At 37.0% G+C, this 72,089-nt stretch overlaps 2 protein-coding genes across 2 annotated transcripts in view; one reads left to right on the top strand and one right to left on the bottom strand.

The window, feature by feature from the left end:
• The window catches only part of ext1a (exostosin glycosyltransferase 1a), a 119,143-nt gene extending 100,146 nt beyond the window's left edge, over positions 1-18,997 (bottom strand). Inside the window, exon 1 of the mRNA XM_056243905.1 lies at positions 17,450-18,997. Coding sequence (XP_056099880.1) covers positions 17,450-18,363 — 914 coding nt within the window. The 5' untranslated portion in view covers positions 18,364-18,997. The remainder of the gene's footprint in view (positions 1-17,449) is intronic.
• An 11,981-nt stretch (positions 18,998-30,978) lies between these two features.
• Positions 30,979-63,608, top strand: rad21a (RAD21 cohesin complex component a). The gene is made up of 14 exons (XM_056243907.1): positions 30,979-31,121; positions 31,808-31,994; positions 32,070-32,199; positions 32,288-32,387; positions 33,206-33,312; positions 35,814-36,011; positions 36,682-36,804; positions 38,861-38,992; positions 40,155-40,378; positions 44,393-44,546; positions 46,524-46,669; positions 56,762-56,944; positions 58,592-58,672; positions 62,927-63,608. Exons 2-14 carry the CDS (start codon positions 31,851-31,853, stop codon positions 63,116-63,118), a joined length of 1,914 nt encoding a protein of 637 aa, XP_056099882.1. The 5' UTR covers positions 30,979-31,121; positions 31,808-31,850; the 3' UTR covers positions 63,119-63,608.
• Positions 63,609-72,089: the final 8,481 nt, after the last annotated feature.

The following is a 72,089-nucleotide window of genomic DNA, read 5'->3' as shown; positions in this document are numbered from 1 at the left end:
CAGGCTCTCGGAGAGGAGGGGCTTAGAGAGACTGAATCTGACCAATCAGAGCAGAGCAGGCTCTCGGAGAGGAGGGGCATAGAGAGACTGAATCTGACCAATCAGAGCAGAGCAGGCTCTCGGAGAGGAGGGGCTTAGAGAGACTGAATCTGACCAATCAGAGCAGAGCAGGCTCTCGGAGAGGAGGGGCTTAGAGAGACTGAATCTGACCAATCAGAGCAGAGCAAGCTCTCGGAGAGGAGGGGCATAGAGAGACTGAATCTGACCAAGCAGAGCAGAGCAGACTCTCGGAGAGGAGGGGCATAGAGAGACTGAATCTGACCAATCAGAGCAGAGCAGGCTCTCGGAGAGGAGGGGCATAGAGAGACTGAATCTGACCAATCAGAGCAGAGCAGGCTCTCGGAGAGGAGGGGCTTAGAGAGACTGAATCTGACCAATCAGAGCAGAGCAGGCTCTCGGAGAGGAGGGGCATAGAGAGACTGAATCTGACCAATCAGAGCAGAGCAGGCTCTCGGAGAGGAGGGGCTTAGAGAGACTGAATCTGACCAATCAGAGCAGAGCAGGCTCTCGGAGAGGAGGGGCATAGAGAGACTGAATCTGACCAATCAGAGCAGAGCAGGCTCTCGGAGAGGAGGGGCATAGAGAGACTGAATCTGACCAATCAGAGCAGAGCAGGCTCTCGGAGAGGAGGGGCTTAGAGAGACTGAATCTGACCAATCAGAGCAGAGCAGGCTCTCGGAGAGGAGGGGCATAGAGAGACTGAATCTGACCAATCAGAGCAGAGCAGGCTCTCGGAGAGGAGGGGCTTAGAGAGACTGAATCTGACCAATCAGAGCAGAGCAGGCTCTCGGAGAGGAGGGGCTTAGAGAGACTGAATCTGACCAATCAGAGCAGAGCAGGCTCTCGGAGAGGAGGGGCTTAGAGAGACTGAATCTGGCCAATCAGAGCAGAGCAGGCTCTCGGAGAGGAGGGGCTTAGAGAGACTGAATCTGGCCAATCAGAGCAGAGCAGGCTCTCGGAGAGGAGGGGCTTAGAGAGACTGAATCTGACCAATCAGAGCAGAGCAGGCTCTCGGAGAGGAGGGGCTTAGAGAGACTGAATCTTTTACCGAACCGTTTGCTCTTTGAGAAATTAGGTGATGTGCAATGTACAAAATGCGGGGTTGTTTCAACCCTTTTTTGGGTCAAATATGGACAAACCCAACCTTTGGTCTACATTTTTATTATAAAATTTTAAACCCAACAGTTGGGTTTGTCCATATTTGACCCAAACATAGGTTGAAACAACCCAGCATTTTTTACAGTGTATGAGAAAATGAAAGTGTTTTTGACCTTTGATGCATGTAAACCTGTTTTACAGGAGACTCCAAAACAAAACTAAGAACCTTTAAAATAGCATACAGGGGCACTTTAACAATAACAACCCTGCAGCAACCCAACATGAATGTAGAGATGCTCATTTATGCTCCCTATTTAGTGTCTTACGCTATAGTACAAACCATATCAGTGTAAATCTGGCATGCAATCCCTGAACTGAACCAGTCAGGGAGAGACTATCAGCCGCGGCCAGAAGGGATCAAATGCTCACCGTAAAACCGAGAGCTCACGTCACGCTTCTAATAAAGACGCGCTGCCAAACGAGAGACAGGAGAAACACATGCTAGTCGTATGATGTGAGGACAGCCTGACGTGTATTTATAGAGAGGTTTAATCCACGTCTCTGGCTGAGCTGCAAGCCAACACGTTCACTCCAACACAGAACAAGACAAGAAACTGACATGCAAATAAATCACATTAGATTAAATATAACTTAGACAGTCTCCTCTGATAACAGATCACTGTAATGTGGACTTTCTGTAAAGCTGCTTTGAAATGATGTGCATTGTGAAAAGCGCTATACAAATAAACATGAATTGAATTGATTACTGTCGTTTGTGATTCATTATATGTTGCCATGTTTAAAGAGAACTAAGAATTAAGCCTATTGTTGGGTTAATTAATATAACCGAGCAATACAAGTTTGGCTAAAAAAAAGATTAATAATCAATGATTCACTGAATCAAGTGTTTCAAATCGATTCACTGCAATGGACAGTTTGAACTAACTCACATAAATGAATCAAACTTAAACTGAAAGTTTCATATTCATGATACATACGGATTGCAAAATTTGAGAAACAAAGTCTTTTTTGCAGTCAATTTCAACAGCAAAAGTCATATTTTAACTTTAACTTACTCAGGTTTTCTTCAGATCTGTCTGGTGGTTTGAAACTGATTGAAGTTTCAAGTTTATTATCAGAGCAAAGGGCAAAAAAACATCTGTAAGCCTCATACACAACACAATAAACATTCATTCTGCATCGACATCAGATGACTTTGGGTTTGACTGACTCTATACGTCATTCGAGTCATTATCATTCTGCATACTGGCCGAATGCTGTCTGAACAAACAGAAAACATTTACTTTATACGAACGAACACTGATAAAACCAGCCATTTATAGAGTTTGTCTGTTATTTAACACATAACTCTGTGGATGGGGAATGAAGAACGTTCCCAAAAAAACACGTCTGATTTTAAAACCAGCGGATTACAAGCGAGAGAGAATCATTATTGTTGTTTGTGAAGGCAAGAATAACTATTGCTCATACTTGGAGGAGTTTTGAACAAAACGTTTGGAGCAAGAACCACTGAGGTTTGCTCTCACGGATCAAGTATACTCTAAAAAATTGCTGGGTTAAAACAACCCAATTTGGGTTATTTTGGCAACAAAAAACTACCCAACATTGAGAAAATAACCCAATAAAATGACCCAACAGTCTCAACCCAGCGGTTGGGTTGAAAAAGTAACCCAGCACTTTTTAGAGTATACGGTTGACCTTCAGTTTATGTTCGCTGATCAATGTTTTTATGTGGATAAAATCCTAAAGTCAATCAGTTCATCATATAAAGCTATAATTAGGCCTGTGAAACGATTAATCACGATTAATTGCATCTAAAATAAAAGTTTGTTTACATAATATGTGTGTGTACTGTGTATAATTATTTTGTATATACACACATATGCATGTATATATTTAAGAAATATTTGCATGTATACACTGTATATATATTTATATTATATATAAATATAAATATTTTATATAAAAATTAAACAAAATCTTAAATATATACATGCATATGTGTGTATTTATACATACAAAATAAGTACACACACATATTAAACACAAACTTTTATTTTGGATGCGATTAATCACAGTCCTATTCAGACAAGTCTGACATTTTTCTTGCATAACAGTGTCTATACAACAACTAAACATACATTAAACATACATTTTATGTGTATAAAAGCCTAAATTCAATCAGTTCATCATATAAAGCTACTCAGAATACTTTAGTACTGCATAGTAGTGGTGAGTTTAGTATTGAAAAGCACCACTGACATTTTCCTCAGCAAATATAAAAATCTCAAAGGAAATGCAAAAACATTGTACAACATCCCAAATAATGTTTTTTTTTTTTTTTTCAGGATTCAAATCAAAATGCCCGTCAGAAGATCACTTGGGCAGTTCATGTCCGTTCTGAGAAGGAGATCCAGTGTCCCGGCGTGTTTTCCCACACATCTGAATGGCTTTCCCCCATCTGGTTTCCTCATATACATGGTGTGAGACAGGCTAAACTATCACTACATCCGACTGACACATTAGCTGAACCCTCGACTCGACCCGGGACACATCCGCCTGTGAACACTGCGGTCATGTTACCGTGTAATGCCAGCACGGTTAACAGAGACCGGAGCCCAACACATTCATCCAAGAAAAACTTGGAGTTTACATTTACAATTTATATTTTTGGGAGATTTTTTTGTACATTTTTTGGACTTAATCTGCCAGGCAATTGTTTGGAAAACTAGCAGCACGTCTTTCCTTAGAGGCTCCCTGAAATCAATTTTTTTTTTTTAGCTTTTAGTATTAATATGTTAGCCTTTGGGTCATGAATAAGCTGGTTTGTTCCAAAACAACGACAACATTCACATTTAGGAGATATAAGCATTCAAAACTTAGTCTCTCACTTCCGCTAAAAAGGATCAGGGAAGTTTATGACATTACCGCGGACTTCAGCTTCTCATCACATCTTCTGTCCAATCAAATGCTCTCTAGAATCAGAAGCTCCGCCCCCTATGCTATAAACACCACCTGACCAAAGCGACCGTTGACACGGAGTAATATGGGTTGGAGATGTGTGTTCAGTTGCTCAAACGCTCGAGTTTTATTCCGTTTTCAAACTGTACGTTGTTTAAGAATTAAATGGCTGGAATATATTCACATCTCTACTATTGAATCCAACGCTCGGATTTGCTTCCATGGTGCTGTCAGTCTGTGAGGTAAACTAAACGCTATTGGCTATTTGAAAAGGGGGAGGAGCCATTCAATATGTCCCGCCTTCGCTTCCTGTTTCAGTGGAAATTATGTCAACGCATCAAACAAAGCTGTGCGGATCCAAGGCACTTCAGTGGGCCTTTATGCTCTTTTAAAAAGTCTTGATTTTGTGTCTGGGGTTTAACAGAATAGTTAAATGTTCAAAAAACAACTATTTCCCTCATATTCTCCATTGTTGCGGCTCCTCTCTTCCCAGTCTGTCAGTAACGCTCTGTTTACTTCCTGTCTCTATGAAGCCCCTCCTTCTGAAAAGCACACTGTGCTCTGATTGGTCGGCTGGATCAGTGTGTTGTGATTGGTCGAGCGCTTTGAGTGTGTTTGGGAAATGTCCCGCCCCTTTCCATAACCGCCAGTTTAACACACTACTAACTAACTCAACCAGGCCCCGCCCCTTTATTCTGCGCATTAATTATTATAATGAGGAATATTGTGACGTGTTCGTTCCCGGAAGAAACTTAAGCCTACAATGGAGGCGTTTCAGCATATTAAAAACACCACATAGACATATAAACAACATTAAAAGCTTAGGGGGACTTTAAATACTTCATTCCCACTATTAAATACCCGTTAGATGCCTTATTTCCACTTTTCGAACATTGTGTACGTTTTTATTTAAAACGAATGCCTCTTTAAGCTGATATGCAAGAGACAAGAATAAGTTCAGAAAAAGGCGAATTGTCTCAGAGAATGAGAAACTGCCAATTTTCCAAACACAAGAACATCCACTTATGCTTCATACAGAAATTCAGATCAACTTCAGCCATGACTGCCAGCAAAAACTAAAAGACGAGAGGCTGGGAAACTACAATGAGCCAAACAATGCTCTCGACTTATCAAGCCTAATTAGAGAAGTTTATAGTCGTGACACGCAGATATGAGCCCTTAAAGATGCTTGGCAACGTTCTTATCAACAGGGCTTTGATTAATAATGGGGAATGTTTTGTCATTATTATCACAAACTGAATGCTCTCTCCAAAATGTTTTCATATCCCAGTATATTAGGGTCTCAAAAGCTGGTGAGAAACCGGCCGTAATTGAGCAGAGGAGTGGAGAAGCCATTGATTTGTGAATAGTCCACTGTCCGCTGAAGTGTGTATCTTATTAAAGCTTCTGCAGAGCGCGAGTGCATAATTACAGCTGCTCGCGCGGGAGAAAGCCGTCAAATCTGCATTACAGAAGGGAGACAAGAGCCTTCAAATTAGTGCTTGCTTTAGAGCTGACAAAATAATACGGGCAAAGCTGTGGAATAGGCAAAGATCTCCTGGGAGAAGACACACAGAAGAGCCCGAGTGAAATCAAAAATGATATATTCAAACAAATTACATAAAAGTCAAATGATATGTCAGAAATATCAGACAAAATGTAATGTTTATATATATATAGACACATTTAAAGGTCATAAACTCCACTGCATCAATGCTATGAATCATAAAATTTTTAATTAAATTAAAATCGCAGGAAAATAGTGCTAGTAGAAAAATTGAGGTGCACATCTGGCGCTCAATATTGCAATGATTTCATTATTTTTTTCCTGGAAATCTCCATGTGGCATTTCTTGTCAAATCAATCAATCAATCAATCAATCAATCAATCAATCAATCAATCAAGCAATCAAGCAATCAAGCAAACACAATTAATCAATCAATCAATCAATCAAACACTCAATCAATCAATCAATCAAACAAACACAATCAATCAATCAAACACTCAATCAATCAAACACTCAATCAATCAAACACTCAATCAATCAAACACTCAATCAATCAATCAATCAATCAATCAAACAAACACAATCAATCAAACACAATCAATCAAACACTCAATCAATCAAACACTCAATCAATCAATCAATCAATCAAACACAATTAATCAATCAATCAATCAAACACTCAATCAATCAATCAATCAAACACTCAATCAATCAATCAAACACTCAATCAATCAATCAATCAAACAAACACAATCAATCAATCAATCAAACACTCAATCAATCAATCAATCAATCAAACACTCAATCAATCAATCAATCAAACACAATCAATCAAACACTCAATCAAACACAATCAATCAATCACTCAATCAAAAACACAATCAATCAAACACTCAATCAAAAACCCAATCAATCAATCAAACACTCAATCAATCACTCAATCAATCAAACACTCAATCAATCAATCAATCAATCAATCAATCAATCAATCAATCAATCAATCAATCAATCACTCAATCACTCAATCAATCAAACACTCAATCAATCAATCAACTCAATCAATCAATCAATCAATCAAACACTCAATCAATCAATCAATCAAACACAATCAATCAATCAAACACTCAATCACTCAATCAATCAAACACTCAATCAATCAATCAACTCAATCAATCAATCAATCAATCAAACACAATCAATCAATCAATCAAACACAATCAATCAATCAATCAATCAAACACTCAATCAATCAAACAACTCAATCAATCAATCAATCAATCAATCAATCAAACACAATCAATCAGTCAATCAAACACTCAATCAATCAAACAACTCAATCAACTCAATCAATCAATCAATCAATCAAACACAATCAATCAGTCAATCAAACACTCAATCAATCAATCAATCAATCAATCAAACACTCAATCAATCAATCAATCAAACACAATCAATCAATCACTTAATCAAACAATCAATTAAACACTCAATCAATCAATCAAACACTCAATCAATCAATCAAACGCTCAATCAATCAATCAATCAAACACTCAATTTAACAAACACTCACTCAATCAATCAAACACTCAATCAATCAAACACTCAAATTTAATAAAATATGTATTTAGGAATTGATACAAATTGTATTAAATATATTTTTAATTAGATTGAATAAATTTAATAAAATATTTCATTTGAACTTAATACGCATTTTCACTGTACTTTATTTTTTGCATGAACTGTTTTGCATTAATATGTGAATCAATTGATCACGACAGAAGCATCACATGATAAAGATTGTGAGCAAAAAACTTAAATAAAAAATAATAATAACAAAGCTCACAACTGTCATTTACACAAAGTGTAAACACAGATAATCAAACGGAAGCTCAGGCAAACGAGTCGAATCTCCACGCCTGGTGTTTCAGCCGCTGATTCGAGACAATCACGACTTCCTTGTTATTAGTGACGGATAAAGGCGGGATTTTCCACATAATAGGCCGTGGAAAATGTGGAGAGGATTACTTCCGGCTTATTTAACCACAGACGGCACTGTCCGGTGGGATTCTGTACGCACTCGCTTGATTTGCAAGAGCTAAATGCTGGACACGGCCAACCATTACAAATCACTGTCTGATTTGGTTTTTGCATTTGATAAGCTTTCATATTCCAGCCATGTTCATTAGGCGTTTGGTCTGGATATGGACAAATAACAAATATCTTACCTATGCTGATTTAACAAAAACAAATTCACACAAAATAGCTTTTTAAATAACAAAAAAGCACAAAAAAAAAAATAATCGCACCAGCAGACAGATTTTTTAAGGGGTCATAATATGTTTTTTTGCACACACACACACACACACACACAACAAATATATATGTGGAAAAATGATTATTTTCAATCTTCATTCTGAGCCTCTGTCAGAAATTATCCATTTTTAAGGCGTGGCTCCTTTAAGGCTGGCCAGTGACTGAACGCCAGTGGGCGGGGCCTATGATGTGATGATGGATCACCATTGGTCGATGTCTTGCTCTGGAGGCGGGCATATGCAAATGTGTTTGCCCGTGTGACATCACAGATCCCGCAATATCAAAAAAAGCTGTTTTTGTAGCTTTATTAAATAAAAGCTTTGTTTATATTGAGGAGGGCGTTGTAAGAAATTTGCAGGATGTTCAACAAAGACCTCTTATAAGACCAAAAGATCCAGAGAAATGTGATTTCTCATGTCAGGACCACTTTAATCAAAACATCAGCTATCTGGCTCGCTGTGATTTTCTTTAGTCAATGACATCATTTAAGCCAGTTCCTCAGGGCCCCAATTAAGAAGCACCCTAATAAAGGATTGGGATTCGTTTAAGATGATTAGCTGTGTTAACAGGGCAGAGTAAATCCAAGGTTATGTAACCTAACCGGCATTGTCATCAACCAGTGTCCAAGTTCCTTTGCAAAGAGCACTTGCCAATCAGATTACAGCGAACGGTCTCCACTGACAGACAGCCTGAGCGAGACAACGAACAGACACAACACAGACACTTCATCAAGTATTTATTTGGTGTGCTTTGCTCTTTACATCTGTGGAAACACTTAGTCAACTCTTTCTAGTCATATATCCCGGTTTCTGTAGAGCAGCGCTATTGATCTCATAACTTTAAGAAAGTGCATTTTAAATGCATTGATTCAGATTTTTGAGTAAAAACATTCACGTGATTCTGCAAGGTTTAATCATAATCTTAAGAGTTGCAAGCAATCTAACATCTTAAAGATTCCTAATGAGATTTTGGATTTTCCTACAACAGGTTTACATGCATCCAAGGTCAAAAACACTTACATTTTCTCAAAATATACATTGCACATCTCCTCATTTCTCGAAGAGTCTGAAACGGTTCGTTTGGAGATTCAGTCTCTCTAAACTCCGCCTCTCTGAGAGCTGCTCTGCTCTGATTGGTCAGACGGCCCAGTTTGTCGTGATTGGTCGACCACTTACAGCACGTGTCAAAAATGAAAAGCACATTACCATATCTGAATCTCTGCTCTTCCTCGTCGCTTGATACACACTGATACGAACAATGACGTCGGTTTTAATGTATATTCCAGCGAGTCTAATTCCTTATAAAGTGCATGAAAATGCACAGAAAACCAGCGTCTTTTCAACATGTCGACAACACGAACAAACTCTTCCAGTCTCTGCTACAACTATTGATTGAGGGCGGGGCTAAGTAGAACTTGTTCACAGGGAGCCAATGAAGATCTTAGGCTAGCAATATGCAAATTTGTAATATTTTTACCTAGTTTTTTTATTGTTTTATTTATTTGTTTAAAAGGGACAATGCAGTCACACATAGTTTCAATACAAACCCTGCAACTGATGCACAGCATATAGAGTTTATAGCTAAGTGTATTATAAAACAGATACATACACTTCAGAATCGATCCTTTCTTTTAGAAGACAAAAAGTATTTGTCATGCACTTTGATCTTTTACATTAACAGACAGCTATATTACAGGTGAAATTCGAAAAATTATTTATTTCAGTAATGCGACTTAAAATGTGAAACTAATATATTATATAGACTCATTACATGCAAAGTGAGATATTTCAAGCCTTTATTTGTTATAATTTTGATGATTATGGCTATAAAACCGTTTCACAAATATTCTAATTTTGAATTTGGGGTTTTCATATGCTGTAAGCCATAATCATCAAAATTTTAACAAATGAAGGCTTGAAATATCTCACTTTGCATGTAATGAGTCTATATAATATATTAGTTTCACCTTTTAAGTTGAATTACTGAAGTAAATGAACGTTTTTGCACGATATTCTAATTTTTTGAGTTTCACCTATACACATAGGTGAAACTCGTTAATATTACATGAAAGTAGTTAATATTCAAAAAAATCACAATAGAGGGACTTTAAAGACTCACATCCACCATAATTGCATGAAAATACCTTCAAAATCAGTTATTTCCATGCAGTTGAGTTTGGTCAGTTTCAAGCTAATCATTTTGTTCCATAATCCTTCATGAGCAAATCTGAATGCCGGACTGAAATGATGCAGATGACTTTGTGCGCTCATAAATAATTCATGAAGATTCAGAAATTTTCAAGTGGAGAAAAAAAAACAAAAAAAAACATAACATGAATAAAACACATCTGATCAATTATTCAGCGCCACAGCCGTCAGCATTTCACATTCACAAGAACGGTCATGTTGAACAACTCCAGCATCCGTCCTCGCAGAGAGAAGGCCTATGGCTACAGCGGGAAATGAGAACGCAATGAACATCCGCCTCCAATGGAAATACGCCATGCATTTTTCAAACTTGTCATACGGCACTTCAAGAGAAATGGTCCATGAAATTTCGTTTTAAATGTTTGAGACAGTGCGCCTCGGGATGTCAAAAGAAGCACTACATTTCAACTCAAAGTGATCAAAGTGAATTTGGTTCATATGAATATTAGCTTCTTAATACCACAATTTATTATAAGGTGCGTCCCAATTCATGTACTTATGCACTGTTCTGGGGCCGCTTTCACAAAGACAGACTTCGACTACGGCTTAGATATAGTAGATAGTCAGACTTCAGATAGACGTCTAAATCAGACCGTTGCACAAAGCACTGAAGACTCTGACTATCTTAAGTAGGACTACACTGCAATGCATTCTGGGTAAAATAAGACACTTTTCAAAACAAAAAACATGGCGGATGGAGTAAGCGCATTCAACCGCTCGGTGCAGTTTACCCCAGCGGGAGATATGTGTGTGTTGGAGGAGTTTAACAGTTACATTTTACTTGGGAAATTTAGCGGAGAATGTAGCAACAAGAAGAAATGTGTAATTTGGACAAAGATTGCTACGACAGTTAACAGCGTTAATCCGAGCGTTGGGCGGAGCGTTAAAGACGTACAGAAAAGATACAAAAACATGGTACAAGATGCCAAAAAATAAACATTTAAGAGGAAATATCCAAAAACGGGAGAGAAACTTAATGGTGATGAATATATATGGTGGACAGTCACTTATGTTTTCTTTCGGCTGTTTGTAGTGTAACTGATTGTTGCTGCTGGTTGCCAAGGTAACTGATTGTTGCTGCTGGTTGCCAAGGTAACTGATTGTTACTGCTGGTTGCCAAGGTAACAAAGTCTTAGACCTAAGTTAGCCTAAGGTGTCTAATTTTTTGGTTTAAATTAAGTCAGTCTTTATTTTTGTGAAACAGTCTAACTTGCATTAGACTAGTCTATGAGCACATTTTAGACTTGTCTAACACTATAGACCGGTCTAGAATAGCTTTGTGAAACCGGCCGGTGAGAAGTGTGTTCACACTGAAAATTCCAAATGGAATAATAAGAACACTTTAAATACCGATGATGCAATGAATTAACTGAAAACACCAAAGTGTGGTGATGTTGAATGACAAAATAACCATATAAAATTAATTCACTACACTGTGAAAGATTATATGATCAATACACTCTAAAAAATGCTGGGTTGTTTCAACCCAAATTTGGGTCAAATATGGACAAACCCAAATGTTGGGTTAAAAATGCAATTAAAAAATTTACAGTTGATAGTGAAAGTTGAAGTTGGGTTAAAATTTGAAATTACATTTTTAACCCAACATTTGGGTTTGTCCATATTTGACCCAAATTTGGGTTAAAACAACCCAGCATTGTTTAGAGTGTACGTTATGACAACTTTTTTTTATAAGTTAAGATTCAACTTATTTTTTAAGTCAGTTTAATGTAATTTAAGTTGAAATGACTTGTCCTTAAAAATATAAGTCAGCAACTGTTTTTTACATTGAACATGGTTGAGTACATAGTGTGTATAGTGCGTCATTTGGGACACGACTATAGTTTTAAACTAGTGCATCTGGATTTCAAACATGGCTCAAATTCTGAAAGCAAAGCTATCGGAGTAACTTGAGTATCGCTGACATGATCAACATTTGCAAATGGTTCCCTATGCGTAAAAAACTCTGAATTACAGTTCCAGGTTACCACAAAAAAACATGGAGAAACTAGAAAGGCTTCCACTGCTGCTCTTGCACCCAAAATCAAAACACATGGCATGTGGGTAATTCTGAACGGACTCGACGCCACTTGAAGTCGTTGCAAACTGCTGAATAAAGCAAACCTGTTGCACAGATTGTATATTGACGGATGTGCCAAGCTGCTACTGTAATACAGTACGGACTGTGAAGGCAACTACTACTACTACTAAACCACATGAGCGGTTTCCATCCAAACTTACTTATGCACCACATTTGAATATGGCATTAAACATTTGTGAATAAAACAGAGTTTCATTCCCTTGACTTCAAGAGTCAAAATTGTCACGCAAAATTGGTGCAAAATATCAGTAATAAAGATGTAAGTTGCTGCAATCTGACTCTTTTTCCCTCCATCATAAATGAGTCTCAGAGCGTCAGACGAAACACAATAAACGCTGTCATGTTCTCTTTCAAAATTACTAAATAATTTTGCAACGATTTTCTGATTCATAAGCTGCTAGAAGAATAACAAAGTGCAGACTCTTTGCGCAACAAGTTCAATTTCGAAAATACATTAGTTTAATATGGTTATTATGGTAAGAAATACCAGTTTTGCAATATCAATCAGCATAACGAGCTGTTTTTGAACAGCTAAAAATAACTGGAAGCGAATGACACCGGAAGCCTCGACATGCTCAAGATTATCCAAAATAAGGTGAAACTTTAAAGAAGAACTTCAAAACAGAAATTTGACAATGTTACAAATATTTGGTTTTCAAAAATTCATAGATTGATTAATCAGCCAATTTGAGATGCCGATAATCATGGCAGCTTCGTTGATTAACAAAAGTTTAGGCACATCAATTCCAAAAATCAAACAATTTTGATTAAATATTGCAAAACATAAATGTTCATTTGACATAAAAAATTATACAGTCAAACCAAAAATTATTCAGACAGCACCAGATATTATATATTTTTACTAGTGTGTGCAGGACACTATAGATCATTTATGTAAGTGAGGAGAGCAAAATAAAGTAAAATGTGACATATTACACCCAAATATTCTTCATACAGTGTAAAATTTATACAAATTTGGGACCAAAAAGTCTTCCTCCACTTTGAGCCGATCATGTTTTCTTCAGTGTGTTTTCTGTAATTGCTAATGCTCTTTTTACACACACACTGAACAACATGAAGCATTGCTTGGTCACTGGTTGAGCTAAACTGGTATTATCTAATTGTGTAGTTAAATTTAACAGCTGACAGATATTCAACATAATTCATGTGTGAGAGTCTAACCGAAGGACGGACAAAACCAGTCAAATATCCACTGATCTGAGAACTGAGTTCTGCCCATATTTATCACCATTTTCTAAACTATAGCGAATAAACTGTGATAATGTGAGAAATGTTGAAGGCGTCTGAATAAATATTGGTTAGACTGTATATGCATTATATTACATATCCGCTACTATTTTGTTGGAACAGTGTGTGCCAATAGTATATAATTATAAATGCACATCTCAGGGTGTCTACAGATATAAACAAGTTAAATTTAAGACTTTTTAACGCCACTTTGAATGAAATCTAAGACCAAACCTGTGATGCAAATACACATTATATGTAATATTTAATGTTTAGTCATTGAAGTAATTTAATATTAACTACTTGTTTATTGAACTAAAATCAATGTTACATTTGCAATCGTGAGAATATTCAGCAAAATAGCTCCCGTCATCTTATGTTACTCAACTATAAATAAAAAAAAACTCAACATTTGTGAATTTTTACCTCAGTATGTTTCTCTGTGAGTTATGATGTGTGCGCTTATGCTCGTTTGTTTTGATTTCTCACTATAAAGTCTCTCACAGAGACGGGCGAGTCTCAACAGCGCTTACAGAAACACATTATCATTATCAATCGCCGTTTATGTAATAAAATCAGAATCATTCTCGTGATTCGATGCTTCGCCGGTTATTTGACGGACATTGGGTCCATCAGACTGGAGACATTTCAGCGGTAAATGTGACCAGAAATATTTAAGACCCATCGAATCTGAATTTAAGACATTTTAATACTTTTTAAGGCCTTTATTTAAGACTTTTTAAGGACCCGCGGCCACCCTGACAGCTGAAACAGCTGTGTTTCTGTAGGGTTATTAACTGTGTGAGTGGCATGTGAGCATCTCCTGAAGTCACCCAGAACAGCCTGTCGATGGGCGGGATGACAGTGAGGTCGCGAGGGGTCGCGAGAGGTCACGAGGGGTCGTTCGGGACACAGGCATTCGTGGGGTCTGGGAACGGCTGTTTAAACAGAGTGAGAGCTGCTATCCCCGACTGGCACCAGTGAACATTGTTCCCACTAATCCTTCAGAGCCGCCCGTCCCCGTCTCACCGGGACAAAACACACAGCAGGGAACCGGGGCACCAACACACACACGCACACACACACACACACGGAGATCACGGTGTGATCAACAACGCTAAAGGCAAAGCGGTCGCAAAAGAGTTTGACTTCTTACACTCTAAACAATGCTGGGTTGTTTTAACCCAAATTTGGGTCAAATGTGGACAAACCCAAATGTTGGGTTAAAAATGTAATTTAAAATTTTAACCCAACTTCAACTTTCACTTTCAACTGTACATTTTTTCAATAACATTTTTAACCCAACATTTAGGTTTGTCCATATTTGACCCAAATTTGGGTTGAAACAACCCAGCATTTTTTAGAGTGTATAACACCTGCCATCATAACAATTGAGGAAGAGATGGCATAACAATGTTTATTGCAATCCTAATTCTGAACAAGAATACACTACTAGTACTGTTAAAAACTAGGAAAGATTGTTTTTCCAAGAATGCATTTGATCAGAATCAGTGAAATACTTTTAGCATTTAAAATAGCAGCAAATCAGCATTTTAGAAAGGTTTCTGAAGGAGCGTGTGACACTGAAGACTGTGCAAGCTTGTTTACGCCACAGAATAAAACATTTTAAAAGATAATTGTGACTTTTTAATCTCACAACTGCGAGTTTAAATCTCGCATTTCTGACTTTATTTCTCAGAATTGCGATATAAATTCACAATTCTGACTTTATGAAATGCAATTCCGGGTTTAATTCTCGCAATTCGGACATCTTTTCTCAGAAATGTGAGATATAAACACGCAATTGCAAGTTATAAAGTCCAATAAGGAATAAATGACTTTTTTCCTCAGAATTGCGACTTATATCATGCAATTCTGACTTTATATCTCCCAATTGCGTGTTATAAAGTTATAAATTGTGAGATGAAAAGTTTTTTTATTTTTTATTCTGTGGCGGAAACAAGCTTCCATAGAAGACTGGAGTAATGATGCTGAAAATTCATCTTTGATCAGAGGAATAAATTACACGTATATTCACATAGAAAACAGCTGATTTACATTGTAAAAATATTTAATAATTTTACTGTATTTTTATCAAAAAACCCAGCCATCTTGAGCAGAAGAGGCTTCTTTCAAAAACATCATAAAACCAAACTTTTGAAGGATATATCTGCACTGTATATCCTGATAGCATGTGTGGTTATTATATTATTTCATGCACATTGAAAGCTTTTGCTTCCTACGGGATGCACATCTTAATGCATTAAAGCCATTTCATGTGCACTTCAATTTGAAATGATATGTTATAATGATAAGCATCAGCTTAGGGTTTAAAAAAAATCACTGCATTAGAAAAATAGTTTTTGATCATCATTTGAAACAAGCTCAACATGAATGATGCAAAACTGTAGATATAACAACGTGCAAATATGTTTTTGGTAACACTTTATAATAACAAATGCTCATTAACATAACACATTTAGTTCAGATTATTACTTAAAATATACTTTTCGACAACAGTTGCTTTAAAGTCAATGCAAACACATCCGAAAAGTGAAGTTAGCTCTTAATATTTTGCTATCTAAATCAAAGATTATAACACATTTTTAAATGTTTAAAATCTTTATGTCTTCACTTTGAACAATATATATCAGTAAGACTTTACAAAAAGGTTCCATCTTTTAACATTAGTTACTAATAATGAAAAACACTTTGAAAGCATTTGTTAATTTCAACATTTACTAATACATTATAAAATTAAAAGTTAGTATCTGTTAATATTAGACACGAGTTAACCTGAACTGACACCGAACTGTTGTATTTTATTAACTAATATTAACAAAGAATACTGTAACTAATGTATTGCTCATTGTTAATGTTAGTTACTGCATTAACTAAAGGGAGCTTATTGTAAACTGTTACCAGTGCATCTATTGTTTTATCACTACAAATCTAAAAAAAAAATGCAAAAATCTTTAATTTAACATAAATGACACTTGCTTTGATATTGTAATCTATTGCAATGACATTAACATATTTTGCATGTGCAAATGCTTTTTGGGGTCACTGTACATGATCTACTGTTATAATTAGCATAATATAATAAGGATTAACTAACGTTAACTAATGGGAGTCTTACTAGTGCATCTATTGTTTTATCACTACAAATCTAAAAAAAAAAAAAGCTTTGAAAATGCAAAAAACTTCAAATTTAACATAAATGACACTTGCTTTAATATTTGATATCTACTGCAATGACATTAACACATTCATTTTGCATTAGCAAATGCTTTTTGGGGCCACTGTACATGATCTAATAGTATAATATAATAAGGATGCATTAGTTAGAGTTGTTATAAAGCGTCACTTCATTAACTAACGTTAACTAATGGAAGCTTATTGTGAAGTGTTACCAGTGCATCTATTGTTTTATCACTACAAATCTAAAATAAATGCTTAAAAAATGCAAAAATCTTTAATTTAGCATGAAAGACACTTGCTTTAATATTTGATATCTATTGCAATGACCCTAAAGCATTCATTTTGCATTAGCAAATGCTTTTTGGGGCCACTGTACATGATCTAATAGTATAATATAATAAGGATGCATTAGTTAGAGTTGTTATAAAGCGTCACTTCATTAACTAACGTTAACTAATGGGAGATTATTGTAAAGTGTTACCAGTGCATCTATTGTTTTATCACTACAAATAAAATATTAATGCTTTAAAAATGCAAAAATCTTTAATTTAACATAAAAGACACTTGCTTTAATATTTGATATCTATTGCAATGACATTAACACATTCATTTTGCATTAGCAAATGCTTTTTGGGGCCACTGTACATGATCTACTATATAGCTTAATATAATAAGGATGCATTAGTTAGAGTTGTTATAAAGCGTCACCGTTTTAGACAGTAGAAATCTTACCTGTCATATTCAGCATTGTCCTTGTCGCAGCGAGCGTCTTTATGTTTCTGCCAGTCTTTGCCATGTTTGCATGTGGTGAGGAGAACCACATCTTCAGCATTATGGACGTGGTAAAGCGCATTCCTGGTGTCAGATCCAATCCCAGTCAGATAGCGCTTGCCTTTAAAAACCAGCATGTATTTCCTAAATGGAGGGATGGTGTTGTACTTTAAATACCCTCGTTCTCCTCCAGTCCGAGGATGATCTTTGGAGAATAACGGGATTGAGATGTCAAATCTGGGTCTGAAGTTCTCGGTGCTGATGCTGGCTTTGGCCAACATGGCTTGTCCGATATCAAACCCCAAATCCTCCGTGTAATCCGGCCATGTGCCCGAATACAGGTTAAAGATCAGGTGGTTACGCCCGTTATTCCACAGGTTCAGGTTCTGGATCTTGGTTTTGAGGTTGTGAACGTACTGAGGAGAAAGCTGGTCTCGGTCCAGGGTGTCGAGGTTCAGAACGAAGAGACAAGCCTGTCCCGGGTCCGAAGTGAAGAACCTGGACCCTTCGATGGAGGACAAGATGTTCTGGTAGCTTTCCGACATCTTCTCACCTTTCTGTTGAGGGTAGACGTAGACTTTGAAGCCGTTCTTCTTGCACAAGGAGAAGTCGAAGCACGAGTCCATTCTGCACTTGGAAGATCCAGAGCTGTCATCTCTTCTGTGTCTCGGAGAAGTTCGGACATTGTAGTCTTCGGTTTGGGTCTGGTCCCAGGGAATAAAAGCTCGGAGCGGATCTGAGAAGGAAGGCCAGTGTGGATGAGGATCATCCGCTTGATTTGGACTCCTTCTGGAAGATGGTCCCTGCAGGTAAAAGAGGAGAATGAGACACACACCTGCAGAGGACAGAATTAAATAGCGTTTTTTGGCCTGCATGTGTCCTTAGGTCCAGGTGGAGCGGTTTGCTGATGAATCTGAAGGTTTTAACTCTTGCTGGACCGCATCTTCTTCCACAGACCTGCAGGGATTTGATGCTCTCGACTTCCACCTTATGATTCCGATCCCAAATCCAGCGCATGTGGGCGATTTAACCTGAACCCCTTGTTATGGATCTACCTCTCTCCTTTCTAGTGCCTGGTTCGCATTAGACAGCATCTAAACTACTGTCTGATGACACCTGACCTGCTCTGGGTCAACGAGAATCATCGGAAAGTACTTTCAGAGACGTGTTCTTGACATCCAGGCTCGGGGAATCCGAGAACTTCCCCAGCGATGGGTCTCACGTGATGTGTGTGGGTCAGAAAGATCCTGTCAAAAACTTCCCTGCCGGATAAATCCCCACAAATCCGTGTGTTCTCACATATTTTACGGCTGAAATAAATCCTCCTTTGGAAACGAGCAGTTGTTGTTTTGAAAACATCACAAACGCGTTTTTCTATTCCGCGTTACATTCATTCAAAGCGCTTCCTCCGATGCCGACGATACAATGTAACATTCCAGCGCTTTAATCCGAAGCGTCCAGTTGCGATTGTTACATTGTAGCATTCCAATCCCCTCTAGACTCCCGCTGACGTCACGCGCCTCCATCACGCACCGCGCGCTGTGATTGGCTCGCGTCATATCCGCTCGAGCCGACACTCCTGTAACCCGTTCATGACCACAGCCGAAGTGTCTTAAAGCAGCCACCGCAAAAAAGTGGCATGTGTTTTAAACAAAGATATGTTCTAAAAGTAAGTTTGATAGATCTAAGATGATAAAAATACATGTACTGTTCAAAATGAATACACGCTTTTTTTTTCTGCTTGTCAAACTGAAAATATCTATCTTTTTAGATATTTATCTAAAAGAAAAGAAAGGAATTCTGAAATTCCAAATGTGCCAATATGTGAAATTGAACCTTTGTGAATGTTTTCAGTGGCATAACTCACACTGGGGTCAGAAAAGTCACTGAAAGCATGAAAAGTTTTATAGTAGAAGACAGAATTGACACTAGAAACTTGACAAATGTTGCCCAAAACATTTATATTTGGCACAGTTTGATAGGAAAAGAGCTGTTTATTAATGACAACATTAAAAAATGTATTAAAATAATTATGACAACATACATTTTTGGGTGCACTAAAGATAATCTTTTTTTTTTTTTTTGCATGGGTGAATTACACAGTATTTTGATTTATTATACTTCTAAAATATATTTTCAAACCATTTCACAAAAGTAAGCTTGTTAGATTTGAGATTATAAAAATAGATGTACTGTTCAAAATGAATACAATTTAGACACTTTTTTATTTGCTTGTCAAACGTTAGAATATGTTTAGGCTCAATTTTGATTAATTCGTGACATCTATCTAAAACAAAAGTAAATCATTCTGAAATTTCAATGATGTATTTATCTTTACAAATAAAAATCCACTGAAAGCATAAAACGTTCTATAGTAGACAATCGTTTTAGAAACTTGATTAAAACATCACTCTAGTCTAAACATGGTTGTTTCAACCCAAATTTGAGCCAAATATGGACAAACCCAAATGTTGGGTTAAAAATGTAATTAAAAAATTACAGTTGAAAGTGAAAGTTGAAGTTGGGTTAAAATTTTAAATGACATTTTTAACATTTGGGTTTGTCCATATTTGACCCAAATTTGGGTTAAAACAACCCAGCATTGTTTAGAGTGATGAAACATTGCCAAAAACATTTATATGTGCCACAGTTTGATAGGAAAAGAGCTGTTTTTTATTGAAAACATTATAACAATTTATTACAATAATTATGGCAACATAAATTTTTGGGTGCACGATTCCTTTAAAGATAATCTTCTTTTTTTTTTTCTTTTTTTTTTCAAGGGTGAATTAAACAGCATTTTGATTTATTATATTTCTTTTAAAAGCAGTATTGCATATTTGGAGAAAAAGGATCAATTTCAACAGATTTAATTTCAATAGCCATGTTGAATAGTTGACACTGATTTTTAGGTGTGAAGTAAATACTACAGAACAAAACAATGTAATTTCCACATAAAAAAGTTAGTTCAGGCAAGAATTAAAAAAAATAAGTAAATTCTATATTAGTACTCAATTCAAGCGTGTAGAAATTAAAGTAAACATATAAACATATAAAATTAAGTAAAATTACTCAACTGATACTGGTGTTCCCATCATGCACTGGGCCTTGATTCATTAATTAGGCTGATTTTTCACTGTTTTCCAGCTGTATTTACACCGTTTCATCATTACTTGTGTTGTTAGGATTAGAAACTTGTGACATTTGGATTCATTTTCTACTTACAATGACACATTCATACACAAAAACGATCCATCAAATGTTACCGTCATTGTGTTTTATCTACCCAGTATTGAGGGTAGTGCTTGCAGTTGCTAAATTTGCTGTTCGGTTGCCAGGGAGTTGTACATGATTGCAACCATGTCTGTACGATGTTGTGGTGCTGAGATATAGCTTATTCATGTGTTTGTATGGTTACTGGGGCGTTGCTAGGATGTTCTGGGTGGTTGCTAAGGTGTTTTGAGTGGTTGCTAGGGTATTTTGGGGGGTTGCTAGGTCGTTACTAGGTGGTTGCTAGGGTGTTTTGGGCGGTTGCTATGGTGTTACTAGGTGGTTGGTAGTTGTCACAGATGGTTACTATGGAGTTTTTACATAGTTCCTAAAATGTTTAGTAACGAGTGCCTTTAGTACGCCTGAAAGGACTTTGGTATTACGGTACTCAACCTTTCCAAGTTAAAATTAGTTATTTTCTTTGTTAATTTCACTCAATTTAGCTTATGTGAAATTTGCTTTAAAAATATGCGTGCAAAAACTTGCCAAAGAAAAGGTCAATTTGACTTATTGTTTTTTTCAGTGTAGGTTCACAGTGGATTATTTGGAGGAAACAAGGCTTTATAAATGAACGTTATTAAAGATGTCCGCCAAGTGTGTCTTGAGTTGTTGGTCCAGCTGCAGGGTCTGAGACGGACTGAGACGGGGAGGTATTTAAAGCACATTCCTCAGAAGTTGTGGAGCCGTGTCAGTATTCGGGTTCTGCTCCGGGCCGCTGATCAAAGCCCAGCTCCTTCTCCTCTGCTTTCTGCACAGCATTCCTTCCATACGCTCACTCTTTCCTCGGGAGATAATATTGCAAGTCACATTTTTATTCAAACACGGTCCGTTCAGATGCGTGTGAATGTGTGTGACTTCCACAGATTTGTTTTCTTTGCTGATTATTTTTGTATTTATGTTGAAACATCTGCTGATATGACATGTTTAATGTAGTGCTGGGCAACGATAAATCGCATCCAAAATAAAAGTTTGTGTTTACATAATATATATGTGTGTATAATTATTTTGTATATATGAATAAACACACATGCATGTATATATTTCAGAAAAATGTGTTATTTATACATAAAATATTTATATTTTATATATATAATATAAATTATGTATAATTGCACTTTCTGTAAAGCTGCTTTGAAACAATATGTATTGTGAAAAGCCCTATACAAATAAATTTGAATTGAATTGAATTATGTATATACATGCAATTATTTATTAAATATATACATGCATATTTGTGTATTTATATACACAAAATAATTATACACAGTATATATGTAAACACAAACTTTATTAATCATTGCCCACTAGTTTAATGTAATCATAATGACATCAGACTCAGACAGCAGTAGTGTCGGCCCAGATCCGGCCCACATCCGGTACATGTGGGCCGGATCTGGGCCGACTGTGTTGCTGTCTGGTGTGAACTCAATCCATATAGAGGCATAAATGCATTATATATATTATATATATATATATGCATTTATGCATCGGCTAACATGCACACATTTACCATTTAGCTGGTAGAGAAGATTCTGTTTTTGTTTGTCCAGAGAAAGTAAATGTAATGGTGGTGTTGATAATTAAAGACAACTCAGGACAGCATGGCCAATGCAGGGTCTTCTAAATCCCTCAAAAGCCTCAGCAGAACCTAAAGGCTATTATGCAGTGGAGCCGTCATCATTAGGCATCATTAGCATGCCTTCGCCACCGTGGGCTGTTGATTTGACATGTAGATCTTAGACGAGTCTCAGCCTCGGACCCAAGATCCACTCTCAGGCCCTGCTCTTTTTACTTTTGGATTTTTATGACTCAGTTAGGTTTCTACAAATTTCTTTGATTCTCTGAAGGCGAAGCACTGCTACTTGGGCGGAGTGATAACCGCAGCACCTGAGACGCGCTCTCTTCTGCTCACCACGGCTCGTCTGATGTGCTGCGGTTATCACTCCGCCCAAGTAGCAGTGCTTCGCCTTCAGAGAATATAGTTCCCAGTATTTATACGGTTAAAATATGTCTGTGTCTCATGTGACTTAGTTTTTTGTACACTCTGTGACTATACAAATCACAACATGTAAATAGGAAAATGTTTGCGTTATTTTGTCACTTATTTGGATTAGTATGCTAGCTGCAACCATTTACATCCAGTCTTTGTGCTAAGCTAGGCTAGCGGTGGGTGCGTCAAACAGACTTATAGCACGCACGGAGATGAAAAAGGTAAGTATGGACTTATCTAACTCTGGGGGATAAGGTGAATAGGCTAAAGTCCCAAAAAGTCGGAGTGTTCCTTTAAAAACATTACAAGCTTACCGTTGTGAATCGAGCAAGCAGAGAGTTGAACACTGGCTGTTATGTACTTGCTCAAAAATGTATTTTGGATCATTTTTAACCCAAAAAAGCTACGGACTGCAGCTTTAAAGTGCAAGTTTTAGAAAATCGTCTCAGTGTGAACTACAAATCATCATTGCTGCGTCCCAATTCGCATACTATCCGTCCTAAATAGTATTCGAAAATAGAATTAGTACGTCCCAAATCGTAGTATGTTGAAATGAGTGTCCCAAAGAGACCCGGATGGTCTACTATATCCGGTCAGAATCCGAAGTGCAGATCGATGCGCACTCTAACGGCTGATAATGCCCACAACCCATCGCGCGTTGGACGAGGATTCGGTTAGAACTACAAACACGAATGAAAAGTGTTCAAAAACTACAGACATGGAGGACGCACGAGTCCGGCGGTTGTGTAGAGAGGTTTAGATAAAGGGGTTTGAGTGATTAATTATCAGTATCTAACCTGACGAAAATGTATTTATTCAATGTTGTCCACATTATATTGCATCTACAGCAGCATTGTGAACTTTTGCAAAGATACGTTTAGCCATTAACTTTTAAATGCATTATTATATTCAAATTCCAAACACATGAGGGGAGTCTCCGCATGAAAGACCCATGACTGGCAGATGAACGTGCGACAACAATTCTCTCCGAAATGGTAAGAAGTTATATTAGATTGAATGGAGGATTTTAACTGTGACGAGATGATTGACAGGGTAGCGACAGATCTGTCCGTTAAAGATGACGAAGTAGTATGTCCCAAAGATTGCCTACTCTTTTGCTACACACTCAAAAGTATGTACTTTTTCTTCACAAAAAGAGTACATACTTTTAGGGCGTAGTATAAGTAGGCGAATTGGGACGCAGCTCATGTGTATTACGCGTTCAGTCTGTGTCGGTGCATTGTGACATCGCCACCTACTGGCCTGGCAGCAGAATATAGCGTTTAGTCATTTTCGTGAATCCGTGTGAACGGGATCGTTTTGACAACGTGGTTGCCTGTATGCAAAAATTGCAAAGGAAAAACGTTTCATTTTTAGTACATCGTTGCTGTGTAAACGTTCCCTAGGGTGGGTTCACACACAACGCTGTTAGAACGAGAGGTCAGTGCACGAGAAAAAGTGGCTGCGTTTTCAATAAGTTAAACTTGTTTTAACTATAACGCAAAGTTTCTCAGGGGAACGCAAAACGTTTTGCAAGCGCAACGTTTCTCGGGGGAAAGATAATTTTTCCTCCTTCTCATATTTTTTTCCTTCACCGTGTCCCTTTAGGGGTGTAGCGTTGTTTTTAAAAAGTTTAAAATATTTAAAGCACAGCATTTTTAGAACGCTATTTCATGAGCTAGACGCTGCAAAAAGACGCGAGACGCAATGGTCAAGCAATGGAAAAATGATGAGTGTAATGGAAAACAAATTCTGTGTGAACGGCCCAAATTAAGGCATAATTGGCTAGAAAAGTTGAGAAATAAGACTTTATGCAGAAGGAAGACAACGAAACTGCCTACTAATTTTTAGATAGCCCCACGTTTTAGATAGTTTATCTGAGAATGTGATGACAAACCTATAGAAGCAGCTAAATTATATCTCTCTGTACATACATAAACAATACAAGAAAGAAAGTCTCGCACAATAACACTTGGGATGCTTTTGCATGGTTTATTAAGCAGTTCGTTGAGGTAATTTCCTACTAGTAAGTGTCTGTGAACCATAAAAAATTAGTTCATGTCATTCATTCCCACATCCAGTGCTCTGATCTCCAGCAGATATATGTGATTGGGAAACATACGGATCATTGTTGACATGTTGCTTAAGGTCTGATGATATCTGGAGGAACACAGCTGACAACTACTCCATCAAATACTCTTTGACTCACAGTGAAAGACTCTGTTATTAATAATGCAACAAATGAGCCAGAACAAAAACAAGTGTCAGAGTTAACGATGGTTGCCATGATTCAATATGAGTAAACATTGCCTCATATTCTTCACCTGAGCGAAACAGGCTACTGGAATATGAAAGAAAAGTTTTTTATGCTTAAGTTTGTGCATTAATGTGCATTTGGCATTTACATTGCTAATGATGAATTAATGATGTGCATAATATGTGCAAAATATGATAAGCATGCATATTTGTTGTGTAAAATGCACTTTCTGTAAAGCTGCTTTGAAACAATATGTATTGTGAAAAGCCCTAAAAATAAATTTTAATTGAATTAAATTAAAATAGCCTATTCCATGTTATTTTACCTTGAACGTTCACTAGGCTCACTGCAATTCATTCTGGGATTGCATATATGCTTTAAAATGCCGTTTACATAGTCAACTCGCTAAGCTTTGGCAAAGGAAATATCCATCAACAATGAAGAAAATTGGTTCGTGAAAGTAAACTGATATTTATGGAGTGATGAAGAGTTTGCATTGACGTTCCAACTGCTTGACAAAGAGACAAATCTGATGTGAAAATTTGGCAAAACACAACACACGCTTGAGCTGAAGTCCATATCCAGCGGTTGTTTAACTAGGGATGTTTATATTGCCGCTTGTCATTCGTTCTCAACCGAACCTTCAGTCTATTGCGAAAGTGCATTACATGGTGCCATGAGCACATCAAAACACTGAAACCAGATACATTTAACACAAACAGTCCGGCCTAGATACTGTATGAATGACTACATAAGCAATATGAACAGGTGTAAAGACAACGTGTCTTTGTGTTATAATCCTCTGAGATCTAGATCTTTCCGTAGATAAAATCTGTGGCAGATTCATTCCGTCAATACGGAGGTTTAATTGATGTAGAAATAATCTGACTGTGAAAGGCATGTTAATACCAGCTTCCCTCGTTGTGTTCTTCTGCCAGTGTACGTGGAGAATAGCATCATATCAACAGCGTTGAGCTGCGAAAGGCTTCGTCTAATCTCTGTGTGCTGTTTGCCGTCGCATGGAGGATGAACAGGCTGATACACGTACGACTGACTCCATCGGATAGCATCGACTTTAGAGTCGGGCGAGAAACTGTCAAGAAACTATTTTTGAGTTCAATGAACTTCGATGAAGGTGACTTCAGATGCGAGTAGCATATAAACATTAACTCTTTTATAATAGTTCATAGATATATTTATAAGGCCTTTACATGATCAACATGATCTGAAAAAATCCGTTGCACTTGCACATGTTGAAGATTTTATTATTTAGAAAATAAGTAGTTTAGCAATATATTTGTACAGTATTATTTCCTGTGTGTGTGTGACTTTGCTTTGACTTTTGGAAGCATGAAGAAAGGCATGGAATGTTGCTTGCATGAAAATTATATTCTATTCTAATTCTATTCTATTCTATTCTATTCTATTCTGTTCTAGTCTAATTCTATTCTATTCTATTCTATTCTAATTCTATTCTATTCTATTCTATTCTAATTCTATACTATTCTAATTCTATTCTAATTCTATTCTATTCTGTTCTATTCTAATTCTATTCTATTCTATTCTATTCTATTCTATTCTAATTCTATACTATTCTAATTCTATTACGTTCTAGTCTAATTCTATTCTAATTCTATTCTGTTCTATTCTGTTCTATTCTGTTCTAGTCTATTCTATTCTAATTCTATTCTATTCTAATTGTATTCTATTCTATTCTAATTCTATTCTGTTCTAGTCTAATTCTATTCTATTCTATTCTATTCTATTCTATTCTAATTCTATTCTATTCTATTCTAATTCTATACTATTCTAATTCTATTACGTTCTAGTCTAATTCTATTCTAATTCTATTCTATTCTGTTCTATTCTGTTCTATTCTGTTTGTAGTCTATTCTATTCTAATTCTATTCTATTCTAATTCTATTCTAATTCTATTCTATTCTAATTCTATTCTATTCTAATTCTGATTCTGATTCTAATCTAATTCTATTCTATTCTATTATTATACTATATTCTAATTCTATTCTATTTTAATTCTGATTCTATTCTAATTCTATTCTAATTCTAGTATTCTAATTCTATTCTAATTCTATTCTGAGAAGTCACATGGTACAAGACCTTTACCAAAAACCTTTACCAAAAAGACACATGTTTCGAGGCATCATTCATGACCAGGGTGAGTAACACCGTATCGTTTAATGCTTAGGGTTAAGGGTTTGTTCAAATCACTCGACTTATGCCGACAGACTTTTTGTGCAATATTAATACCTAGTTCCATACCTAACACTAGAAAAGATCTGTTGTCAGCCCTGCGGTTTCACGGCAGGCCAAGGAGACCATTTATATGCAAATACATCTGCCGGTTTCAATGTGTTCACATAATAAAAGACCGACGTTTGATCAAGACGCATTGAGATCAGAGCGTTGAGGTCTCCAGTTGCGTCTTTTCATCTGACACTCACCTATAAATGCTCAGAACCGCCTTTCTCCATTTTTAGGGTTTCTTTACGCTTTGAGCTTCATGAGATGCACACATTTATCAGCATCTGAGTGCAACTGCGGCGTTAAACGTGGACATAAATCATGTTGATGCATTATGATATTTACAAGGTTTCATGAGCTTGATTAAACCTGATGGCTCTTTAATATCTCAGTATTACATTCATCATGGCTCTCTGAAATACTACACCATTTCCCGGTCAGATATTTCATAATATCCGAATAATCAATAAAAAAATTATAATGCACAATTCCATCAAAATGTCTTAGTTTAGAGAAATGCAATTCCAAGAAAAACTATGTTATTTATGGTAATACGACATTTCAGGTTTCACAATCATGTCAGTTTTATTACAATATTCATTTTTATTTTATTTTGATGATGTAGTGTAACAGATCACTAAAGCACGAAGCTATGGGAGCCCATGTAAATAAAATTCAAAAGTCATAATTAGGAGATAAAAAGTCAAAAATTTGATTTTAATAGTCATAATTGTGAGATAAAATTCTAAAATAGGACAGTCATAGGCTAATTATGACTAAAATGTCAAAATTATGACATATACTAAGTTATCATGAGATAAAAAGTCAAAATTATGGGATTAAAAATTCAAAATTATGAATTAAAAGTCATAATTATGAGATAAAAAAATTATAATGTCATAATTTTTATTTTTAATGTCATAATTTGTGACTTTTTATGTCAGAATTTTGTCATTACTAAATATTGTAGGTTTTTTTTCCCCTTTTGTGGCAGAAATGGGCTTCCATATGAAGCAGCCGATTTCTGTTGTACTATAATTATAATAAACATAAATAAACATCAGAGTATGTGGTAAAAAAAACTGTCAGAAGAAGATTGTTTAATATATGCACTAAATGATAAATGCATTAAAAAAGTTTACACTTTTTTTGTAATAAATCTCGTAAATAAATTTTGCATATTTTTTGTTTTTGTTTTTCATTACAGCCACCTTTTTTTCTTTTCTTTTTTTTTTACAAAGTTTTGGAGAAGTTTACAATATATATATATATATATATATATATATATATATATATATATATATATATATATATATATATATATATATATATATATATATATAATTAGAAATTCAGAGCTGTTTATTTATCATTCATAAGTGTTTTTGGGCCACAGTCATGAATCAGGTCACATATGTTCATGTATGGCCATAAACAAACAGATTCAGGCCGACACAAATGTTGCTGTTCTCCCTGAAAAATGTACAATAGAGATTTTACAGTAAATGCTATAAACCCAGAGCACATGTCATGGCGATATGAGACTGTGAACCCTTGGCGTCTCGCACATTTTTCAATTGAACCGGAGCATGTGTGGAATTTCAATTGGATAAAAGGAATCAATTTACTGGGAGGTTTAATTTGCACATTTTGATTAGTCCCATTTCTCAAAGCTGTTCCCAATGAATACAAACTGTGTCTGATATGCTAAGCAATGCCATCACCTTCACTCATTACCATGCCAAACAGACATTAGAGGAGGGCAGGAGGATTGAACACGCAGACCTGCAGCACCTGAGGGTTTTGTTAACTCTGAGAGACTCCAAAGGCCCTTTTATAGACACGTCACTTCACAGTCACACTGCGGCCATCTTGGTCAGACTTTCAATATCTTGATTTTGTGTTCAGGCTCTACTAGAACAGGTTTTCCTGCTTGAATGTTGATTATTTCCCTCATATTCTCCATTGTTGCGGCTCCTCTCTTCCCAGTCTGTCAGTAACGCTCTGTTTACTTCCTGTCTCTATGAAGCCCCTCCTTCTGAAAAGTACACTGTGCTCTGATTGGTCGACTGGAGCAGTGTGTTGTGATTGGTCGAGCGCTTCGAGTGTGTTTGGGAAATGTCCCGCCCCTTTCCATAATCGCCAGTTTAACACACTACTAACTAACTCAACCAGGCCCCGCCCCTTTATTCTGCGCATTAATTATTATAATGAGGAATATTGTGACGTGTTCGTTCCCGGAAGAAACTCAAGACTGCAATGGAGGCGTTTCAGGGAGTTTAGTCAGAAACACTGACACTGAATTTTAATGCTCAAAAAGCAACATTACACACTAAAGAAAGATGAACATGGTAAAAAAGCACAATAGGACCTCTTTAATGCTGAGAATGCAATGCATACTTGCATCAATGCATAAAACTAGAAGACACTAAACTCACATACTTACAGCCTCAAGGCACACAAATGTACGTTTATGACTGTGCCATGTCACATTTACAGTGTTTCAGTGAAGCATTGCATTTCTAATGTGACACAATGTCTTCCACGGTGGTGAAATGAAATCTAAAAACGTGTCTTCTAAAAATCCCACCGTGACTCAGTGAGGTCTAAATTCATTTGGTCTCGGTATCAAAGGCGCAGTAGATCAATGGCAGAGAATGGCTTCGGGTCTGCAGCGAACGACCCCGTAATTTAAATCAACTTAACACCGTGACAGAGACTCGGGCCTTTAATGACTAGCCTTTGGTAACTGAATCAACTCCTTAATAGAAGCCAATCAAAGCCTGCAGCAAAACACAGGCAAGGAGCGAAATATATTATCCTCAACCGCACATCGATCAGGTGGAATATAGTTTGAGGGTCGTGTTTAGATGTTGATGATGAGAGAATAGACTAATTATGTTGTATTTTTCATTTTCTATTGCTTGTAAGGGAGAGGATTGTAGGAATATTTTTTGCTATTGAATATCCCCTCCAGACCAATACATACAGATACACACTACAAGTCAAAGGTTTTGGATCGGTAATGTTTTTAAAATAATATTTAAATATTTAAAAGAAGATTAAAAAAACGGTAATATTGTGAAATATTATTACAATGTAAATCAGCTGTTTTTGATGTGAATATATAGTAAAATGTAATTTATTCCTGTGATCAAAGCTGAATTTTCAGTAGGCCTACCATTAATCATAGATATCCAGTCTTCAGTGTCACATGATCCTTCAGAAATCACTCTAATATGATGATTTGCTGCTCAAGAAACATTTATGATTATTATCAGTGTTGAAAACAGTTATTTACATTTTATTTCAGGATTTTTTGATGAATAGAATGTTTAAAAGAACAGCATTACATTACAATATACATATAAGAAGTGTAGCTATATTTATTCGACTTCCTGTAGCTCATTGTTCGTTTAGTAACACAACACCGCCCTCTGCCAACCGCTCCACGATAGCCACGACCTGTCAATCACCAGCCAAGCCACGCCCAACGGCAGCTTCCACTGCAGCCGCTTCCTGTCAATCACCAGCCAAGCCCCGCCCACCGGCAGCTTCCACTGCTGCCGCTTTCTGTCAATCACCAGCCAAGCCACGCCCACCGGCAGCTTCCACTGCAGCCGCTTCCTGTCAATCACCAGTCAAGCCCCGCCTACCGGGAGCTTCCACTGCAGCCTCGACCTGTCAATCACTGACCAAGCTCCTCCCTCCGCCAAATTTTGACTGTAAACATCCCGCCGAGAGCGCGCGCCATCTTGGTCGGATTCAATGAGAGGAAGCGCTTGCTAACTTCTCTCCGCGGGAGGGGAGAGAAAAGCCTGGCCGCAATCAACACAGATAAGCTAATTTGAATGGTACGTTATGGAAAATGTGTATTATTGCGGATTAATGTGCGTGTGAAGTCTAATTTACGAGCAGGAGAATTAAATTTGACGCCGTTGCTAATCAACAGTTGGCTAATGCTAATTGCTAACGATAGCTTGAAAATAAACTCACTGGCTGTGCAAGCTGTATTAAAATATAAATCCGTTGTAACTTTAAGTCGTTATATGTGGCAAAGAAAAATAATTTATAATCATGTATAATTTATAAGTGATATAAGCATTGGTTATTTTAAAGCTAACTATCTCAGCTTGCTAAGAAACAACTTAGCCAAACGCTTGTGTGGAAATTAACGCAATTGTTTTGCATCGTTAATAAATGCATTTTTTGTTAGATTTTGCGTGCAATAAACCTTTTTAAAAACTTTGCATCGGATTATGTGGCGCTTTGGAGCCGTGGAATTGTGTTTAATCTCGATTTCGTCATGTTGGTGTAAAGGCGGGCAATGCAGGCTAAGCATGCAATACAGTAAATCTAAAGATGTGTTTGTGATTGCTTGCGTAAGATTTGACGTATGCATGTTTTAGATTAATCTGCATATTCTGTGTCTCAAACCCTAGTGAGTTGCCGTTAGATAACATACATTTGTGGCATGTTCAACTACATGAGACTTTATTGTAGTCCTAGTTTTGACTGAATCCTCTTGTGTCTCCTCCAGGTGTAGCAGAGAGGTCTCAGAGGATTGACCAGACACCAGGGCAATGTTTTACGCCCACTTCGTCCTCAGTAAACGTGGGCCGCTGGCCAAGATCTGGCTGGCGGCCCATTGGGACAAAAAACTGACCAAAGCGCACGTCTTTGAATGCAACCTGGAAAGCAGCGTGGAAAGCATCATCTCACCAAAGGTTCGTCTTTCGTCTGCTTTTGGATGGTGTGTGTTCATGCATATGGTAATTCTGTTTTTCTACTCTTCTAAATAGGTGAAAATGGCTCTGCGTACATCTGGCCATCTTCTCCTGGGCGTGGTGAGGATCTACCACAGAAAAGCCAAATATCTTCTGGCTGATTGTAATGAAGCGTTTATCAAGATCAAAATGGCTTTCCGCCCAGGTATTGAATCTAAACACCCGTTATAGTGAAATCATTAGCTTCGGAGCCACCTGGGTTTGCCTGGTAATAATGCATTGTGTGTTTCCAGGTGTCGTTGATCTGCCAGAAGACAATCGTGAGGCTGCGTACAACGCCATCACTTTACCAGAGGAGTTCCACGATTTCGACCAGCCTCTTCCTGATCTGGAGTAAGACACTTGTTGTCTTTTTTATTACACATTCATATTCTGTCTGTATTAAGACAAAAGCCCTATTTGGACAGTAATTGTTTCTCATGTGGATGTCTGTAAAAATAATTTACATGGCACCTCAGTGATAAAACTCGATTTATTCATTGTGGAGGAGTGAGTTTTATAATCGCATGAAATGCTTTTTATATCCTTGCATTTTATCTCAAAAGGATGTCATTTCTAAAAAATATGGAAATTAGTGGAAACAAGTTAATGCAACCTCTTATTTACACGAGGTAAAAATAAAGCTGCCTGTTTTTATTTTTAATGTTTTGTATAATAGCCTACATATTTAAATTGTATCAAATTGCTGCCACAATAACGGCCCATTTCAAATGATCCTGCTTTTATCTCTCTCCTTTTTGTTCGCTGAGGTGGAGCGGTGATGAAGGATTGTTCTTGTAAATACTTAAAAAGCATTTCAGTAATAAGTGTACAACGTACGTACGGCAGTGATCAAAGGGATTTAAACAGTGAATTTTGAAGTGATATCTTCTTGTAAACTCAGAGATGAGGATTCAGACGGCAATTAAGTTTTGGATCCGGACGACAATAAAATCACAGACTAACCCCTGTGAATGTTGAACTCTCCGTCTGAATAGGGCTATAGACTGTGTATGGGTCAAAAACAATGCTATTTTGATCATTATTGCTTGATATAAAACTACATAAAGGTTCTGGATTTTTTTTTTTAAGTTATGCTTCTGCGATAATCTACTCCTCTTGAATGTGACTCTTTGCATTTGTCATTTATAAGTTAAAAATGTGTGTTTCAGTGATATAGATGTAGCACAGCAGTTCACCCTGAACCAGAGTCGTGTTGAGGAGATCACCATGAGGGAGGAAGTCGGAAACATCAGCCTCATGACCGACAATGACTTTGGTAAAAACTCATAAGCTGTTTATGTTTATAGTAAGTAGGGCTGCACAGTCAATCGCACTGAAACCGCACGCGATTTGGCAAAGGCTGCGATTATTTTATGCGCAGATTGTCAGTGAAGTACACACATCCGAACACCAAAGTCTCTCACACACACACACATCTGAACACCAAAGTGTCTCACACACACACACATCTGAACACCAAAGTCTCTCACACACACACACATCTGAACACCAAAGTGTCTCACACACACACATCTGAACACCAGATTCTCACACACACATCCATCTGAACACCAAAGTCTCTCTCACACACATCCATCTAAACACCAAAGTCACACACACACACACACATCCATCTGAACACCAGTCTCACATACACACCCCACATATGCCCCGCCGCTGAAGTAGTCAGTCTCTCACACACACACACACACACACACACACACACACACACACACACACACACACACACACACACACACACACACACACACACACACACACACACACACACACACACACGCACATCCACCTGAACACCAGAGTCTCTCTCACACACACACATCCGAACACCAGTCTCACACACACACACACACACACATCCATCTGAACACCAAAGTCTCTCTCACACACATCCATCTGAACACCAGTCTCATATACACACCCCACATATGCCCCGCCGCTGAAGTAGTCACACACACACCCCTGAACACCAGTCACACACACCACATATGCCCCTCCACTGAAGTAGTCAGTCTCTCACACACACACACATCCATCTGAACACCAAAGTCTCTCACACACACACACATCCATCTGAACACCAGTCTCACACACACACACACATCCATCTGAACACCAAAGTCTCTCTCACACACATCCATCTGAACACCAGTCTCATATACACACCCCACATATGCCCCGCCGCTGAAGTAGTCACACACACACCCCTGAACACCAGTCACACACACCACATATGCCCCTCCACTGAAGTAGTCAGTCTCTCACACACACACACATCCATCTGAACACCAAAGTCTCTCACACACACACACATCCATCTGAACACCAGTCTCACATACACACCCCACATATGCCCCGCCGCTGAAGTAGTCACACACACACCCCTGAACACCAGTCACACACACCACATATGCCCCTCCACTGAAGTAGTCAGTCTCTCACACACACACACATCCATCTGAACACCAAAGTCTCTCACACACACACACATCCATCTGAACACCAGTCTCACATACACACCCCACATATGCCCCGCCGCTGAAGTAGTCACACACACACACACCTGAACACCAGTCTCACACACCACATATACCCCACCGCTGAAGTAGTCAGTCTCTCACACACACACACATCCATCTGAACACCAAAGTCTCTCACACACACACACATCCATCTGAACACCAGTCTCACATACACACCCCACATATGCCCCGCCGCTGAAGTAGTCACACACACACACACACCTGAACACCAGTCTCACACACCACATATACCCCACCGCTGAAGTAGTCAGTCTCACACACACTCAGTCACACACACACACACACAACCACACACATCCACCTGAACACCAGAGTTTTTTACACACACACACACACACACACACACACACATCCGAACACCAGAGTCTCACACACACACACACACACACACACACATCCATCTGAACACCAAAGTCTCTCTCACACACACATCTGAACACCAGTCTCACATACACACCCCACATATGCCCCGCCGCTGAAGTAGTCAGTCTCACACTCACTCACTCAGTCACACACACACAACCACGCACATCCACCTGAACACCAGAGTCTCTCTCTCATACACATCTGAACACCAGAGTCACACACACACATCCACCTGAACACCAGAGTCTCTCTCTCATACACATCTGAACACCAGAGACACACACACACATCCATCTGAACACCAAAGTCTCTCACACACACACACCTGAACACCAGTCTCACACACCACATATACCCCGCCGCTGAAGTAGTCAGTCTCACACACACTCAGACAGACACACATCCACCTGAACACCAGAGTCTCTCTCACACACACACACACACACACACACACACATCCACCTGAACACCAGAGTCTCTCTCACACACACACACACACACACACACACACACATCCACCTGAACACCAGAGTCTCTCTCACACACACACACACACACATCCATCTGAACACCAAAGTCTCTCTCACACACACACACACACACACACAAACACTGAATACCAGAGTCTCTCGCAGTGCTTTCAGAGTGATCCGCGTTTACAGAGCCGATCGTCACTGACAAGCTGCGTAGAACAAATAATCACAGCCTTTGCGATTTCAAAATCGCGATAATAAGCCAACTCGAAGTGCGATTCCATGGAAACTGCGATTGGTCGTGCAGCCCTAATAGTAAGATAAGTCGTGAGGTCCATGAACTCCGTAACCTGACGCTCGTGATGTCATGCCAGGTGACTTCGGCATGGATGACCGTGAGATGATGAGAGAGGAGAATGCGTTTGAGGTGGACATCATCCATGGATCTTCGGCCTCGAACCTGCTCCTGGAGGCGGAGCCGGGCCCCGCTCACCTCCCCGACAAGCCCACGACCCTCGACTACGACGACTTCGGGGACAACAACCTGGAGAACACCGACGGGGGCATTCTGAGTAAGTTCATGTGGATCTGACCCGTGATTAGAGGTTCGGGAAACATGAGGTTCATGCATGAATCGCGATTCTATCTTCTACCGGTTTGAAACGATTCACAAATTTCAAAAATCGATTACACTTCTCAACACGTCTTTAACTTTAAAAGGATTTAAAATTGACTTTAAAATGATTTTTTTTTTATTTGTTCTGAAAAGTTTTTGCACTCGTAAATTTCTTGACGTGTGTGAGTGACTTGATCCTAAAATTTCAAACACTTTTTTTATTCTAGGTAATAAAAGTATTTGGTTGCACTTTACGGTTATACGGTTGTACAATTAAATTGCGAGAAATAGTAATTAAAATGTACTTAGAATAGGGTTAGGGTTAAGGATTGCTTTAGTAATTATGCAAACTTTACTGTTATAACTTTAGTAATAATATAATTTCAAATATTTTGTAACTAATTTCAATGAATTCTGCAATAAAAAAAAAGCTTTCTTTAACCGTTTGGAAAGGATAGACACAGCATTTTAAATTAAACAACATTGCTGTTTTGTAAAAAAAAATATATATATCGAATTAAATCGTGACCAAGAATCGATTTGAATGTAATCGTGAGGTACCAGAGGATTCCCACCCCCGCCTGTGATGATCACGTGATGCTGAACTCTGTGTTTGTTTATTTCAGTGGATAAGATCCTGAGCAATGACGATGGTGGCGGTATATTTGACGATCCTCCAGTTATCCCTGAAAGCGTGATGATGCCTCAAGACCACGGCGACGATGAAGACGACTTTGATAATTTTTCTCGTGAGTACATCCTAGAAACATTCTTGGCTATTGAGTGAATCTCTATTCATCTTATTTTGCAACAAGCTGTTTCTGTGCATGTGTGTTAACTTCTGATTCATTAGCTGCTATATTAAAGGCATAGTTCACCCAAAAATTGTATCAATTTTTTACATTTTATTTATTCTGGAAAAAGTTTTTGTACTCAAGTTAAAAAGTTGTAAAATATTTCTTGACACGTGAGTTACTTTATCCTAAATTTTAGAGATGCACCGATTGATCGGCTGGTGACCGGAATCGGCCGATTTTCACGTGATCGGCGACCGGCCGGTCAGTCTGTCATAATCCGATTTTATGCCGGTCAAATGCACTCGCCCGCAACATCAGCATTACACGTGCACAGGAAACGCGCACATGTAGGAAACCTCATGAATTACGGCCGTTTCACACCGCAAGCGGGAGTAGCGCGTTTTTTTTTTTTTTTTTTTTGTGCATGTTAATCAATGAGTGCATTCACACCGGGAGCCGGAGAAGCGCGTGAGCGGCGAGCAGGGGCGTCGCGAGAGCAACAGTGAAGCGCGGGTTTCGGCGCCGATCAAGTCCATTTTTGCTGCGCTCAATTTAAGTGAAAGCACACTTTTGATGGACAAAATAAATATGATTTCATCCAAAAAGTGCCCAAAATGCACAGCATTTGCATGTCTGGTGTGTTTTAACAAGAACTGAAGTAGGCTGGCCATGTCAGAAAGAAATGAAGAGACAAAAATATTTATAGAAAATTTACCCATTTAAACTTGTTTTTATTATTTCTAGGGCCGGGACTCGATTAAAAAAAATAATCTAATTAATTAGAGGCTTTGTAATTAATTAATCGAAATTAATCACATTTTAATCGCATAAATATTTGACCTGAGAACAGTGAGAAGTAATTTTTTTCACATGGATTTTTAGTATACCATTGAATAATGACTGAATACATAAGCTTAAGCAACACAATATTGTTTATTTTTGTTCAACCAAGTCCAGCAGACCAGTGCAATTTTTGCCATTAAGTGTAGCAATAGCATTTTGCTATTGCTACACTATTGCTATTGCTACATTAATTAAAGTTTGTAATTAATTCATCTTAACGCGTTAAAGTCCCGGCCCTAATTATTTCCCAATCATTTCCCTGCACATGCCCCACTTGTCCTGTTTAGCTTGGCTGGACATGTGTCAGATGAGAGAAGAACTGTTTGAGAAATATAACTTGCCATTGATGTACAAGTGATTGCAATAGGCCTGTGTGTGTGAGAGAGAGAAATATCTTTATACTGCAAGGCAATATTTATTTTATTTGTTATTTGTTATTTATATATTATTTTATTGTCATTACCTGTTTTCATACAGAAGTTTAGTTTGCTAAATATCAAATTGTTTTAGTTGGATATTGGATGTGAAAAGGAAATGGTTTTTCCATAACACTGCACTTTAGATGTGTGTGGATTTCCCACACCAGGAGTAATTTATATAGTTCTATTTTATAGCGATTATCTGTTAAAAAAATGTTCTATGCAAAATGTTCTATTAAAGAGAAAATAGAAAATAAATATTTGTGTGTGCTGTAAAGTGGTTTGAAAAAATGAAATCGGATTCGGCTAAAATCGGTATCGGCAGGTCAAACTCAAGGAAAAATCGGGATCGGCCTAGAAATTTGTAATCGGTGCATTTCTACTACATTTTTAAACACATTTTACTCTAAGGTTGTACAATTAAATGCTGAGAAATTGTAATTAATAAAATGTACTTAGTATAGGGTTAGTTTACTGCATAATTTACTGTTATTACTTTAGTAAGATGTAATATTATAAAGTGTCAACAAATATTTGTAACTAATTACTTGGGGTTACCATTGGAAAACCTAACTATTTTATATTTAAAAAATGCCAAACTTACCCTGATACACACTCATGAGGGATTACAGGGATCATTTCTGTGATGTGAAATTTCTTGTTTCAAATGTCAAGTCAATATCTGTAGGATATGCATTTTTAAACGTAATGCCATTGCCCCTAATGACACTTCTGCATTATTTCAGCTCCTGGCGGTCCTGAAAGTCCAGAGTCTGGACCAGTCGAGCCTCTTCCCAACACCACAGACCAGACCGAACAGACCACACTGGTGCCCAACGAGGACGAAGCTTTCGCTCTTGAGCCCATCGACATTACTGGTAAAAATGAACGATAAATTCATATTTAACCCTCATCATTCCCTCGGGTCATTTTGACCAGGAAATTTATTTTTTTATATATATATTTTTTTCATCTGACTTGTTGCACTTGAACCACAAATACACACACACAAAAAGTAATGGATTTGAGTTTTTTTTTTTTTTTTTTTACATTTTAAAAAGAAACAAATGCTCAATTCAAAATGCTAAAACTTTACCAAAAAAATATTTTTTAATGTCTACAATTTTTTAATGTGTATCTGAATGCATAAAAACTGAAAAACTGACTTTAGGACCCAGCGGAACCGCTCTTTTGCTCCATATAAGCTATCTAGTGGCAAGAGTCCTGAAATATCATGTTATTAAAAAATGTTCCACAAGTGGTCGGACAAGAAACCCAATGCAAGATATTTTGAGCTGAATTAAAAGGTTCATGCATCACGATATTTAGAATTTGAAGTTAAAAAAGAATGTGAGGAATGTGCTTAAATTACTATTTATTATTTAATTATTGATCAAATATAATAATTTAAAGGTAAATAAGATAAAAAAACAACAAAAAAATTGCATAAGGAAATAAAATAAGCTTTCTGGATCAAAATAAAAATTAAGTAATTTTAGGTTCTTCGGGTCATTTTGATCCGCAAGTGAAGGATGAGGGTGGTACATAGCTTGTCTAATTAATCTTTATGTGACCCCCGACCACACAACCAGTCACACGTGTCAGTTTTTTATTTTATTTTTTTAAACTTCTGAAAGCTGAATAAATAAGCTTTCCACTGATGTATGGTTGGTTAGGATAGGGCAATATTTGGCCGAGATACATTTGACAAACAACTATTTGAAAATCTGGAATTTGAGGGTGCAAAAAAACCAAAACATTGAGAAAATCGCCGTTAAAGTTTTGCAATTTTGCTGCATCCACTCAAACCCATTTTTTTAAATATATTTACGGTAGGAAATTTACAATATATCTTCATTGAACATGATCTTTACTTAATATCCTAATGATTTTTGGCATAAAAGAAAGTAATGTATTGTTGGCTATTGCCACAAATATACCCGTGCGACTCATGACTGGTTTTGTGATCCAGGGTCACATATTAACTGTACATTTTGTGCCTGAATATCACTTAATACAACACTTGTGGTGTGTCCTCAGTGAAAGAAACCAAGGCTAAGAGGAAGAGGAAGCTCATCGTCGACAGCCTGAAGGAGCTGGACAGCAAGACCATCCGGGCCCAGTTGAGCGATTACTCGGATATCGTCACCACGCTGGATTTGGCTCCTCCCACTAAGAAGCTGATGATGTGGAAGGAGACTGGAGGCGTAGAGAAGCTGTTCTCATTGCCGGCGCAACCTCTCTGGAACGGGCGTCTGCTGAAGGTGATGGGTTGATCCTGTGTCTCTTTTAAAGGGATAGTTCACCCAAAAATGAAAATTAGCCCCTGATTTACTCACCCTGAAGCCACCCTAGGTGTATATGACATTCTTTTTTCAGACTAACACAATCAAAGTTACATAAAATAATGTCCTCCTGGCTCTTCCAAGCTTTATAATGGCAGTGAATGGGTGTTTCTGTTTTGTCCATAAAAGTGCATCAATCCATCAATCTTTTATGATGGATAGATGCACTTTTATGATGGACAGATGCACTTTTATGATGGACAGATGCACTTTTATCATGATAGATGCACTTTTATGATGGATAGATGATAGATGCACTTTTGATGGATAGATGCACTTTTATGATGGATGGATGATAGATGCACTTTTATGATGGACAGATGCACTTTTATGATGGACAGATGGACTTTTATGATGGACAGATTGACTTTTATGATGGATAGATGCACGTTTATGATGGACAGATGCACGTTTATGATGGACAGATGGACTTTTATGATGGATAGATGCACGTTTATGATGGACAGATGCACGTTTATGATGGACAGATGGACTTTTATGATGGATAGATGCACTTTTATCATGATAGATGCACTTTTATGATGGATAGATGATAGATGCACTTTTGATGGATAGATGCACTTTTATGATGGATAGATGCACTTTTATGATGGACAGATGCACGTTTATGATGATTTGGTGCACTTTTATGATGAATGGATGCATTTTTATGATGGACAGATGCACTTTTGATGGATAGATGCACTTTTATGATGGATAGATGCACTTTTATGATGGACAGATGCACGTTTATGATGATTTGGTGCACTTTTATGATGAATGGATGCATTTTTATGATGGACAGATGGACTTTTATGATGGACAGATGCACTTTTATGATGGACAGATGCACGTTTATGATGATTTGGTGCACTTTTATGATGAATGGATGCATTTTTATGATGGACAGATGCACTTTTGATGGATAGATGCACTTTTATCATGATAGATGCACTTTTATGATGGATAGATGATAGATGCACTTTTGATGGATAGATGCACTTTTATGATGGATGGATGATAGATGCACTTTTATGATGGACAGATGCACTTTTATGATGGACAGATGGACTTTTATGATGGACAGATTGACTTTTATGATGGATAGATGCACGTTTATGATGGACAGATGCACGTTTATGATGGACAGATGGACTTTTATGATGGATAGATGCACGTTTATGATGGACAGATGCACGTTTATGATGGACAGATGGACTTTTATGATGGATAGATGCACTTTTATCATGATAGATGCACTTTTATGATGGATAGATGATAGATGCACTTTTGATGGATAGATGCACTTTTATGATGGATAGATGCACTTTTATGATGGACAGATGCACGTTTATGATGATTTGGTGCACTTTTATGATGAATGGATGCATTTTTATGATGGACAGATGCACTTTTGATGGATAGATGCACTTTTATGATGGATAGATGCACTTTTATGATGGACAGATGCACGTTTATGATGATTTGGTGCACTTTTATGATGAATGGATGCATTTTTATGATGGACAGATGGACTTTTATGATGGACAGATGCACTTTTATGATGGACAGATGCACGTTTATGATGATTTGGTGCACTTTTATGATGAATGGATGCATTTTTATGATGGACAGATGCACTTTTGATGGATAGATGCACTTTTATGATGGATAGATGCACTTTTATGATGGACAGATGCACGTTTATGATGATTTGGTGCACTTTTATGATGAATGGATGCATTTTTATGATGGACAGATGGACTTTTATGATGGACAGATGCACTTTTATGATGGATAGATGCACTTTTATGATGGATAGATGGATAGATGCACTTATGATGGATAGATGCACTTATGATGGATAGATGCACTTATGATGATTTAGTGCACTTTTATGATGAATGGATGCACATTTATGATGGATAGATGCACTTTTATGATGGATAGATGCACTTTTATGATGGATAGATGCACTTTTATGATGGACAGATGGACTTTTATGATGGACAGATGCACTTATGATGGATAGATGCACTTTTATGATGGATAGATGCACTTTTATGATGGATAGATGCACTTATGATGGATAGATGGACAGATGATAGATGCACTTTTATGATGGATAGATGATAGATGCACTTTTATGATGGATAGATGCACTTATGATGGATAGATGGACAGATGATAGATGGACTTTTATGATGGATAGATGCACTTTTATGATGGACAGATGCACTTATGATGGATAGATGGACAGATGATAGATGGACTTTTATGATGGATAGATGCACTTTTATGATGGATAGATGCACTTTTATGATGGATAGATGCACTTATGATGGATAGATGCACTTATGATGGATAGATGCACTTATGATGGATAGATGCACTTATGATGGATAGATGCACTTTTATGATGGATAGATGCACTTATGATGGATAGATGCACTTATGATGGACAGATGCACTTATGATGGATAGATGCACTTTTATGATGGATAGATGCACTTTTATGATGGATAGATGCACTTTTATGATGGATAGATGCACTTTTATGATGGATAGATGCACTTATGATGGATAGATGCACTTTTATGATGGATAGATGCACTTATGATGGATAGATGCACTTTTATGATGGATAGATGCACTTTTATGATGGATAGATGCACTTTTATGATGGATAGATGCTCTTATGATGGATAGATGCACTTTTATGATGGATAGATGCACTTATGATGGATAGATGCACTTATGATGGATAGATGCACTTATGATGGATAGATGCACTTATGATGGATAGATGCACTTTTATGATGGATAGATGCACTTTTATGATGGATAGATTAGGGTTGGGCGATGTCTACCAATTTGGCATCAGACGATGTCTACAGTGAAACATCGCGATGGACGATGACATCGGGGGGGGAGAAAAATTCTCATTTTCCACTAAATATGTTCCTCTATCTCATCAGCAATTTCGATTTCGGCAGCTCTGCAGCAGCTGAGCACTAAGAGCGAATGTACAGTGACGTGACATCACTGCCAGATTCAAACTGCGTGCTTTCGCTCTATGGCTGGCGCTGAGCCAAAGGCGGACACGCTCAGCGCTTGTCATAGGCTATCCGTTCAGTGTTTTTAACCACATAATGTTTATTTTAGGTTTCAGACATTTAAATATATATAATTTATAGCAAAACAATACACTTATAGTTTGTCAAATACACAATGGTGTCCATGGAAGCAGCAATAACAACCCATTCAAATATATTTGACTACGCTTTTTTTTCATATCAGAGAGACAGAGACACAGTGTAAGTAACTATAAAGTCAACTCTATTTTTCTCCCATTTCACCGGCCACTTACTTTCATGTATTTCGGGAGAAACTGATGAATTCACGCGCTGTAATAAATCCAACAGACAGAAATCTCTGAACTGCGGCCCAAACACGGCGCCCATCTCACGTTACAGATCAAGATCATTTAGTTTTTTTAAACGACAAAACAAACTCACTTACACATATTTGAGAATCAGAATAGAAGATAGTTCATGACATAGTAAGCAAGTTTGTTCATATTTAGAAATAAAAGCGCTAAATCTGTCATACAGCGCTATTTTGGCTGTGGTGAATCACGTGCCAAGCATGACGCGTCACCATGGAAACGGGACGGGGTTGGGGGACATCATGATGTTTAGCCGATGCCGTCTAAACATCGTGATGTCTGTCAGCCATCACCCAACCCTAGGATAGATGCACTTTTATGATGGATAGAGGCACTATTTGTAAGAAAGAAGAATATCATATGCACCTAGGGTGACTTGATGGTGAGTAAATCATGGGCTAATTTTCATTTTTAGGTGAACTATCCCTTTAACATCAGTGTGTTAAAAAGCTCAGGGCTGAAATCACAGTAAATGTGTGTTGTAGATGTTCACGCGCTGCTTGACTCCACTGGTGCCTGATGAGCTGAGGAAGAGGAGGAAGGGAGGAGAAGCTGATAGTCTCGAGGACTTTCTGAAGGAGCTGGAGAACCCAGAAGTGCCCAGAGAGGAGCCGCTGGGTCACAGGAGTGACGTGATTGGTAAGCTTTTGCGTCGCTACACTAGCACAGCTACTGTCGCTTAAACGTGCATTGTGTAATATTTAGGAGGATCTGTTGACAGAAATGCAATATCAGTAGTGATGGGAAGCTGGGATCATTTTACTGACTCTTGTTCGATCTCTATCAAAATGAACGGATCTCTTCGAGTCAATTCGTTAATTTAAGTGGCTTTAAATGTTATACTTTTAACAGCCAAATTCCCTGAAAACATCCACCTACGCAATCTTGATCATATTCTGAATTAAGAAATCATTCAAATGCAGTCAAAAATAATTTACAGGGAACATAAATAATTACTTTACCTTCCGAGTCTTTCGTTCATTTGTCATGTGACAGACGCAATGATCGGATCGTTGAATGACCCATCACTAAATATCAGACACATAACTGTGTTTTGAGTGGTGTATAAAGACCTTACATAATGAACCGTTATGTTTTTATTACCTTAGAATGAGCCATTTTTTTCTAAAAGGAAAAAACGGACAAACTTTAACGGACAGCCTTAAACAGACAAACGCGTTTCGTCACTGTTACTCTGTTAATACTAAGCTAATCAGTTTGAATAAGGAAAGCGATATCTTTGTCATAGTATCCTTTCAGTGGTTAAAGGCACACTGTGGAACTTTTCAACCTTTATAATATATTACCAAAACCCATTGAGATGGTACATCGACTTACAATAGGTTGAATGACACGTCTGCCGTAGCCTGAAGGTGTCTGTCTCGCTTTTCCTAGCACTATGTAACTTCGGGGTTCGGGTAGGAACCCGAGCACAAAAAGAACTACAAAATTCGACCGCTTTACGGCATACGTCACTTCCCCCACCACCCACAACTTCCTCAGATTCTGACGTGAGTGCTCAACTCGCGTTTGATTGCCGTCTGTATGTTTTCGTCATGGCCGAACCAACAGCTACAAGGAAGAAGGCAAAGGTTTTGTCAGAGGACACTAAAAAAAGAAAAAGGCATAGTGACAAATGAAAAGCCAGGACGAGGATCACCATTGGTCCAGCGTTCGCTCGCTGGCGTGAGCTACAGGAGGAGGATGGGTGCCCGACCGATGCTAACGCTTGCCTGCACACAAATGCCGTTTCCAAGGTGACCCAGATAAATCATATAAGCAGTGTAGTATTTTCTGGTATTTCGGCCACAGCCGATGGTGTTATGAGTGTAATAAAATGCCCACAGCCCGTTGTTCATTTCTACACACAAACACAGCCCGCCACAGTGCAGGGCTCGAACAAATAAAATCGACTCATGTCAAATGTACATTAAATGTAGTGAACGTTCCCACGACTCAGTGCCCACAAACACTACACACAACATGTCCCACGGTTTCTGTAAAACGAAACCAACACACATAAGTTACAGTCAGCTCAGGCCGACCGTGTTTTTAGTGCAGTAAATGTGCCCGGCCCGCCGTCCCGCGCCCACATTCACTCACAGACATGTTAGCACTAAGCCGCTCGCTCTCTCTCAGCAGACTGCTATAAGGGAATCGAGCGCGGCCAGGCTGCCCGCCTCAAAAACTGCAAGCACACACAATCTAAAGACACGGGAGGCTGACCCACTGTCTATGGGCGGACCGGTTGACTGTTTGTTGACTTTTGCGACAGTGCTGCGGAGCTTGTGGCCTCTAGGGACGCTAGACGTGAAAGTTACAGGTCGAGCGCCACTAGTGGCCAAAAGTTCCGCAGTGTGCCTTTAAAGTTATAACAGTCATTGTTTTATTTTTATCTAATTACCTTTTTTTGTTGATATTTGATATTGTTAGATAAGTGAGATCTCTGTAGTCCTTGAAAACCAAAAAAGTAGTGCTTAAAGTCCTGGAATTACATTTTACAGTGTCTGTAGGAACCCTGTATTTAGGTGTTCAGTAGCATCTAAAAGATTGAAAACCCCAGGCTTTCACACATTTGTGTTGTTAGTCATTTAAAAGCATTTTTGTTCCCTACAGATCAGACCATCATGGAGGAGCACAGTTTGCTTCAGGCGTCCTCTATGGAGGGCAGCAGAACCGCTCTTGACGAGTCCATGATGCCGCCTCCATCTCGCCAGCGGGGAATCAAGCGCAAGTCGCTCGAGAAAGAAGCAGCGTTGCCTGTAAGTGACGTTAAGTCAACCTGATAATTAGGGATGCGCCGATCGAGTGCTGGGCGGTATTGCCGGTTCATACCGGTGTTTATTTTTGTAATGTTATGAGCAATGTTCCCTCTAAGCTGCGCGCGTTCGCGGCCGCGCACTTCTGATGCCTCGGTCGCGCACTTCTGAAGCGGCGGCCGCGCAGAAAAGAAGAAAATGCCACGCAGAGGACTGACGAGAAATGTGTGGGGAAATCACACATGATTGTAGTTTAAGTGAGAACTAATTTCAGTGCTCTGGTCAACCGCTATAGAGAGAAAACTGGTGAATGCAGTTTACAGGTTTCATAGAGAGAGAACGATGCGAGCGCGTGTGATTGGCAGAGAGTCGTGTGTGCGGACCAAATATAGGGCCCTATGAAATCAGTTTTATTTTTTCCCAAATTCCGTTTTAATTTTTGGGAATTCATTTTTTTTTTTACCCTTTACTGTTATTTTAGTCATAAAAAGAGTGTGCTTTTAAAGGTAATGATTAAAATGTATACAATTAAAATAGGAATGACCTTAACCCTCTGGGGTCTGAGGTGTTTTCGGGGTCCTTGAGATGTTTTGGCATGCTCTGACATTTGTGCATTTTTCAGTTGCTTATAAACATATTAATGGCACAGGTGAAATTACACTCTATATAGCACACACAGGGCTACCATTATATGTGAGCAACATGTATGTACATGTTTGTATTTTTGAGAGAATATTGTTTATGCGTGGTTATTGAAAAAACTAAAAAATAAATTTTCTAATATATGGCCACAAATAACATACTAAATATCTGTCCACAAGACTTTTGACTAGTGGATGTTGTCGCCTAGAGTATTTGCTTCAAATTGATCTGAAAATCATTCTGGCTAATCATTCACATAAAACAATAGATTGTTTTAAATTGTGAAAAACATTTTTTTGTTTGCAAAGGCAATATGCGGATGGGCGGATCGGCCCAACCCCCTCATGAATAATTAGGCAGTTCTCACCTGAGCAGACTGCATACTAATGAGCCTTTCATTCAGGGGTGTCACACAAGAAAGAATGCAAGGACAATATATATATATAAATAAATAAATATTTATATACACACACACACACACACACACACACACACACATATATATATATATATATATATATATGTGTGTGTGTGTGTGTGTGTGTGTGTGTGTGTATATAAATATTTATTTATTTATATATATATATATATTGTCCTTGCATTCTTTCTTGTGTGACACCCCTGAATGAAAGGCTCATTATATATATATATATATATATATATATATATATATATATATATATATATATATATATACATATATATATATATATATATATATATATATATATATATATATATATATATACATATACATATACATATATATATATATATATATATATATATATATATATATATATATATATATATACAAACAATCAAAATATAAATGAAAGCCAAAAGCACATTTTTAGTCACACATTTTAGCCATCCACATACCATTTTTAGCCATCCACCGCGGTAAAAATAAACCAGTCGCATTTCAAAGTCGTACGCGAAATGACCGCCAGGTGGCGCAAAGGGACATTTAGCAAAACGTAAGTGGGGCTAATGTCTATTAACAGTAGCCTAAGGATGAAATACTACAAGTTATGGTAATTTCCAAATAAGCCTACAACAAATTGTTGGTCATACAGATAAGATATAATCTTTTAAAACTGTAAAAGGTTAAAGTAGGCCTACACTCACAGGCTAAAGACAAAACGTTTTCTCGCTCATGTGAGAATCAAACGTTTGGTTATTTCTCAGTAACAAAATTCATAGCCGAGCGGTAGAACTGATGGTTCATCATCAAGATGACACAGGTTCAAATCCCGCACAAACATGGTCTGCTGTATATTTTATATTTATTATTGCAGAGAGATTTGTCTAGCTCTAAAACTCTGTTACACCATACAGTTTTGTTTTATATAGGCTATATATATTTTTTTATTTATTTATTCCAGGCTCTCACGCCACCCCCCCGATTTCTCACGCTGAAGTGTCAACCCGGTCGGTCAAATTCCTGAAAGATATAGTTTATCTATAGATCTACCTGTTGAGCCACTCGTGATCGACTAGTTATACCGTAAATTAGTTAAAATATCCCGTAATCTATTTAGAGCGAGCGTGCATGCGAGACAGATATTGTGCTCCAAACCGTGCGCGCGCATGGCAGAGAGGTCTGTTCCCTACAACCTAGAGTTTTTAAAAACATGGTTTTAAGTAAAGTGTGATTTGCCAGGGGGGACTGGGATTTCCTTCTGGTCTAAACATCCCTACTTCTGCTGAATTATTTTAATCCCCACACCCCTCCCTCCACAGCTAATCAATGCTATAGGCTACTTCACCAATATCAAATATATAAAATAGAGATATGCAACAGGCACGTTTAAACGAAAAACAATAAAATCAAAACCAGCGTTTCAGTTGTTCATTAGTTCCAGTGGCCTTAATGCATGCACGGCTTTTCAAAATTTCACAAAGCGTGTTGAGATTATTTTGAATGAAATATTGAAGTTTATAATTAAGTGTTTTGGCACACCACGCCGAGTGACCCTATGCATTTTTCTAAAGTGGGGTTTTATTCTGGCATCGTGAGTTAGTGTTCGACAAACGCGGCTGCGCGTTCATTTAGATTAATTTATTTATCTCATTATTACAGCTAAAATAACTTAATAGGCGACTCCGTAATTTTTTGGTCATACAGATAAGAGTAGAGTAGCTTACATCGTTCAAAACTGTAAACTTGTATTCATATTAGGCTAACGACAAAAACAGTATATCTGTCCTCTCTGTCTCCGGGAACTGCGCGTCACAAAAATGAACCGAAAGCCACTTCAGCTCAGTCACGATAAGAAATCGGCTATGTCTAAAGCCTTTAAATGTCTAAATATTTAGGCTAATAAATGTTATCTGATTATGTAGGCTAATCCATATGAAAACGAGAGGTACAGAGGATCTACTCAAACATGCGCTTCCCAATGAGAAAATGACAAGACATGGGTGAAAATCTCACTCTAATTAAATGTAGGCTAAATCGCCCTGAATTAAAATGTAAAAACATAATAATGTATTTGTCGAAATGTTGCGATATTGTTTCATTTAAGTTCATAATTATTCTATAAATGTTATTTAATTTAGCAGCATTACCACGAAGCACCGTGTTTCGATATTTATTTGAATAATACAAAATAAAATAAAAACTTAATTCACAAATTGCATGCCTGGTTGTAAGGATCCAAAGATCCCTGTAGACTTTAATATTAAGTGACAACAAATTCACAAGCGTTTTTTCAGATTATATTTAGTTTTGCTTGGAAAAAGCTGCCCCAAACCAGTTTTATTTCATCAATTATTGAAATAATGAAATATTTAGTAATAAACTTTTATGACAGAAATATCACTAGGCTACATGTAACTTAAATCATTTAATTCCTTCATTATCAACACTGTCTAGAATGGCGATTTAAGTGTGAATTGCGACTTCTCTTTGTGTTAAGTCAGCCTCAGACTCCGATAGCCTGTGGGGGGTTGGAGGGACAGTTGCTGGACAAAGGTGTTAATGTTCCTCTTTCATATGGAGAGTGTCGGATAGCCAGCCTGATGAGCAGGCAAAATTATTGTAAGGATAAATCTGTGTCCAAATGTAGGCCCCATATCTTATTAAATTATAAATATTGTAGTTTATTTATTGTAGCCTATTTAAAGTTTTTTTTTCACACAAAATTTCAATTGAAGTTATTGTAAGGTGAATTCAACAAGGCATGCTGTGTCTTTGAAGCAACAATTAAAGGTTAAATAATTTTTTCGTGATTTGTATGGCTGACACGCAGCGACATATACAGTATTATCAGCTGTATGATGTGTTTTTACCCTGAAATGATTAATTTCGAGAGAGAGACCCGCGCGCGCAGCGAGGGAGACTAAATAAACTTGTTAAAAAGAGATCCAGCGCGAGAGAGGCAAAGAGAAACGCATGTTTTTAATTTAATTATGTTTCTTTGGACAATTTTCGTTTTGTAGGCCTACTGTTTTAATTGTTTAATTTAGCTGTAATTTCTTTGGCAATACAAATTTAAAATGTCGCAAGAATAAGATTAGCCTAGTGTTTCTTATTTTGCATCGCAAAAGAAATAAACTCTAAACAAGATGCAACCCTGTTTTAAATTAAACAATTTAAACCTTGAAATGTTCGAACTTGGTTTCAAACTTAAGTAATTTTAGTGTTCTTTTACATTACACAATAATTTAGCAGACTAAAGACGAGCTTCTTCATTTTCATTTTCTGATCGGCTGACAATCTTCATCAGTTTTTGTCGTTTGTGCAGCGGCTGCGGTTCTACAGGAATGTAGCAAATTTATGTTGTAATGATAATCAAACAAAACTCTTGACTTTAAATAAGTAAACAGATATAAACAGTTACCTATTTAAGCATCAAGGTGGGAAAATATAAACGTAGGACAACATCGGTTAACAACATCTATGCTACATTGAGATTCGATCTCGGGTCTGTTGAAGCTCCTCGAAGCTCGTGTCGTTGCGTTGATCACTGAGCTATCGTCTGTACGCTGTTAAAGTTGTAAAGCCTCGTTCATGTAGCCTAAATGTTTTTATTGCAATGTTTTATGTTGAAATGTTTTAATTATTTATTCAATTACATTTCAGTAGCCTAATTTCAGTATTGTGATTATGAATTATTTTAACTACGTTTCACTTGTTGAATTCTTCTGCTACCAGCTTTCAATCGCTCTGAATCAGCGCGGTGCGGCAGCAGATTACGCATTAGAGAGAATAAACCGGAATAAACGAACACTTTTCAGAGTCTATGATTGTAGCGCCTCTTAGCGGTAAAAGGCAGCAAATACACCACACATTTTACCGCCGCGGTGGAACAGCTGATGTGGGCGTTGTCATGGCTTGCCTCGACATTTGCGTTTGAATAGCGCGCGTCGTCCGTGGGCGTGTCAGATTAACGCGTAATGAAGTGTAATGAGCTGGGGGAAAAAATACTGACAGCACTCTCTTTTCATACAGATTGCATAAACTGAGAATATTTGTTTTTTATATAAATTACTTCATTTAAAAGAAGAGAATTCAAGCTTCATAAAGAAAAACCTCTCGTGCCTGTGTGACAAGTAATCGCGGAGTTACAGTTAATCTTAGGACGCGTTTCAGAATGGACTTCACTGACAGAGAGAACGCAAAACTCGCATCATGTTTGTTTTTCTTTATTTGGTGAAAAGCACAACACTTTGTTTTTATTGTGAGTATCCACAAAAAAAATAGAAACTTAACAGGATCTAATGATGTACAACACTTATATGTAAGATCAAAATTAACAGAGTAATTTGAGTCTCTTTTGCACTGATAAGGAAAAAAGTGAGCTGGTATCGCCGGCGAGACCGCCGACCCCAGAGAGTTAAATTACAGACATTAACTCAGTAGCCTTTTCAGGACAAATACTGCATGATGCCACATGACACTGCACTCTTCAAGTAACAACAAAATATGGTTATGAGCGTTAAACTGTCCAGTAAAATAAATTATATTAGTTTAAAGTTTAAATAAAAGTCACACTTTGTCTCTCTCTCGCCCAGTCGCTCGCGGAGTTCGCTTCGCTTTTGTCCAGTCCGGCGCCTCATAGACAGACGCTGTGTGTGTGTGTGTGTGTGTGTGTGTGTGTGTGTGCGCGTGCGTGCATGTGAGAGAGACGTGTGATAGACGGAGGGAGAGCGGGGAAAGAAAATACAACGGAAAGAATACGCTGCGTGTTTTAAATAGCGTTAAAAAATGAACGAAACGCAATGTGGCTGCCAGAGTTGATTTTGTGGCCGCGAATTAGTCTATGTGTGGGAAACACTGCATAAAAGTCACGTGCGAACTGCTCGGCTCGGTACTGAGGGCTTATAGCGTCGAGTTTCTTAACTTTTTCGCCGAGGAAAGCAGAGCCGTGGAGAGCCACTTCGCCATGCTTTCATTGTTTTGATGCCGTCATTGGAGCTGAAATGACGGGAGGGGTTGCGTGGGCCAGATTTGCTTCCCCCGGTCTGCATTTTCACCAGACATACGTTCTTCTCCCACACAAAAACAGTATTTTAATCCAAATATGTAAAATTCCACGGAATTTCGCGTTTATGAGCCAATTCCGTAATTCCGTCCGCGATTCCATGATCGCGGAAATCATAGGGCCCTACAAATAGCTCAATACGAGAGGCAACGAGAAACGCAAGGACGTGAAATAAAATCACATCATCATGTTTTAACGAAGGGAGGTTTGATTAAAGTGGTGGAAATAACGGTTGATGGACACAGAACGGTAACAGTTACACACCCACCCGCGTGCAAACTCAAAATACATCATTAGTTTAAATAGATGTTTTTGTGTGTGTGGGAGTTTCAGGGATGGTTAGATTATAAAAGAGTTTACATTCAGATTTCTTAAAAATATTTCGCTATTAGATCTATTTAAATGCTTCAGTTTGTTTTCATATTATAATAATATAATATGTAAACAAATTGAAGCATTTAAACTATTATATCACTTCAAATACTTCAATTCGTTTTTTTATTATATTATAAGCCTAAACAGGGTGGCCGCGGGTCCTTAAGTCTTAAAATGTCTTAAATAAAGTTTTCCTAATAAAAGGCCTTAAAAAGTATTAAAATGTCTTAAATTCAGATTCTATTGGTCTTAAATACATTACCGCTAAAATTTCTCCAGTCTGACGGACCCAATGTCCGTCTAATGACCAGTGAAGCATCGAATCGTGAGAATGATTCTGATTTTATTACATAAACAGTGATTGATAATGATAATGCAGGACTCAACATTAACGCTTGTCCGCCTGATGAGAACAAAAACAAAAATAACTAGGGAATGACTAAACCGAGAGAATGATTCTGATTTTATTACTTTTATTGTAAGTTGCGATCGATTGTGGATAATAAATGTATTACTGACGGTAAGGTTGCGCTGTTGACGCTCGCGCAGCCTCTCGAGGAGAAATCTACACAAATGAGCGCACACACACACACTCAGTTAACAACATACTGCCTATAAAAAATCTAAATGTGGAGTTTTATATGTTTAACATATGTTAAGCAAACTGAAGTATTTTTCCTGAATACCATCACGATTGAACATGTGACATTGATTTCCTACAACAGTTCAATAAACAGTTAAAAATAAGTCACTTACATTTTAGATGCAATATTGGCTGTTTTTGTTCTGTTTCAGCAGCGAAAATAGTTCCAAACAAAAATCACAGCAGAACCACGGCGCATCTCACAGGAACACTCGACCTGTTTTCATTACTGAATGATTCAGCATTTTGATCGAATCGGTTGAGTCAAAGATTCAATGACCCATACATAAACATCTGTCTCATTCTTGAATGAATCAACCGTTTAAACGAATCGTTTGTATGAATGAATCAATGACTCACTCATTAAGACGGTCGCCTGCCGCCACCTACTGGCGGTTTCGTGTTATGTTTAAAAGTATCATTCTTTCCAACGTTTCTTATTTGTATATTTAAATCAATTTCATAACATTATTTTATGCAATTGTAATGTTTCAGTGTAAATGATTTAATTTGATCAGCCCTACCTAGGGTAACAGCCCTATAGTGTCTTATTATTCTAAATAATTTAATTTATTGATCAAATTTAGGAATTTAGAATTTGCCTTTTAAAGGTGCAGATATTACAATATACCGATTTAAATATTAAAGCTGATTGAACACTGAGAATATTGCTTCAGAATAAATTAACACACACACAAAAAAAATCTTTTTTACTCGGACAAGTGAATTGTCAAAAGGACAAGCACATGAAAAGGCTTAATGTCGAGCCCTGTAATGTATTTCTACAGCGCTGTTGAGACTCACGCTGCCTGTCTGTGTGAGAGATTTTAAAGTGAGAAATCAAAACTAATGTGCATAACAGCACATAAAAAAACTCAAAGAAGAAACATACTGAGGTAAAAATAAAACATGTTGAGTTTTTTTTATTTATAACATATGATATAGTTTTTTTTTTTTACATTTTTTTTTTTTTATCATATATAGTTAAGTAACATGACAGGAGCTATTTTGCTAAATATTCTCACGATTGCAAATGTTACATTGATTTTAGTTCAATAAACAAGTAGTTAATATTAAATTACTTCAATTGCTTAGGTTAAACATTAAATATTACATATACGTATGTAAAATAATGTGTATTTCCATCACAGGTTTGGGCTTAAATTTCATTCAAAGTGGCATTAAAAAGGTCTTAAAGTCTTAAATTTAACTTGTTTATATCTGTAGACACCCTGCTAAATAAAGAATCTCACAAGGGTATTGTTTAGAGCTCATTGCCATTTAAAAAGTTTGAAACACAAAAACACTTTATGGTTTTCCCAAACCATCTCGGTGTAACAGCTTACTTTTCTTTCATACTATATTCTATTATTGTAAAGAATTGAACTGTCCTGCAGAAGATTTTGTAAATTATTTTTCATAGGATTTCTTGGTAAAGACTGTACAGTTAACAGCACTGTAAAAAAAAAAAAAAATCAGGTAACCTAAATTGTGCTTCATTTAGTGACTTCTTAATTTGTTAAGAAGCTTGTTTTTCGAAAATATGATTTAATACCAATAAGTTACATCAAGGGTCAAATAAAATAGAAATGGCACATTCAAGTTAAAAATGGAAACTGCTTTGCGTTCGGCCGTTACCGTGGAAACTGCTTTGCGTTCGGCCGTTACCGTGGAAACTGCTATGTGTTCACCCGTAACCATGGAGACCGCTGTTTCTGCCGCTCCTAAAGTGCCCTCTTGCTGGCTGTAAACAGCATAATTTTGTGGGGCTTTGCAAACCTGTATTAATAGTGTGGAATTTTTCTACAATATTCACTCATGACAGTAAAATAGGGCATTCTAAAGGCATAGGCTGTGTCTGAGACCGCTCACTCGTTCACTCATTCACTAATCCCTATATAGTGTATGGCATTTAAGTGCACTATATCTGCAAGGAGTGAATGAAATGAAGTGAGTGAATTCGGACGCTGACGGTTACACTGCGTCGGAGAGCTGGAGCTGTCGCAGAAACAGCTTCGTCATGTTACTTTATAAAATAATATTAACAACAATAACAATTATAATGACTTTATTTTGTAATTATATATATACCTCCGTGCCAGCTTTGTAGTTTCATCGATTGAAATTGTTAGAAACTCGCGCTCACAGATGACGTCGTTGAGCGCCTCAGGCGACCGTTATGATTACATTTGAATGAACAGATGATTAACGAATATTTTTAAATCATCCACCAAATTATCATCCCTTCCTTACAGTTTAACGAATTAACAACAATGCCACAAATTATTAAAACACCTGGGTTATAGCATAACACATTAAATCGAGTTAAAGCCTAAATAATATATTTTAATAAAAAAAAAAAAAAACCTATATAATTTACCCTATTAATATCAGCTTATTTTAATTTTAACATTCATCTGTTTAATATTTTCTCAATATTTTAATGTTTTATTCAAGTAATGATTAATTAAAAAAAGGTAGAAAAAAGCTGTAAAGTAATTTCTGGTTTGCACTTTCACACGAACTCAGTCCTCTACGCATTGGATTCTGGGAAATAGTGCTTCAGCAAGTGTACATCGGATGTACACTCAAAATCAGAGAGGATTGTGGGTAAAAGTAGTGAACGAATGATGCCGGACACCACTTCAAAATGGCCGACACCCTATATAGTGTAAAGGGAGCGATTTCAGACAAAGCTCTAGAGTCCGAAATTTTCGTATGTGTTTTTCCGTATTCGTGATTCTGTGGCTCTGAATTGTCAAAACACCATTCAAACTGCTTGCTACGGATGCGAAAAATGCAGAAAATTAATTTTTGACCACGAGCAGCACAAGGGACTTTTTTTACAGGACTATTTAACCCTTCTGAATCATTCCCATGAAGCTCCATAGGGATAGTAAAGGTTTTGAAACGGAGCCTAACAGTGCACAATTGTCGTTCCAGCAAATGGCAGTGTTGGATCAGACGCTTCAGCCCGTGGATCAGTCGGTCCTTACCCATGAGCTCGAGATGCCCCAAGTGGATCTTCCTCCTGAGGACATCACAAACCTCTCTGCACTGGTGCCAGAACTGGACCTGCTAGACGACAAGGGCAAGGACAAGGACAAGGACGACAGCGACGAAGAGGTGAGCCGCTCGGAAGAAAATCTCTCAAAATACTTCCCGATTCTGAATAGACGACTAAACCAAATGTCATGGAGTTTACTAGAGGTTCTGACAAGATGTTAATGCAGTTGCTGCAGTCGATTTAAGAAATATTTAATTAGTTAATAAAATATATTTTGATGATTCAATGACTTGCTCATAAAGACTTCACTTGATTCATTACAGGATGAATCAGTGCTTTTTTAAACAAATCTCTTGAATGAATTCAACGACTCACTCATAGAGACTCAGTTGTTTCATTACAGGATAAATCAGTGCTTTTAAATGAATCTCTTGAATGAATGATTCAATGACTCACTCAGAGACTTCAGTTGATTCATTACAGGATGAATCAGCGTTTTTGCATGAATCTCTTGAATGAATTATTCAACGACTCACTCATAGAGACTCAGTTGCTTAATTACAGGATGAATCAGTGCTTTTTTTAAAACAAATCTCTTGAATGAATTATTCAACGACTCACTCATAGAGACTTCAGTTGTTTCATTACAGGATGAATCAATGTTTTTAAATTAATCTCTTGAATGAATGATTCAATGACTCACTCATAGAGATTTCAGCTGTTTCATTACAGGATGAATCAACGTTTTTGAACGAATCTCTTGAATGAATTATTCAACGACTCACTCATAGAGACTCAGTTGTTTCATTACAGGATGAATTAACGTTTTTAAATGAATCTCTTGAATGAATGATTCTTTGACTCACTCAGAGACTTCAGTTGATTCATTACAGGATGAATCAGCATTTTTAAATTAATCTCTTGAATGAATGATTCAATGACTCACTCATAGAGATTTCAGTTGATTCATTACAGGATGAATCAGCGTTTTTAAATGAATCTCTTGAATGAATTATTCAACGACTCACTCATAGAGACGTCAGTTGCTTAATTACAGGATGAATCAGTGCTTTTTTTAAAACAAATCTCTTGAATGAATTATTCAACGACTCACTCATAGAGACTTCAGCTGTTTCATTACAGGATGAATCAACGTTTTTGAACGAATCTCTTGAATGAATTATTCAACGACTCACTCATAGAGACTCAGTTGTTTCATTACAGGATGAATTAACGTTTTTAAATGAATCTCTTGAATGAATGATTCTTTGACTCACTCAGAGACTTCAGTTGATTCATTACAGGATGAATCAGCATTTTTAAATTAATCTCTTGAATGAATGATTCAATGACTCACTCATAGAGATTTCAGTTGTTTCATTACAGGATGAATCAACGTTTTTGAACGAATCTCTTGAATGAATGATTCAATGACAAATACATTTTTAACAGTCACTTGTCGCCACCTACTGGTGTAACGATGTAACGGATACAATCTTTATCTGAAGCATCAAGTCACTTTCAAAAGATTATTTACTTTATTTTAATCGCTACCATAGACATCAGTGTTTACATCCCAGCTATCCCAATACTTCTGTGATAATCTGAATTTCTGTAACAGAAATAAAAATACTGTGTGTTTGAAAAGGAAATCGTTCACTGTGTCATTTCAGAATAAGCTCACGTATGTTTGAATCGCGATCTTTTAACGATGCAGCTCCAACATTGGTGTTACTGATAATTGTTTGATTTGTTTTAAACAACAGGGCGAGGAGGGACAAGGAGACCAGGACCAAGAGGAGAGGCGGTGGAACAAGAGGACTCAGCAGATGCTTCACGGCCTTCAGGTTTGTGTTTGGACGATATACAGTCAAGCCAAAAATTATTCACACACCAGATATAATTTTTTTTACTAGTGTGCAGGACACTATATATCATTTATAGGGTTGGGTATCGTTTGAATTTGAACGATTCCAATTCCGATTCCTTGTTTTGATTCCGGTTCCTAACGATTCTCGATTCCGATTCTTTTAAGAGGCGGGGTCAAAAAAGTTAAGGATATTTTAAATGAGCTAGCTAACCAACAGTCTTTCTGAAGGAAATAGTCTGACCTTCTCCATCAATTTTAATTCTATGAACTTAACTTTTTATGAACTTTACTATGAATTTCTCACAGGGCTGTTTTCAACTACAATATAAATATCAAATCTATGAACTTGAATATAAATATTATAAATTATGAATATATTTTCACAGGGGTACACTTTCCTCAAGAGAGCTTTATTTTTGAAAACCTCATGAAAACACCTTTACACATGAGTGTATGATGCTGCTGCAGATACTTGAGCATGTTACCGTGCTCCCACTGAAGGGCTAACCTAGGGCTGTCAAAATTGCTCAAAAATGACGTTCGAATATTCCCTCTAAAGAAAACACATATATTCGAACTATTCGAACATCTGGTTGCGCATTTTGTCAATGACGCGCATTACGTCAATAACAGGACAAATTAATACAAAGAGACATAACTACTTGTATAGGTAGTTTAAGTTTAAACATATTTGATGCTCTCTGCGCATAACGGTTTAAATGAACAACAATAAACAAATGTTGAGTGCTGATCAAGAGTTTTGTGCAAGCAATTTAAGGTCACGACTCTTGTCCTAAATATAGCAGGCTTCATTCAGTGATTGAAACAAATATTATTAACATTAATTGAAGTTTTACAGTATATATAACTGACATTGAACGCTCCGAGCGAGCTGTGGTAAACTGCTGCTATAATGGCTATTTTTTCGGGGGCGTCAGGCCACGCCCCCTTGGCGGGCTCTGACGTGTATGATGTAATGCTAGCTCATTGGCGCACACGTTGGAGGCGCCCCCACCATTGGATGTGCAGTTGCCGCAGCACAGCCAATGAGTGAGCCAGACACTCACAGTGCTAGCTGTGCAGCTGGAAAATGCGTTTTGCCACTCGCAAAGCAGACAGCCGTGCTTCTGCTACCGCGGGCGTGTCCGGTCGGCGGATTGTGAATCGAAACTAGGAATCGAAATTTAAACTTTTGAATCGATTCCAGGAAAATCGAAAAGCTAGTCCCGGTTCCAATCGATACTCGAGACCCAAGCCTAATCATTTATGTAAGTGAGGAGAGCAAAATAAAGTGACTTTATACCAAAATATTCTTCATACAGTGACTACCAGTGACATTTATACAAATTTGGGACCAAATATTATTCAACATGAAGCATTGCTTGGTCACTGGTTGAGCTAAACTGGTATTATCTAATTGTGTCGTTAAATTTAACAGCTGACAGATATTCAACATAATTCATGTGTGAGAGTCTAACAGAAGGACGGACAAAACCAGTCAAATATCCACTGAGTTCTGCTCATATTTATCACCGTTTTCTAAACTATAGCGAATAAACTTATGATAATGTGAGAAAAGTTGAAGGCGTCTGAATAACTATATTAATTAGGGCCGCCCCCTAATAGCTGACTAACCGTTAGTCGACCACATTTTTATTAGTTGTTTAGTTGCAGAAAAAACCCCTGCAAAATCACACCGGCTGAGACGGACCGATCGTTAACGGCAGGAAATACAAACATTCGCTTGTCATTTATCAACCTCAAATATGGCTTATCTCTTGAAACATGTAAGTAGCAGCAAACTGTACATGTCGCTCGCTCTAATGTTAACCTAGATAGATGTTATTACGCTATTATTAGGCACATATTCAAGTGTTGGTGTGGAGAAGCTTTTTCTGCATGATATACAGGCGCCGGTACATCACTGCATTTAACTTACAAATACGCATTTTCGATCGTACAGATAAGAGTAATGCAAACTGTAAAGACTCTACTTTAGTTTTGGTAACTCACAATAACAAAACGCTGTGCTTTTGTAAAATAATGGCGCTTTCTGTCAGTAGGGGTTACAGGTGAAACTTGAAAAATTAGAATATTGTGAAGGTTTCCATAAGCTGTAAGCCATAATCATCACAATTATAACAAATAAAGGCTTGAAATATCTCACTTTGCATGTAATGAGTCTATATAATATATTAGTTTCACCTTTTAAGTTGAATTACTGAAATAAATGAACTTTTGCACCATATTCTAATTTTTCGAGTTTCACCTGTGTGTTATTAGGTTAGTGGATTACCTTAAAAGTCCATAGATATCGGCGTCAGTTCATACGGCTGTTAACACTTCCTCTGACAAGCAGATGTGATGCGACCAGTGTCCGGTTTGGTCATGTGACGTTTGACATAATCCCTATTCAGTCTTGAATTTGAGCGCATCGCATAAATGAACCGAAACTCAGCGTAACTCGCCTCACAAACATGAGATATATCTACAGAAAGCTTGATATTTTTACATTTGAAAATTAGAAAATTAATATTCTCAGATTATGCAATCCTGAATGAAACGTGCATATAGGCGGAGATGACGAGTCGGCGTCGTCGATCTAAAATCTGGAGCAGAAAACGCAGAAAAAATTACCAATAAATTACTAAAATGTTTAGACCGTCTCAATCTGTTTTTTTTATTTTACCACAACACATTCACAATCATTAGGTTTGCCGGTGCGCCGTGCCAAGCTTGGTGTTTGAATTTGTGCAGTGATTAGGCTATACGTATTTTATATAGGTGTTATAATTAAAGGTGCATTATTATAATTTATGGCTTATTAAAATAAACATGCGATTAGTCGACTAATGGCTTAAATGAACGACAAGAAAAATCCGTAACACTTTACAATGTCCTTTAGTTAACATGAACTAAGAATGAACTTCAGCATTTATTAATATTAATTTCAACATTCACTAATACGTCATTAAAATCAAAGGTTGTATTTGTTTACGTTAGTGAATGCACTGTGAACTAACATGAACGGCTGTATTTTTATTAACCAACATTAACAAAGATTAACTGATACTGTAACACATGTATTGCTCATGGTTGGTTAACCCTTGTGCATCCTTATGGACATTTTTGTCTTTGAATTTTGTTTTTTTGATAGCTTTGCCTGTTTATTTCCTTTAAAAATATATTTTTTTGCACTAGGTACACAAAATAGTTCCTTTCAGCGCCTTTTGGACAAAAATGTCTGCATTGAAACCCATTAAAACTGCCGGTTTTAATCCCAGGGCCATTTGGTGCAATCTTTAAGAGGCTTTCAGTGTATTGGCAAGCCTTCAAAATAAAAAAATGTTACAATTTTTTTTTTTTTTTTTTTACCAGATGGTGCCATTTTTTCCAGGTTTGGCCTATAAAGCAAATTCCTGTTTTCTGCTTCGGCATATAATTGGATAAATTATGCAACAATAATTGTGTGGGTGTGTTGGTAGGGATGTCAGAGAGTGGTTTGTATACGTGTAATAAAAAAAAAAAGTGAATGTGCATAATATTTGAGAGAGGAAAAACTCTTCTACAAATAACCAATCAAACCTCTGTGTCCCAGTGGAGTTTTGCTGGCATCTAATGGGGAAAATCTGGTACTGCGCCCAAACAAAGCTCATTTTTTGAGATGTCAACCTCCAATTTGGAACACAACTTGTTTCTAGCCGTTCAACATGTTTCATAAAATATAAATTTAGGTAACACTTTATTTTACAGTGTCCTTGTGACATGTACTTCCCACAGTAAATTATGCATAATTACTTGCATGCAACCGAATCCTACAGTAAGTACATGTTGTTAATTATTATTACTCAGTACTTAAATGTATAATTACACTGTAACAATGACACCTTAAAGTAAAGTGTAACCTAAATTTGATATAAAATAATGTTCATAAACTTTATTTTATTTTATTTTTTTGTTTTTTTACTTCAGCAATAATCTGCTACGGGTCTTTAAAATGAAACTAAACTAAGCTTCAAATTTTTTATGACTGTTTTTTTTTGGCACAGCCATTTTTGTCCACTATGGACCTGTGCAACTTTTTTTTTAATTGATGCACAATACATGAACTAATGAACCTCATTGCAAAGTGTTACCGGAAAAATGTCTCTTCAATCGTCGAGGTCAGCCCTAATGTTCATGCATGACCCGAGAAAGGCCCGTTTTCTCACGCTCTTGTGTGCTTTGACAGCGTGTGGTGGCTAAAACCGGAGCCGAGTCCATCAGCCTCCTGGAGCTGTGCAGAAACAACAACAAGAAGCAGGCGGCGGCGAAGTTCTACAGCTTCCTGGTGCTGAAGAAGCAGCAGGCCATCGAGCTGACCCAGGCCGAGCCCTACAGCGACATCGTGGCCACGCCCGGCCCGCGCTTCCACATTGTATAGACGCCTCATCCCTTCTGTTTTTAGTAGTTGTATTTAACAGTTTTGTTTTGCTACTGTTGCTTTTTGTATCTGTTTTTGTTCTTTGGGGCCAATTTAAAGATTTTCAAGTCAAACCCATGAAAGATCATGAAAACATTGTGTCCATAAAGTATAAGTTGTTAAATGCTTAGTACATGTTGGACCTTTATATTGACGAGACCGTCGGGATCTTTCAGATTCACTACTTGTTTGTCCCCCCCCCCCCTCATTGTTCTGTTTTATTTTCCTTCATAAGCTTTATCCCTGTGAGTTTTACATTTGTAGTAAGTTAGTTATAATGTGTACATTTTAACTTTTTAATAATGTCACAGTTGAGAGACAAAGGTTTATTTTTGGAAACCCATTTGGATTTAATTACACAATAGTTCAATGTTTTGTATCTCTCTTTTAATGGCAATTATGATTATTAAAGGTTTCTTAAACTCCTAAATACAATTGGAATTTTTATGCACTTGATTAAATTTTGATATGGATTGAAAACAGTCACTTATGTTCCTCTCATTTTACCTGGTTCTTTAGTGTTTTTTTATATTTATTTATTTATTTATATATATATATATATATATATACACACACAATATATCTATACAAATAAATATGCATATGTGTGTGAACATATATATTATTTTATACTGCACTAATATTTATAAGCATTGCAAGACTTGTAAAATTTATTTTAAAAGAAAAGAAAGCCAATCTCAGTGATTTTGCAATTTTAACATATTTCGTCAAATACAATATGTAAATTCTTTATGAATCTAGAAAACCTAATAGACATTGAGCATACAGCACATCATGCTGTGTTGAATACTATATCCCACAATACAATGTTCTACTAAAATAATTATTCGACCATACTTTTACACGCATACAAACCCACTAAACATTTTAATTCTAATGAAGATAACTGCAGTAATAAGGTTCGACGACCTTATAGTTTCAATAATGCAATGTTTCACATACTAATAACTATTAGTATAACTATAGTATGCTGCCATTGCGTGGTCTGTCAACTTTTGCGTGAGTTGCTTAATTATTACGTGATTAATATCCAAAATACAGCATTTTTGCTTTTAAATGTAGGTTGAAGTAATTGAGAATCGCAGATTTAACCCGCCAAATCGCGACTCTTATTATGGAATTGGACCACCACTGAACTTACTTAAGCTGGACTGTGACGCTATTTTCTTCTGGAAATAAACTTTGTTTTATTATTTTCCTGTTATATCCGTAAAGCTGATTTGAAACTATGTATTATAAAAAGCGCGATGTAAAATAAAGGTGACTCGACTCGCGACTCTTATTTTGAAGAGTCTTCGCACCGGAAGTGGTCGCATCGTTCCGGAAGAACCTTCTTCCATGTGCTTCGGCCCGATTCCTCTCTTCTTCCGACAATGGCGACCCGTAAAGAACCCACAGCTTCGGCTTCCAGTCCGCTGGATTCCCCGGTGAAGCAGATCCAGATCGACGGGCTGGTGAGCGATCATTATGAATGTTATTATGATGTTTGTGTGTTGTGTTTCGGGATGAAGGGTGGTAGGGGGAGCTCAGCGTTCATCGTTTACTCGAACAGAAAGAACACTGGGAAAAACCAACACAGTAATGCTGGTTACTTAACTTACTAGTTTTGTGGACATGTACTATGATACTACCAGGGTTTCAACATGGTATTAATGTAGTGGTTGTACTATGGCTACCTTCTGCTATAACGTTACCATGGTAGTTTGAGATATAACGTTACCCTGGTACTGAAGTTAATATGGTTTCTGGCCTTACTGAAAGTACTATGAGTACTTTACAGTAAATTCATTTCAATATATAACATCCCAAATACAGCATTTTTGTTTTTAAATTTAGGTTGAAATAATTGAGAATCGCATATTTAACCCGCCAAATCGCGACTCTTATTTTGAAATGAACCATCACTGAAGTATATTTTAAAGTGTTCAGCGTATCTTATACTGTACATTTTGATATTTTTGTTTTTGTGAGTGATAATTACTACCGATCCAACGTTTGGGGTCTGTAAGGTGTATATGTTAGTATTATTATTTTATTATAATTCTATTTTTATTTACAACAACACAACGTACAATTAACATTTCTCTCTTTAATAAAAAATACAATTATATTACGTATATATATAAATATATTTTTAATAAAAAATACAATTATATTACGTATGCTATGATTGTTCTTTTATTTAAAAAAATGTTATTCTATTTTTATTAACTATAAAAAATACAATTACAACTTTCCCTCCCCAACACATATAATGAAAGGGCATTTATTAGCGGAGATATATTTCTTATCTTATAAATTTGTTTATATAATACCATCATTCAAAAGTTTGGGGTTTGTATGTTTTTTTGTTGTTGTTATAAGTTTCTTCTGCTCTCCAAAGCTGCATTTATTAGATCATAAATACAGTAATATTGTTATTGCAAAATATTATTACAATGTAAATCAGCTGTTTTCTATGTGAAAATCTAGTAAAGTGTAATTTATTCCTGTGATTTAAAGCTGAATTTCCAGCATCTTTACTCCAGTCTTCAGTGTCACATGATCCTTCAGAAATCACTCTAATATGAGGATCTGATGCTCAAGAAACATTTATGATTATTATATCAATGTTGAAAACAGCTTCACAATTTTGTGGAAACTGTCATACATTTTATTTTACAGGATTATAGAGAGTTTAAAATAACATTTATTTGAGATAGAAATGATTTGTTGCTTATAATTGGGTGAATGTCATCATTATGCAACTTGTGCAAAGACTTTTTTTGCTTATCACACTTTTGCAGCTTCTTTCGTCTTTTATTTCTGCTACTTGTCTTCTACTTCACTTTAGGTGCCGTTCAATATCTTCCTTTCCAACTCATTCAGCTTGAAGTGTTTGCTTCATTAAAAAGCTTGTGTGTGTGTGTGTTCATGGATGCATTATACATCCCTGCCAAAAGAGGGCGATGTTGTCTCAAGAAAACACACTTTCTGTGATTATCCGCTGCGTTTCGGACTCTGGTTGACCTTCATCTTTCCAATTAGCATTATTTCCATCCATCCTAAAGTTGCAGTTGTTTGTATTTTCATCTGTGAACACAGGAGGAGATATTACGTAGATGGATAGATCTGCTCTTTTACATTTAATGAGAGTAGATGATTTACAACTGCTCAGTTCTCCAAAAAAAGTTGTGTATTTGATCTATTTTTTTACTGTATTTTGGCTTTGCTGGGGAACAGACTGAAACTCATTATCCAAATTGCTGTTTTTCAATCTCATCCAGAGTTCTCAAATCTCATTTGCGCTTGTTAAATGATCATAGAAATAAACATTGCCTTTAGATGTGTTATTGATTGACAGCCTGTGCCATTGGCTCTCGTGTGTCACATGACTGATTGAAGTTTGAACACAAATGAGATTTTGCTGTGACGGATGATCATCTGTAAATCATGTCAGGGAATTTTGATAGTCGTAATACATTTTCTTCCACTCCATCAATATTGATGACAATTTTAATTTTGAGTGAACTTTTACTTTAATGTTTGTGCTGAGAATTTAGGTCATGCCTGTATCCTATTTTTATCCAAATTTTGCAGTTTTATTTGCATTTTGGGAACAATATTTACAGTTCTGTTATTTTAAGGTTAGGAAATTCTACATATATATATATATATATATACACACACACACACACACACACACACACACACACACACACACACACACACACACATATATATATATACACACACACACACACACACACACACACACACACACATATATATATATATTAGGGCTGGGAAAAAATTAATCGTGATTAATCGCATCCAAAATAAAAGTTTTGTTTACATAATATATGTGTGTGTAGTGTGTAGAATTATTTTGTATATATAAATACACACATATGCATGTATATATTTAAGAAATATTTGCATGTATATACTGTATATATATTTATACATCATTTATATTATATATAAATATACATATTTTTTATATTAATAACACATTTTTCTTAAATATATACATGCATGTGTGTGTATTGATATATACAAAATAATTATACACACTACACACACATATTTTATGTAAACAAAACTTTTATTTTGGATGCGATTAATCACGATTAATTTTTCCCCAGCCCTAATATATACACATATATATACACACACATATATATATATATATATACATAGACAAAAAAGAAATATATATATATATAGATTGTTCGAGATCCCGTTTCGTCACTGTTTTATGAAGATGGATCATAGGCCTCGGCGTAGCAGAGCGCTAGTCGTCAGCTGATGTTTTACGGCCATGTCCGGGATAAAGAGTAGACCATATTGAGAAGATTTCGGCCATATTGCCCATCTCTAAGTCATTTATTTCCTGTGACACCTGTGAAGTCACGTCCACAAACCTCTTGCGTAGTGTTTGGTCTCACCACAAGGTGTCACTGTGGCCTCAAAGCTTCAGCTCTGCTGCTCTGAGCTCGATTGCTATGTCTGAGGTAAAACACGCCCCCTCATTAGCATACAGAGCTATAAATGTATAAATAAATGAATAAATGCATTTATAAATAAACAAATGTAGACAAATGCATATAAAAGTGAAAAATAAATAAATGAAAGAAAAAATATATCTGAGGAAAATATATAATTATACATAAATAGGAAAATAAAAGTATAAATAGTCATTTATTTGTTTGTTTTTTTACATTTCTTTGCATATTTATTTATTTTTATAGGTTTGGTCCTCCATTAGGGATGGGACGGTATGAAAATTTCATATCACGATTATAGTGACCAAAGTTATCACGATTATCAATATTATCACGGTTTTGTTAAAATGAGATGGAAATGTTCAAAAAGAACTGATGCTCACCCTGAAAACATTTGAAAATCAACAAACAAAAAATACAATTAGCAGGCTAGCAGCTATGCACTTTTTTAAGCATAAACATTATATTAACATTAATGGAGCCCTGAGAGTGAGAGGTATAAGTTTTCCTAGTGCAGGTTTTAATGAACTCGTCATTAAACCCTATCATTAATAATGATAATAACACTTATGGATGTGTCTATGACTGAATATTATTATTATTATTATTTATTAATAATAAATCACTTTCTCTCTCTCACACACACACACACACGCACGCACGCACACACACTTTAAATGAACAAAATATGTTGGTTGGGTCAGGGTGACTAAACTACTGGAATACTTATAATGACTGTTGTAAATAGCAACGCACTACACAGCGCACATCCATGTCTCGGATCACCGTGGACGCAATCTCTGGTTTCATTCAAATGTGTATGTCTTGCGTCTCAGTTTTGATTGTATTGAAAATTAAATCAGAGTAATTTAGTATCAATACTACTACAATATTGTTGTAGTGATCACATTTACTTTACGATTGATTTGGACACAACTTGTATAATGGATTTATAAACCGGTAAGATTTAAAAACATTAAGTTAATCACAATTCAATATTTCATGTCCCTGAAATTATTTCTGTGGTAAAAAAAAAAAAAAAAAAAAACTGTAATAAGTTTACTATGAATGAATACAATACATTATCCCTTAAATGTCACCCTTAATAGTTTGAATATGTTCGTTCGTCTTGGCTCAAATCCACTTGCTGTAAAACTTTTCTCTTCGCGAAAGCTTTGCAATAATTACAAGTGAGATAATGAAATAATTGATCTCCAATAAATTAGTCTAATTATTTGCCCAAGTTAGTTGTGGTATTAAGGTAAAAATTAACTCAGTGGGTGGTTGTCACGTAACGTTAGATGACTTAGCAGATTTGACGTGTTTCCCCCTTTTGCAGCAAATTTCCTCTTGCAAGATTTGCAGACAGGGTGCCCATCCTCGATTAAATTGCCCTCGGGACTCTTGTAATAGCCAAAATAAGACCATACCTCCGATTTTGTCCTCTTTAATGGCTGAAAAATCTCCCGTGCGCTGTCACTGCCTTCCGCCATGTCTTCTCGCGTAAAAAAACAACATTGCATCTGCGCGCCTGCTCGCGTCGCGCCTGCGTCAGACTGATTCTGGCTGGACAGGATTTACCGCGAGTTTTCAAAATCACGATAATCAAACACGGTTTTTATGATAATTAAATTTTAAACGATAATACTAACCGCCAGGACATTTTATCGTGGTTTATCGTGAAACCGGTAATCGTCCCATCCCTATCCTCCATGCTTCCTCCGCTGACCGACAGGGACAGGCGTTCACGTCAGGTGATCCGCGGGGAGTATGTTAGCGTGTTTACCTGCTAGCTTCAGGCGTGTGGTTGCGTCCCCCTCAGCTGAGGCACGTCTCAAAGCAAGAAAGCCAGTTCGCAATACACCGCAGAGAGAGAGTGCTAGGCATCGCACAACCAAAGCTCAGATCAAAAATAGAACTGGCAAGCGTGCAATTCTCCCGAGTTCAGGGATCATTAGATGAAGTGTTGTGCTGCTCTGGTGGGAGTGTGTGTCGTCTGCAACGCATGTCTTCGTTAGGTATTCTGGGATTGCCTTCTAGCTGGTAGAGGAGGAGAACAGGTGTGTGTGTGTGTTTGAACCGGTGTTAAAACCCCAGACCCTTCTTCGATGGGGTTCATGGGAGTCAATGAGCCAATCAGATATTATATTATAATAGCCAATATTATTTTATTATAATTAAATATTTATATACAGTAACACAAAATACATTTACAACTTTCTTTCCTCACCGACACACATAATGAAGGGATCATATATATATATATATATATATATACAGGTGAAACTCGAAACATTAGAATATGGTGCAAAAGCTTACAGCTTATAAAAACCTTTTCACAATATTACAATTTTGAATTTGTGGTTTTCATAAGCTGTAATCCATAATCATCACAATTATAACAAATAAAGGCTTGAAATATCTCACTTTGCATGTAATGAGTCTATATAATATATTAGTTTCACCTTTTAAGTTGAATTACTGAAATAAATGAACTTTTGCACCATATTCTAATTTTATATATATATATATATATATATATATATATATATATATATATATATATACACACCATATTATGTAACAAAGATTGCTAAAGTCAACAGATTTCACTTATAGACCAATTTCTGTGTAAAAATAATATAATTATCTTCTAAAATCATTTTTACCCCCTCTACAAAACAGTGGATTACTCAGTAAATATACATCTGATATTTAATATTTTGTCTTTCATCACTATTTATGTTTATCTTTCTACAGAAAATATATATATATATATATATATATAATAAAAAAAATCCGAAATTATTTTGATTTGACGTGAATAACCCGACATCATTTGTATCTAAAGGATTGAAGTCTGTCATCTTGCTGCATTTATCAGATTTATAGTGTATTTCTATTAATATAATTTTGTTGTTGTTTGTTTTTAACTCGAACGTTTCATTATGTGAAGCCGTTTTTGCACTGATGCCAAACTTATTAATTATAATAAAAAATAATTTGGTTTGTAACTTTGTATCCAAGTTCCATAAAAAAAGACATTTAATAAATTAGATTGATGCATTTAATTAAATATAAATGATAATTGAGTTCAATATTAAAACTCCATTTAAACACACTATATTGCCTGTTATTCCTTATTGTGTGATATTTTTGGCCATGCCGCTCGCCCTATGATGTGAAATATGTAATTACAAAAGTAATGTCTCTTATATGATGTTGACTTCTACATTTAAAGGTGATCTATAATTCAAAATTGAATTTACCTTGGTATAGTCAAATAACAAGAGTTCAGTGCATGGACATGACATAGAGTGAATCTCAAACTGGACTGTTTTCGCGTTCTCATTTAATTCACGTTTATGAAAAACACCCCTGAAAAACGGTCGGTTCTCCACACAATACCGACTGTGACGCAATAGTCGGGATCATTAATATGTACGCCTCCAAATATTTGCATAATGCCAGCCCTCAATGCCAGGCGTAACTGCGCAGCCGAAGCATGGCAGTTGCTCAGTGTGGATGTACACATGAACACAAAAGTATTTTTTAGTTCCTTCATCTGAGCCTCTGAAGAAACAATGGGTTAATTTTATTTTCTCTGGAAATTTCCAAACATTTCACCGAGTGTTTCCTCAACTTGGGCCAATACAGAGCTGGCCTCGGATCGAGCTACCAAGCAACACTTTCTGATGTGTAATTGTTCAAGTTCAGACAGGTAATCTTTCTCTCAAAATCGTTCAATACTGTTTATGCATCAGTAAGTCAAGCCAGTGACTAAAATATCAGCTTCACATCGTTTCTTTTAGTAGGATGAAAATAATCGTATTTAAATTGTGAATAAATTATATACAGAAAGCGATCAAAGAACAATCTTTCCACACAGCGCGAGTTTATCTGGACACTTGCCAAACTCGTTATGAAATCAATGACGCACGTTACTGCACAACGAAGCTCTTACTGTATTTACATCATCGTGTTTGCATTGGTGAAAGCCTTAGAGAGAGTGCAGAAACTGCTTTGCAATGATTAGATCTTCATTCTCGCGATCAACACACTGTCCTCTGCTCAATGCTCATCACGGCAACATTTTATGTGATGGGAATAGATCTAAATACTTTAAAAACATCTCACGATTCGTTAATCTCGATAGCTGTTATAGTAAAAACGTGTAATAGCAGTAGTAAAAGTATTCGGGAGAGAGTTTCACATGTAATGCGTAGCTATTTCATATGCAAGCATGTCAGCCAATCACAGCAGTGGCCGCGGTTACACTGAATCCCACAGCCAATCACAGCAGTGGCCGCGGTTACACTGAATCCCACAGCCAATCACAGCAGTGGCCGCGGTTACACTGAATCCCACACAGACACGCCCCTTCAAACAGAGTGTTCAAATCAGAGGCTAAAAGCAGGCTAGGA

The sequence above is a fragment of the Rhinichthys klamathensis genome, unplaced genomic scaffold (genome assembly GCF_029890125.1).
Source record: "Rhinichthys klamathensis goyatoka isolate OS25496 unplaced genomic scaffold, OSU_Roscu_1.1 h1tg000866l_1, whole genome shotgun sequence".
Lineage (NCBI taxonomy): Eukaryota > Metazoa > Chordata > Actinopteri > Cypriniformes > Leuciscidae > Rhinichthys > Rhinichthys klamathensis.
Note: the sequence above shows the minus strand (reverse complement) of the source record. Positions and strands in the feature narration are given on the sequence as shown.

Bases quoted from the DNA above. Each gene is read 5' to 3' on its own strand.
- rad21a (XM_056243907.1), top strand. From the start codon at position 31,851: ATGTTTTACGCCCACTTCGTCCTCAGTAAACGTGGGCCGCTGGCCAAG. The intron at 33,313-35,813 runs GTAAAAACTCAT...ATGTCATGCCAG, and splicing joins CATGACCGACAATGACTTTG to GTGACTTCGGCATGGATGAC. The intron at 40,379-44,392 runs GTGATGGGTTGA...TGTGTGTTGTAG, and splicing joins GGAACGGGCGTCTGCTGAAG to ATGTTCACGCGCTGCTTGAC.